Below are 60,971 nucleotides of genomic sequence, written 5' to 3'. Positions count from 1 at the left end.
TTGTACAGTGTGAGCCCTCACAGACAGCACAGCCTTGTTTAGGAGCAAAGTGTTTCTGCTGATTTTACACTGAATGACCCAAATGGGAGGGACGGTTTGTGAGAAGTCCTCCAGCCATGTCTCCATCTGACCCCGTGTTACTGTTAGTTCTCTCTGAGATTCTGGAGCATAGAAAGCCTGGTACTGGGCTGAATATTATTTTAAGGGTGATCACGGACTTAGGGTTTCCCATATATGAAGTTTGTTCATATTACAAATATATTATAAATGAAGCATTGCAGGTTATCTTCTCTGCAACTATTTTTCAACTGCATTCCCAGACTGGAGTTGCTGCTGTCACCATCTATATGAGTACACTTACAGTGAGTCTGTGTGACAGCAGAACAGGAGTGAAGGCCTTCTACGCCCCTACAGCTGCACTCATACATAAAATGTTTTCTGTACTGTGTTGTATGATGACAAACAGATCTTTCACATTGCTTGCCGAGTGTTTATTCAGTGCGTGTGTCTGCTGGTGCTTTCTAATGCTAAAGCTATGATTGATGTTTCTTCCACAGTCTTGTCCTCTGTAGCGCCATGTCCTTCCAGGTCAGAATGTCTCTGAAGGCTTTCGTGATTTTCTTTCTAGTGTTGCATTCCCTCGTGCCATCTAAGGGCAAAGGAATGTGTGAAGTCTCTCCTGCACAGCTGACAGGAATATGGTCGCTCTCCAGTGTGGATCCTCTCATGCTGTCTAAGGGAAAAACGATGTGTGAAGTCTCTCCTGCACAGGTGACAGGTATATGGCCGCTCTCCAGTGTGGATCCTCTCATGCTGTCTAAGGATCCATTGTAGACTGAAGGCTTTCCCACACTGCTGACATTCATATGGTTTCTCTCTTGTGTGTGTTCTGTTATGCAGCCTAAGTTTACTACTTTGATTGAAAGCTTTCCCACACACGAGACATATATGTGGTTTCTCTCCCAAGTAGGTTATCTTGTGGTGTTTAAGGCCACAGCTCTGACTGAAGGCTTTCCCACTTTGGTAGCATTTGTAATGTTTCTCCCAAGTGTAGATCATCTGGTGTTTTCTAAGGTACCATCTTCGTTTGAAAGCTTTCTTACATATGTGACATTCATATGGCTTTTCTCCCATGTGAATTCTCTCATGTTGTCTAAAGTAAGAACTTTGACTGAAGGCTTTTCCACACTGCTGGCACTTATATGGCTTCTCTTTGGTGTGCATTTGACTGTGGTTTCTAAGGTCAGAGCCTTGTACAAAGGTGCTCCCACAAAGATGTCACTGAAATGGCTTCTCTCCTGTGTGAATCATCCTGTGTTGCTGAAGATTAGAGAAGCTGCTAAAGACTTTCCCACATACATGACATGCATTTGATTTGTCTCTGGTGTGAGTCTGATTGTGTGTATTGAGGGAGGACTCTTCACTAGGTGACCTTCCCCACTGCTGGTTGAGATCAGGTTTCTTTCCTACGTGAGCTAAGAAACATTGTGTCAGGGCACATTGATGAGTAGATTCATCACTCAGTTCAGTGAATTTGATAAGACCCTGTGGAGGGTGAGATCTCTGCTTTTTGGAAAGAGATAAAAAAGTGTTAATTGTTTGTCCATATACATCTGCACACTCATTTCTTTATGAAGAAATCCTAGATTACCAGACACTCAGTCTGTGCTGAAAATATTTCCAAAATTAGTTGTACACACTTTTGCCACTCCCCTGCAGGCACAAATATTGTCTCTTGTAGCATCCCACCCACAGAATATCAGATACATTTGGAAGACTTTAGTTTGTTTCAATGACTAGTAATGAGAAAAATTTATGACATAGCCTTTTTTATATCCGAAGATACTATTTTGGATCATGTTAATTTCTTCACTGATTTTAAGTTATCCAAATTTTTTTGGAAAGAGGGAAATTCCAATTTAATTATACTGTTACATTCAGGTGTTTTGCTCATGGCTTATTTATCTCATTGTCGCATAATATAACTGCACATGGTTAACTGTTACGCCTGTGAAACTTACCAAAGACATCATGGGAAATATTCTCTGCACATCTGTTGCAAGAGTATCATTTCTTGTTTTCTAAGAAGACTTCTTGTGCCTAAAATGTTCAAAAAGCAATAAATTGTCCCAACGGCATTAGGAAAATGGAAACATAGAATTGCACCATGATCAATATGAACATTTCAAAACATCGCATTTGGTTTTTTTGTTTTTTGGGTTTTTTACATGAAATGAAATATTTTAGGTAGCAGAAACTGTTTAAAAGTCACTGCCAGAAAGTAATCAGGATTGAACTATGAAAACTGGAGAGTAGTCAGGAGATGTTAGGTCAGCATATGGCAGTAACACCTTGAAAATGGTGCATTTGGAGATACATGCTCATAAAATTACACTCTCACCAAGTCCAACACAGGCTCCGGAAGAAGAAAAAGAACACTGGAGCCCTCCTGCTCCCAGCAACATCTGGAACATAGAAAACAGTGAAGGTTCTTCACCAGACAACATAAGTATTTTTTAAATGTTCAGTTACTTATTTGAGGATTAATAAGATTCATTGGTCCCCCTGTTCTGATCTGAGTGCTGGAGACAGAGCAGCAAAATGGAATGCAGTTGTGTCAAGACAACATTCTAGTGTGGTGAGGAAAATAGAATGTAAAGAAACATCTTCCTTCCCAGCAGTTATGAGGGTGGTGAGAGAATCAGGGCAGTGACCAGAGTGGGACAGTGGCGGCTGTTCTGTGTACCTGTCACCCTGTGTCCATGGAAGTGTCCACGCATACACAAAGACACACGTGTTCACAGACTCACCCACAGAGACCAGGTGATCGATGCTCTCCAGAATCACATCTCTGTATAGCTTCCTCTGGGATGTGTCCAGCAGGGCCCACTCTTCCTGGGTGAAGTCTACAGCTATATCCTGGGATGTCACTGACTCCTAAAACATTATGGACATTCCAGGTTAAACAGAGCAAAAGGCTAATTTCTCAACCCTCCATCTGTATATTTGGCTATTATGCTGAATATTTGCACCCACTTCACTTGCTTGCTTAAGTTGCTGAAAGCAATTTACATTCCCTTCCTCTTCCTCTTTGTTCAGATGTTGGTTGATTTCACTTATGCATAGTGGGGGGATTCCTGTTTCTGCTTTGCGGGAGTTTCCGTTTTAGCCTCAGATGTGTAACTTTGGATCAAGGACTTCCTTGATTTGCACATGGCTATATAATAATGCAAACTGGGGCTATGGGTGCTTGGATATTGCCGTCAGCACTGAAGAGTCCTCCCAGTCTCATCCTTTTTTCTTAGTAAGTCTGTTTTCTTCATTCCACACCATTCTTACTCAAAACCCAGAATTAGGAGCCTTGCTGGTCCATGGCAAGAGCCACCTGAACAGAAGACTTGAGTACGAGGAAACTAAACTGCAGGCAGGTGATGGAACACCCCAAGTGCAGTGTGCAGGAAAAGAAAGTTTTTGGGGAAAGTATAATCATAAGTAAAATTTTATTGAACAGTTAGGATAAAAAAATAAGGGATTTTTTTTTAGAAATGTTTCTGTATGAAGACAAATCATTGTCTGAAGAGTGTCACGGTGAGCTGGAAACAGAGGGATGTGAATATGAGGATAACTTGCAGTCTGAGGATGACTCAGGGGATAAAATATCCATGGCTATGGCTGCCTTAGCCACGGGGCTTCTGCTGCCCTCTGCTCCTTCCTATGTTCAACCCTCTGCTCCTCTGTTCCCTTATCAGGCTGATTTTGGAGTCTACAGCTCAAAATCTGGGAAATTCCCTTTTCAACAATCTATAGACTAGGCTCGGAAAATAGGGGAAACAATAAATAGCTTTACCTGTTTTCCTGTTGTAGAAAGATAGGATGCTATGGGGAGACTAGTGTGAGGGCATGAACCTGTACCTTTTAGAACTCTGAAAGAGCTTAAACTTACTTGTGTTTAGTATGGGCCTACTGCCCCTTTGCACTTGGTTTATCAGATACTATTAGTGCAAAGCCTCTTCCCCCAAATGACTGGAAGGCAATTTCTTGTTCTTGTCTCTCCGGGGGTGATTATATGCTGTGAAAGTCAGACTTTCATGAAAAGGCCATTGAGGTAGGGGAGAAATCTCAGCATAGTCAACCTGAGCCACTCATTACAGCAACTATAGAGTTTGAGAATGGATAGGTGACTCAGGTATTAGGAAAGTTACAGCTTTTCCAGTTATGGTCTGATTTTCTTTAATGTACTAACTACAATCTTTTGAACGATCACTGTTTCTTTCTTATTCTTTGCCTGGAAATTGAGGCAGGGGACCTGTGTTGGATCTGACTATGGAAAATATCCCAGCAGCTGCCAAGAGCAAATTTTCTCGGGGAGATTTTGTTTAGTCCCATCCTTCAGTCCCTCTGTCAGAAAATGCCCCGACTAAAATCAGGTAGGCATCTTTCTAATCTGGTTGTACTCTGAAATCCCAGGTTTCTCTCTGGCTTGTCTGGTTCGTCTAATTCTTGTTTCTGTTTAGTCTTTGTTTAATGTTGTCTAAAATGTGTCTGTTTTTAAGGCCTGAATTAATTTTGCTTTGTTTTACATGCAAAAATTGGAAATGCTGGCTCTAATATTTAGAAAAAATAAAATGATTTTAGAACTTGTAAGGAGCATTCATTTAAATTTAAATAGACTAGAATGGAGATCTATTAAGACTTACTGATTTGGTTAGTGCATTGTGAGGTGTGTTCAGAGTTCAGAGCCAAATAGCAATTCAAGTATTAGGATTGATCAAAGTTATATGTTATACATGTGGTTTCTGTGTGTAAATTATCTTGTGTATGTGTAAGGTTATACTCAAGTAGGGAAAACAAGGAAATTGAGCAAAATTAAGCTGGGTCCTAATAAGTGATCTCAAGAATTTGTCTCAAGATGCTTCAGGCAGTTAGAAGAATAGTATAAGGTTGGTAATTCTGTTTCTTTGGCCAAACCGTGCAAAAGGGACCCCGAGAAAATGAGGATTCACCTCCTCTGATTTTGCCAATTGAATTCAAAAAATAGGTCAGGAACATCCTGAAATGGAACTAACAATACAAGGGCATATATTTAAATGACTTTTAGATACTGGAGGTGATGTATCTGTTATTGCTAAGCTACATTGGCCTTCTTCCTGGCCTACTCATGCAGCAGCCACAGAACTACATGGTATAAGGCAGAGTAAATTCCCTCAACAATGCTCTAGTTTTTTACAATGGGAAGATAAAGAAGTTCATTTTGGACTTTTTCAGCCTTATGTGCTTCCTGGATTGCCAGTTAATTTGTGCAGTAGAAATGTTTTGAAAAATATGGGAGTGTTGCTTGTAAATCCTAATAGCTTATTCAATATTGAAGTGCTTAATCAGGAATTTTTGCCCACTAAGGGACTAGGAAAAGAACAGTGGGGAATTCTCACCCTCATAGAAGTGGCAACCAATACCAGAAGGCATGGATTAAGATATCAAAATATAGCATAGGGGCTTTGGCAGCTCCTGCTACCCCAATAGTGCATTGTGCAGACCCAATTACTTGGAAATCAGATAATCCTATATGGGTAGACCAATGACACTTGTCTCAGGAGAAACTTAAGGTAGCTGCTCGATTGGTACAAGAGCAGTTACAGCTTGGGCACATTGAATCATCTAATAGCTCATGAAATATGACTATATTTGTTATTAAAAAGAAATCAGGAAACTGGAGGCTATTAAAAGATTTGAGAGTAATATATAAGATGATGGAAATTATGGGTCCTCTCCAGCTAGGACTCCCTTCTCCTACTGCCATTCCATGGAATTATTACCTTGTAATTATTGACTTGAAGGATTGCTTTTTTACTATTTCTTTAAGCCCTCATGATTGCAAGTGTTTTGCATTCAGTGTTCCTCTACTTAATTTCCAGGCTTCAATGGAGCAATACCAGTGGAGAATTCTGCCTCAAGGTATGGCTAACAGTCCTACCTTGTGCCAAAAATATGTTGCTCAAGCTATCTCTCTAGTACAAAGGCAGCACACTAAGATGTACATAATTCATTATATGGATAATGTTCTTAATACTCATTCAGATAAAGACACTGTGTTGACCATTTTGCAACAACTAGAACATTCTTTGAAAGAATCAGGACTTTATATAACTCCTGAAAAGGTACAGCAATCTTTAACTTCTTCTTATTTAAGACAAATTATTGAGGATCAACAATTTGTCTACAAGAATTAGAAATCAGGACAGATCATTTGCAAACTTTGAACAATTTCCAGAAATTATTAGGAGACATTAATTGGCTTAGACCTTCCTTAAAATTAACTACCGGGGAACTGAAGCCTTTTTGATATTCTTAGAGGCTCAGATGAACCAGCTTCTCCTCGACTACTTACTGCTGTGGGACAGCAAGCTTTAAAGCTTGTAGAAAAAGCCTTACAACAAGCACAACTGAAATGCATAAATCCTAAGAATCAATTGCCTTACTAATTTGTCCCTCGAGTTACACTTAAACGGGACTATTCTGGCAAGCTTCAGGTCTTATTGAATGGATTTGATTAGATGTTACTACTAAGAAAGTTTTTGCCCTGGCCAGTTGGCTCAGTGGTAGAGCATCGGCCTGCCGTGCAGGAGTCCTGGGTTTGATTCCCAGCCAAGGCACACAGGAGAAGGGCCCATCTGCTTCTCCACCCCTTCCCCTCTCCTTCCTCTCTGTCTCTCTCTTCCCCTCCCACAGCTAAGGCTCCATTGGAGCAAAGTTGGCCCGGGTGCTGAGGATGACTCTGTGGCCTCTGACTCAGGTGCTAGAGTGGCTCTGGTTGCAACAGAATGATGCCCCAGATGGGCAGAGCATCATCCCCTGGTGGGCGTGCTGGGTGGATCCCGGTCAGGCACATGTGGGAGACTGTCTGACTGCCACCCCGTTTCTGGCTTTGGAAAAATCCCCGCCCCCCAAAAAAAATAATAAGAAGAAGAAAGAAAGAAAAAATTTATCTCCATATTTTGATCGTGTTCACTCCTTTATTATCAAGGGACATAGGCACCTCTTACACAGTTTTTAGCATCAAATTGTTGTTTCTTTTTTCAAAGGATCAATAACAATGGCTCTAGGAAACTTCCACTAAATGACAAATTGCTTTTGCAGATTTTACAGGCCAAATTTATTCTCACTACCCAGCTGATAAAATATTACAATTTCCATTAATTAGTACATTTGTATTTCTTAAGACAATTGTTAATGAACCCATTCCTGAAGCACCTACAATCTTTACTGATGGGTCCAGCTCAGGAATAGCAGACTTAATAATCAATGGACACGTTTATACTGAAACAGTCACCCTAAAATCAGCTCAAAGAGTAGAATTACATGACATTATCATGGCTTTTCAGCATTTGCCATGTTCCTCCTTAGTCTGTATACAGTCAGCAAATATTTACTTATGGTTGTTTCCACTATAGAGACTGCTGTCTTAGGGACAACTACTGATGAGGAACTATTGCAGCAATTTCTCCTTCTTCAAAGACTTGTATGTCAACATATAGCTACATGTTTTATAGGACATATTCAAGCTCCCTCCATGCTCCCTGGTGCTTTAGCACAAGGGAATGCCCTTGTTGATCAAACTACCCAAAATAAAATTATTGGAGCATCCACTACAGATCAAGCAATTCAGTCTCATACTATTCATCACCAGAATGCTGCCGCCCTGTGTAAACAGTTTCAACTCTCTCAAGAAGCAGCAGGGCAGATTGTTAAATCCTGTACAAAATGTCCTATATTATAATCTATCCCTTCATTTGGAGTTAATCTTCAAGGACTCCTACCAGGACAACTTTGGCAAATGGGTGTTACTCATATACCTTCATTTGGCAAACAATACTTTGTCCATGTTACAGTGGATACTTATTCTGGATTTATAGTAGCCTTTGCCAAAAAGGAGAGGCTTCTAATCATGTTATAGCTCATTGTTTGTATGCATTTTCTATTATTGGACTTCCTAATCTGATTAAAACTGACAATACTGCTACATATGTAGAAAAAGCATTTACTACATTTTGTCAAACCTTTCGAATTATGCGTATTTCTTACAATCTTTAAAGTCAAGGTATTATTAAAGTGTATCCAGAAAATATTGAAGGTCAGTTTTAAAAAAATATAAAAGGGGGAGTCATATCCTGGAACTCTTGCAGATCTACCTTATCCTTTTAAAAAGAACTTTCTTCTGAACGCTGATGAACAGGAGATGCAAAATTTTTTTCTCCTGTAAACTTCTATTCTCTTTTATTTGATCCAGCTAATAACACTGTTTTGTCTTTTTCCAAATAGCTCCAGATATACAGAAAAGGTTTATATAGGTGGATAGGGTTCCTCAAACACTTCAGTGAGATCTTCTGAGCATGGCTTGTGAGGTCTATAATGACCAAGAGGCAGAAAAAGCCCAGAAGTGATCAGGTGAAATACTAGCTCTCAGCATGTGCCCTCAAAGGCTCCAAGGCCCTAACAAGACCACAGAGGACTCCATCAGGGCCCTGCTTCAATAGTGTAAAGGAAGATCATTAAGCCCAAGGCTTCCAGGCTTACATGCCTTTGCTGTTGGAAAAGGGGCACTGGAATGTAGGCTTCCCCTTTGCCTCTCTAAGGGAGGGTTCAGTTTCCTCCAACCCTGCTCCAGTCATCTGTGACCTAACCTTGCCCCCCGTGCTGGGACTTGCCAATGAAGGCTAAAGGTGCCCAGGATCATTGGCCCCATCTCACTGTGGAAGAGCCTAGGGTATTTCTTCCAAGTTGCAGGTAAACTGACCTCATTTACACAAGGGCCACTTACTAGGTTTTGCCTGAATAATTCGGGTTTGTTTTATTCTTCCCTCAAAGATGTCTGTTGTGGGTGTTGATAGTCCTATTTTTTCTGCTGCTTTATTTAATATATAGTATTTTTTTTATTCCACCTGCCTCAATGCCCCACTCATATTTTAGGCTAGGGCTTACTCCTCATTTAGAGCTCTCTTTCTCCTTTTTGCCAACTTCTGTTACAAATTTCCCTTTGCCACCCAGCTAAGTGTATCCTAAGGTTCTCTTCACAACCCCATGGTTGCAGAGCTCCAGGGAAAATCACCCTGGTCTCATTTCTCCAGGCTGAGAAGAATAGAAATTTTATGTGCACAGATGCTGTAGATGGCTTTTCCAGTCTATCTAAATCATTACCAGCTAGAAGCAGTGGTCATTGGGACTTGGACACAAGCTGCAAAGTATAAAAATGTGACAACAATTACAGTGCCATGCAAAATTTTTCTGGATGTGGACTTTTTCTGGAATCCTGTTCCTTGTGACAGCTCCTAATGGACTGAACTGGGGTTGGGTTACATTTGAAGGGATTTGGAATGGTGTTGGTACCAACTTGGACTTGGTGAACATGTCAAGGACATTACTCTTTTTTTTTTTTTTTGGTATTTTTCTGAGGTTGGAAATGGGGAGGCAGTCAGACAGAATCCCGCACGCGCCCAACCGGGATCAACATGGCCTGCTCACCAGGGGGCAATGCTCTGCCCATCTAGGGGTTTGCTCTGCCCCAATCAGAGCCATTCTAGCTCCTGAGACAGAGGCCACAGAGCCATCCTCAGTGCCCAGGCAAACTTTGCTCCAATGGAGCCTTGGCTGCTGGAGGGGAAGAGAGAGACAGAGAGGAAGGAGAGGGGGAGGGGTGGAGAAGCAGATGGGTGCTTTCCCTGTGTGCCCTGGTCAGGAATCAAACCTGGGACTCTCGCATGCCAGGTCGATGCTCTACCACTGAGCAAACCGGCCAGGGCCTAGGACATTACTCTTTTATAGATTCTTGTTATATTGGCTAAAAATTTGCTTAAAGGTTTTAATCACCGTAATGTGTTAGAATGTTTGTTTGGGTATCTGTTAGCATTGGCAATACTAATTTTGTGTTTGTTCTGTATTTTGTCTGTCTGCCTCCAAATTAGAATCTGGGAAACTAGGAAATCAACGAGTGCATATCTCAGCACACAAATTAAAAATAAAAAAGAAATGGGGAATATGTTGTGGACCATAAATCACAAGAAGCCTTTTTAGATTTGAGGCTTAGTAAAAGGCTAAGTTCTCCACCATTCACTTCCATATTTAGCTATTATGCTGAGTATTTGCACCCACTTCACTTGCTTGCTGAAGTTGCAGGAAGCAATTTACATGCCCTTCCCCTTACTCTTTGTTTGTTAAGATGTTGGTTGATTTCACTTATGCATGGTGGGGGATTTTTTGTTTATGCCTTGGGAGAGTTTCTGTTTTAGCCTCAGATGTGTAATTTTGTATCAAGGACATCCTTTATTTGCATATGTCTATATAATAAAGTAAACTATGGCTGTGGAGTGCTTGAATATTGCCATCAGCATTGAAGAGTCCTTCCGATCCCATTCCTTTTTTTTTTTTTTTTTTAATAATTCTGCACCATTCTCACTCAAAACCCAGAATTAGGAGCTGTGCAGCAGACATCCATGACAACAGGAAAAAGTGTTCCATTTAATGGCTGTAACAGTGCCCTTTCAGTAGAAAGAGGCATTCCCTACTCACCACGGTCTCCATGGCTGATATCTCAGTTACCAGGTGTGTTTATCTTGGTTTTTCCTCACAGATGATCGAAGCAAAAAGCAGGCAAATCTGAGGACAGAAAAAGAAGCCATGAGACTCTAGTCGGGTTAACAATATCCAGTTTCACCAGTCACAAAGACTCAGTGTTCACCTGGGTGGTTTCACCTTTCCTACCTTAAGAAAGGAAAACCAGTGTTGCATTCTAAGAATATCATGCAGAGGTCTCTGAACTTTAAGGTCAATTGTAATAGTACTATAGCTGTGGTTGCTATAAAAAGATCAAAATATAAATATCTTAAAAATAACAACATTGTATATATTTAGTTTTCTGTGTTAACAAGTCTATGGAATCTGTAATTATTCAATTTCCTTCCAGTTTCCAAAGCATAGAGATGCCTGACTCACATGTAGACTTAGTTTCCACCTAAAGGGAAACACTCTGGGACTTCTCTGGTGTCATTTCTTTGCCTTCTGGACCAGCAGGGGTTTCCACCCTCCATGAGTCCTCTGGATTCTCATTCCCTTCTTGCTCAAGCCCCTGACGGATTTGGATACCAAGCAACTAAGAACCGTTTTATGATGGAGTCCATCAACTCAACAATTAGTCCATTTGGAGAGAACAATGGCCCCCATCCTGCTAGTGAAGATCATAAATTCTCCAGCATCAGAAGGTAGCGGGAGAACATATGTGAGTCACAGAGGTGCTGTCATGAACTGCCTCTGTCATCTAGGTCAACAGTACCCAGAGAATTCAGATTGTCTGAGCTGAGTGAAAAATCAGGTTGGCCCATCTGGTAACTTGTCAGGTGGGAGCTGACCAATTACCCTCCAATCCAGTCTATATTTACCTTCTTTAGCTGCAACAATCATTTTCTGTTACATATACACACATGCATGTGTATATATGTACATGCCGATATATGTATATACACATACATGGGAGTGAAAACATTTATGAACTATGATTTCTCACTTAACATGTCAATAGTAAGTATATTTTATGAAGAAATAATAAACATGCATCATGAACAAAGAATAATTATTTCACTCATTTGTAGCCGATTCTCAGAAGAAAATTTAAATTTGGGTTAAGTGTGACTGTGTACTTACAGATTTACATATATTTGTTTATTTAATTTTCACAACAGCTATGTTAATTATAGTTTATTTATCAGTTTACAAATGACATAAACAAAGGTTCTAAAAACTTTAGTAATGTGACAAAATTATACAATTAGAAAAGGGACAGCTGCCATTTAGTTTTTCTCTCTTGTGTCCTGTGCTAAGATTTTTCAGGGCTTTCTAGGGAATCACAGAACAGCTAAGTTTTACCTGGAATAGCATCTGTAACAGAAATATTCAGAAGAAACACCCTGTTATTACATCTTTTTTTTCCCTTAAATTTTCACAAAATTACTCCTTACATCTACATTCTATTTCACATGGGTCCTTGCAGTGTAGGGACTGCAATTCTCAAGCATCAAAATCCATCTTCATTTCCTTGTCTTGTGTAAGACATGCTTCCTCCCTTCTACATACGGGGACTGAGCCCACAGCTGAGATATTCACCCCTGTCCTGACTCACAGTCTCCACTGTGAGGGGCTTTCAGGGATGTCTGAGCTCAAGGTACAGGCAGAGTGGCATTTCTGTGAGAGCTTCCCTAGTGGGTAGATGGTCATCTTACCCTGTTTCTTTACATGACCTTCTCCCTATATGTCTGCCCTCTGATTTCCTCTTCTTAATTAGTTGAAGGTCAAATTGTATTAGGGCCCTCCTTAAATACTTTCATTGATGTTACTTACTCCTTTAATGACTTTATCTCAAGCTAAAGCTACATGCTAAGTTACTGGAATTAAGGACTACTGCAAATGAATTCAGAGGGCATGCAATTCAGCCCATAACACAGAAGCCTCTTACAACTGAGTAATTCTCAGATAGGAAGGCTAGGACATATCACAGAATGCAAGAAAACAAAACAAATGTACCTCAAATTAATACTTCAAAGGGAAAAATATATCATCTCAGCTTGGATTACAAACCACAGCTCCACCTTTCATGACTGTCCATGCTCAGTGTAACCGAAGCAATTCCAGAATGTGGAAACAAGACTAGGTTTACCAGTATTCTAGAACCTTTTGTATCAAAGCACCATGAACTGAAGAAGGAGCCCACATTTAAAGTGTTGCAGTGGATGCTTCATATCAGTGATTTGTGCACCAGGATGGAGGAAAATATTACTATTAAAAGAAAAAACGATATGCAACATTCATAAAAACATAGACTAAAACCAGAAAATAATGACAACCATAGAAGACATAATCAGTCTACTGCATATTAATGGGTAAGAATTGTCTTTGAAATAATGTTGCTGCACATTTTTAGATCATTATTAAAGCTTAGCATTTAGATGCAGTTACCTTATGCATGAGTACAAATAGGACAAAGCTGAAGTAAAAACAACAGGAAATTGTTTGTCTTAAATGTGTGTTCATTTTTAAGTGATTAAAGTAAATATAAGCACCTGTCTGAAGACATTTGAGACATACATGAAGAATATCACTTGATGAAACACATATAAGGAAATTAATTCAGAGAAGTGGGACATGAAGCATTTAAAATCATAAAAAAAATCAAAACATCAGATATCAATCAAGGTGCCAATAGAACTTTCCAGGTTGAAAGAAATGCTTCCTGTCTTTATTGAGCCATTTGGTCACTGCTCAACTCATGTGATCACAGAGCACTTCATATCTGGAGTTCAGCTATTTCATTTTATATATTTAAATTTGATAGTCCCATGTAACTGGCATTATGGTTGTAAAGCCAGTAGCCAGGGCCACCATCACAGCCATCTGGCCCATGCAGGTTCGCATTGGATTCGGACAGTCGGTAAAGAAATAATGGAGCCAAGAACTGGTGGGCCATTAGCTTTAATTCTAGCTTGCACCAGGTTGGCAAGTAAAAACACACACTGGGCTTCAAAACCCACTCATTCAGTGCTGACAAAGCTACTGACTTATCCGAGTTTCCTAGAATCAAAGGTTTCTAGCTCACCAGACTTATTCACCTCTGTTCTCCATCTCCTTTCTTCTCCCTGCACAAACTGGCTTCTCACTCAACACTCCGCCATCTTGGCTGCTTCTCCTGTCCTCCTCGACGTAGCCTTTCTCTGCTCTCCTCTCTGCTCTCTCCTCTAATGCTAATCTCAGGAACCATGAGAGCAAGCTTTTGTTTTGCCCCTATTTTATAGTGTAGAAATCAAAACCTTTAATCCAATATACAAAATAGGGAAGTCTCTAATACAAAGTCACTTATCAGAGACATGATGGGATTGCACCACCCCACATCAAAAAGGGTGGGAAGGGCTTAGTCCTAAAACCAAGCCCCAGGCTACAAGGATCCTGCCTGCCCACAGCCCACCCCCAACACACATAAATATCACCTGGGTGACGGCCTCCAAGTGGGCAGTGCCATCTTTAACTAAGTGAGCATAATAAATTTTATCTGCCCAACAATGGTTTTGAACAGTATATTAATGTAAGCAGTTAAAATTGCAAATAGATTCAAGACAAAAGTGGGAAAAAACTGCAATACTCAAACATCTGAAACTAGATGGGTGGAAAACTGCTTACACAATAAACTTTACAGATCAAGAGAAGCTTTGATGTGACTTCATTAACTTAAAAGGAATGAGGCCACCTCACATGGTAGTGTCTGGGGAACTCACCAGAGCCCAACCCTGCAGGAGAGGGTGAAGGCAGATGGATGCTGAAGTCAGTTCCATAGAGCAGCCAGTTCCTCTCCTTCCAGTGTCCCAACTGTTGAGTTCCTTCTCCTAGGAGCAAATGCCTAAGTCCCAAGTCTGAGGCCCTTTTAACCTGGAAGAGAGTTAGTAAATCTACTCTATGGACACACCCTGGCTGCATAGACACTGATTAACATAAGGAGGGCTTCAGTCTGTGGGTCACACCTTGTTCCATTTGATTGGATTTTCTAGACTAACCTCAGGCAAGCAGGGGGTTGGAGTGCAAAGATGCAAGGAGATGGAGGGATGCTAGAAAGAGCTTTCCATTCCTGTATTCATCCCCAGGTCTTCCTCAGTGTGCTCTGTGTACAGGAAACATTTCACGTCTTAGAAATGGAGACAGGCATCAGATACAATGGGATTCTGTGGACACGGAGCTGGAATTTTCTATAGGAAATGAAGACTTCAAGATAAAATGAAAGATGAAGAAATCTGAAATAATGAAACATGTCAATAATGATGTGACACATAAAATCTATTACTGTAATGGAGAATCTGAGTGTTAGGGCACTGGCCTCGTAGTATTTTTTTATTGGGTTTTTTTTCTTTTTTTTTAAATTATATTTAATGCAATGACATTGATAAATCAGGGTACATATGTTGAGAGAAAACATCTCTAGATTATTTTGACATTTGATTGTGCTGTATACCACTCCCCCAAAGTTAAATTGTCTTCTGTCACCTTCTATCTGGTTTTCTTTGTGCCCCTCCCCTCCCCCAACCCCTCTCTCCTTCTTCACCCCATCCCCCACCACCCCTACTCCTGTTGCCATCACAACCTTGTTCATGTCTCTCAGTCTCACTTTTATGTCCCTTCTATGTATGGATTCATATAGTTCTTACTTTTTTTTTCTGATTTACTTATTTCACTCCGTATAATGTTATCAAGGTCCATCTATGTTATTGTAAATGATCTGATGTCATCATTTCTTATGGCTGAGTAGTATTCCATAGTATATATGTACCAAAGCTTTTTAATCCACTTGTCCTCTGGCAGACACTTGGGCTGTTTCCAGATCTTCGCTATTGTGAACAATGCTGTCACAAACATGAGGGTGCATTTCTCCTTTTCGAGCCGTTCTATGGTGTCCTTGGGGTATATACCTAAAAGTGGGATAGCTGGATCAAAAGGCAGTTTGATTTTCAGTTTTTTGAGGAATCTCCATACTGTTTTCCACAGAGGCTGCACCAGTCTGCATTCCCACCAGCAGTGCAGGAGGGTTCCCTTTTCTCCACATCCTCGCCAGCACATATTCTGTGTTGTTTTGTTGATGAGCGCCATTCTGACTGGTGTGAGGTGATATCTCATTGTGGTTTTAATTTGCATTTCTCTAATGATTAGTGATGTTGAGCATTTTTTCATATGCCTATTGGCCATCTGTATGTCCTCTTTGGAGAAGTGTCTATTCATCTCTTTTGACCATTTTTGGATTGGATTGTTTGTCTTCCTGGTGTTGAGATTTACAAGTTCTTTATAAATTTTGGTTATTAACCCCTTATCCGACGTATTGTCAAATATGTTCTCCCATTGTGTAGTTTGTCTTTTTATTCTGTTCTTGTTGTCTTTAGCTGTGCAAAATCTTTTTAGTTTGATATAGTCCCATTTGTTTATCCTGTCTTTTATTTCACTTCCCCATGGAGATAAATCAGCAAATATATTGCTCCGAGAGATGTCCGAAAGCTTACTGCCTATGTTTTCTTCTAAGATGCTTATGGTTTCACGGCCTACATTTAAGTCTTTTATCCATTTTGAGTTTATTTTTGTGAGTGGTGTAAGCTGGTGATCTAGTTTCATTTTTTTGCAGGTAGCTGTCCAATTTTCCCAACACCATTTGTTAAAGAGGCTGTCTTTACTCCATTGTATTTCTTTGCCTCCTTTGTCAAATATCAGTTTTCCATAGAACTGTGGGTTTATTTCTGGGTTCTCTGTTCTGTTCCATTGATCTATATGCCTGTTCTTATGCCAGTACCAGGCTGTTTTGAGTACAATGGCCTTGTAGTATAACTTGATATCAGGAAGTGTGATACCTCCCACTTTATTCTTCTTTTTTAAGATTGCTGAGGCTATTAGTGTCCTCTTTTGGTTCCATATAAATTTTTGGATTATGTGATCTATATCTTTGAAGTATGTCATTGGTATTTTAATTGGTATTGCATTGAATTTATAGATTGCTTTGGGTTATATGGACATTTTAATGTTGTTTATTCTTCCTAACCATGAGCACGGTATATGCTTCCACTTGTTTGTATCTTCCTTGATTACTTTTATCAATGCTTTGTAATTTTCTGAGTACAAGTCTTTAGTCTCCTTGGTTAAGTTTATTCCTAGGTACTTTATTTTTTTGGTTGTAATTGTTAAGGGGATTGTTCCCTTAATTTCTCTTTCTGACTGTTCATTGTTGGTGTATAAAAATGCCTCTGATTTCTGAGTATTGATTTTATATCCTGCCACTTTGCTGAATTCATTTATCAGGTCCAGTAGCTTTTTGACTGAGACTTTAGGGTTTTCTATATACAATATCATATCATCTGCAAATAATGATAGTTTTACTTCTTCTTTTCCAACTTGAATGCCTTTTATTTCTTCTTCTTGTCTCATTGCTGTGGCTAGGACTTCCAGGACTATGTTAAATAAGAGTGGTGAAAGGGGGCACCCCTGCCTTGTTCCTGATCTTAAGGGTATTGCTTTTAATTTTTGCCCATTGAGTATGATGTTGGCTGTGGGTTTCTCATAGATGGATTTTTATCATGTTGAGGTATGTTCCCTGTATTCCCACTTTGCTGAGAGTTTTGATCATGAATGGGTGCTGGATTTTATCAAATGCTTTTTCTGCATCTATTGAAATTATCATATGGTTTTTCTTCTTCTTTTTATGTGATGAATCACATTGATTGATTTATGAATATTGTACCATCCTTGCCTCCCCAGAATAAATCCCACTTGATCATGGTGTATGATTTTTTCCATATATTGTTGGATCCGGTTTGCTAATATTTTTTTTTGAGGATTTTAGCATCTATATTCATCAGAGATATTGGCCTATAATTTTCTTTCTTTGTGTTGTCTTTGCCTGGTTTTGGAATCAGAATTATGCTCGCCTCATAAAAGGAGCTTGGAAGTCTTCCTTCCTCTTGAATTTTTTGAAATAGTTTGAGAAGGATAGGAGTTAGTTCTTCTTTGAATATTTGGTAGAATTCCCTTGTGAAGCCATCGGGCCCTGGACTTTTCTTTGTTGGGAGTTTTTTGATAACTGTTTCGATCTCCTTTGTTGTAATCGGTCTGTTTAGGTTTTCTGATTCTTCCAGATTGATTTTTGTAAGATTGTATGTTTCAAAAAATTTGTCCATTTCATCTAGGTTGTCTAGGTTTTTGGCATACAGTTCTTCATAGTATTTTCTTACAATATTTTGTATTTCTGTTGTGTCAGTTGTTATTTCTCCTCTCTCATTTCTAATTTTATTTATTTGAGTCCTCTCTCTCTTTTTCTTGGTGAGTCTAGTTAAAGGTTCATCAATCTTGTTTACCTTTTCAAAGAACCAGCTCCTAGTTTCATTGATCTTCTGTATTGTTTCTTTAGCCTCTATGTCATTTATTTCTGCTCTGATCTTTATTATTTCCTTCCTTCTACTACAGTTGGGCTTTACTTGCTGTTCTTTTTCCAATTCTTTTAGATGCAGGGTTAAGTTGTTTATTTGAGCTTTTTCTAGCTTCTGAAAGTGTGCCTGTAGTGCTGTGAACTTTTCTCTCAGCACTTTTTTGCTGTGTCCCATAAGTTTTGAGTTGTTGTATGCTCGTTGTCATTCGTTTCTAGGAATTTTTTTATTTCTTCTTTGATCTCATTCTTAATCCATTCATTATTGAACAACCTGCTATTTAGTTTCCATGTGTTTGAGAATTTTTGAGCTTTTCTGTTGTGATTCATTTCTAGTTTCATGCTGTTGTGATCGGAGAAAGTGCTTGATACGATTTCAGTCTTCTTAAATTTGTTGAGAGCACTTTTGTGCCCTAACATGTGGTCTATCCTAGAGAATGTACCATGAGCACTTGAAAAGAATGTATATTCTGCTGCTTTAGGGTGAAAGGTTCTGAAGATATCTATTAAATCGAGTTGATCTAGTGTTTCCAATAAGTCTGCTGTTTCTTTGTTAATTTTCTTTCTTGAGGATCTATCTAGTGATGTTAGTGGGGTATTGAAATCCCCTACTATTATAGTATTGCTGTTGATCTTGCCCTTTAAATCCATCAAAGTCTGCTTTATATATTTAGGTGCTCCTATATTAGGTGCATAGATATTTATAATAGTTATATCTTCCTGTTGGATTACTCCCTTTATCATTATGTAGTGGCCTTCTTTATCTCTTACTATATCCTTTGTTTTAAAGTCCAATTTGTCAGATATAAGTATTGCTACCACAGCTTTTTTTTCATTTCCGTTTGCATGAAACGTTTTTTTTCCATCCTTTTACCTTCAATCTATGTGTGTCTTTTGTTTTAAGGTGTGTCTCTTGTAGATAACATATGTATGGGTCCTGTTTTCTTATCCACACAGCTACCCTATGTCTTTTGATTAGATCATTTAATCCATTTACATTTAAGGTTATTATTGATATGTAGTTGTTTATTGCCATTTTCTTCTTTAAAGGTGTATTCCTTTTTTTGCTATATTATTTTCCCACTTTGATCTGTTTACAACAGGCCCCTTAACATTTCCTGCAGCATTGGTTTGGTTGTAATGAATTCCTTGAGTTGTTTTTTGTCTGGGAAGCTTTTTATTTCTCCTTCGATTTTAAATGATAGCCTTGCTGGATAAAGTAGTCTTGGTTGTAGGTTCTTGTTCTGCATTACTTTGAATATTTCTTGCCATTCCTTCTGGCCTCAAGTGTTTCTGTTGAGAAGTCAGATGTCATCCTTATGGGGGCTCCTTTGTAGATGATAACTTTTTTTTCTCTTGCAGCTTTTAATATTTTCTCTTTATCGCTTAGCTTTGGTATTTTAATTATGATGTGTCTTGATGTAGGTTTCTTTGGGTTTCTCTTTAATGGAGTCCTCTGTGCTTCTTGGATTTGTGAGAGTTTCTCTTGCATTAATTTAGGGAAGTTTTCAGCTATGATATGATTGAACAAAGTCTCTATCCCTTGTTCTTTTTCTTCTTCTTCAGGAACCCCTATGATGCGGATGTTATTTCTCTTCATGTTGTCACAGAGCTCTCTAAGAGTTTCCTCTGACTTTTTGAGTCTCTTTTCTCTTTTCTTCTCTGCTTTCATGCCTTCATTCCAGTTGTCTAATAACTTGCTGATTCGATCCTCTGCTCTATCTATCCTGTTTTTAATTCCTTCCATTGTGGTCTTTATTTCTGATATTGTATTTGTCATCTCCGACTGATTCTTTTTTATACTTGCTATTTCTTTATTTAGGTTTTTATAATGACCATCCATTGTTGTTCTAAGATCCCTAAGCATCCTTACAATCATTATTTTGAACTCCGCATCTGGAAGTTTGATTATTTCCATATCACTCAGTTCATCTCTCGAAGGTGTCTCTTGTGGTTTCATTTGGATTGCACTCCTTTGTCTTCTCATCATGGTGATTTATTTGTAGAGTTGGTTGAGTCTAGCATTGGTGTTGTCTGCCTCCAGTTTTTAGTTGTGTTATTTCTAGGTCTTCTTGGGTTGGTATCAGCTGTTATCTGTAATCCACTTTCAGATTTGGGCAGCTTTGAAGTCTTGATTTGTTTGTTTTCTTAACAGGTGATAGTCTTGTTTACTGATCTCAGGAGCGGGCTTCCTTGAAACTGTATCCAGGAATGCGATGGGTGTAACCTGAGACTCTGAAGGCCTCTTTAGCCAGCTAATCTCACTGGGGGCAGGGTGTTTTCTCAGCTTCAGTAGGGGAAGGTGTATCTCAGATCTCCATGGAGACCTGAGTTACTGCCCCTCCTCCCCACTTCTTGTTTTCAGCTGTGTCTTGTTGCGCTGATTGGAGCTGGAGAGATGTCCGGAGATCTCTGATCTGGAAGCACTTCAGCTCTGTTTTGTGAAAGGTTCAGTCCCTCCCCCAGCTATGGCCACCTCCAGCACGGATGAGTCAGCTTTTTTAGTTCATTTCCTGCATTCCTTAGCCCCTCACAGTCTGTCCCTCTCCCTGTCCTTTCCACTTGGGAGATACGCTGGTCTTTTCAGCACACCTCGCTCCCTGGTCGCCAGGCAAGTGGCTGTGAGCAGTAGTTTCTGCTCTTTTTCCTCTGAGATCCTCTTTGGGCTCTCAGCCTCACACCCCCCCCCATTCCAGTAAGCAGAGGATGTTCAGGCACTCCCTACCAGGATTGTTGTTGTTTCTTCTTTGCTCCTTGGTTTTTGAGAGCTGTTCTTGCAGTTCAGAGTTGGTTTTTCATGCTGATTTTTCCTAAATTGATTTGTATTCCAGTTTGGTGGTGAGAGCTGGGCGTCTGTGCATCTGCCTACTCGGCTGCCATCTTTTTTCTTGGCCTCGTAGTATTTTAAAACACATGTTAAAACTTTATTTATTAACTAACTAAAAAATGAGAAAATAATTTTGTACTTTATTTTTTGGTTAGTGCACAAATAAAAAATGTTACTATGTGTTGGTCAAATAAGTTTGTAAATATATATATGTTTGCTCGCTTGTGACTTATATTGGGTGTGGGGGACAGGCTATAAGCAGGCCAGGTCATTGTAGCCTAAGGTTTGGTTTTAGGGCTAAGCTTTTCCCCACACCCTTGACTGATTATATGATCTGGGTGGTGCACTCTCATGAGGAATCCAATTATGCCTTGGATAAGTGACTTTGTATCAGAGACTTTCTTGTTTGTATATTGGATTAAGGGATTTTAATTTTCTACACTATAAAGTGGGGCAAACCAGGAGCTTGCACACACAGTTCCTGCTATCACGATTGCAGGGGCTTCCCTGATCCCTTGCCCTTCATGGGAAAAGCTGGTTTTCTGCTTTTCCCTTGTCTTCTTTTGTGGTTTGCCTGTCTTGGTGAGACACCAATAAATAGGATGGCCCACCATCCTCTAACTCTGCCCTTTCTTTACCATCTGCCCAAATCCAATGGGGACCTGCATGGGCCAGGCGGCTGCTTTGATAGTGACAGCCATGGCTCCTGGCCTTATAACTGGTGTAATCTGCGGCAGGATTCAGAGATTGGTATGGGGCCGCTACCCTTGATGGGTGGGGTACAGTACTGGTTGCTCCTCTGGTTCCCCATGGCTGTCCTTTTAGGGGCCATGGGCTACGTGTTTTTTACTCAAGAGGAAACCAGGAGTTCTGTGCGAGAAGCTGCCCGAGGTCAAAAGCTTCAGTGTGAGTTGCAAATAGAATGGCAGAAAAGGCTGGAATTGGAGCGAGCACTGGAGAAGGAATTACGGGTTCACGAGTTGCAGTTTACCCTGGAAGCTGAACGTTTTCACCGGCAGTTGTTGGAGAAACAACTGCGGATTCAAGAGCTCGAGTCTCAGCTTCTGGCCAAAAGCCAGCAGCCACAGGAGCCTAAACGGTCACCAAAGGAGCAGCAGCATCCGTGCCAGTGGATTGGCTTTGAGTCAGCGGGAGCAGGCGCTTGCAACTCCTCTTCTGAGGATGAGAATGCTCAGGCTGAAGCTGCCATACACACACTGAGAGCCTGATCAGTGGTCGCCAAAAAGGTAAAAACCCAGCAGCAAAGAGTCCCTCAAGGGCAGCCACAGCCTCCTGCCCAGGTAATGGAACACTCTGTGGTCCGGCCCTATACCCAGGCAGAGCTGATGGAGTTGGGGGCACAATTTAGACAGAAACCTACTGAATCCCTGGTAGCCTGGTTACTACGATTATGGGATATAGCGGTGGATGGCATCATGCTCTCTGGAACAGAGATGGAGAAATTGGCCGCCATTACCACACACTCTTCCTTGAGGCAGCGTCTTCAGAACTGCCATGGCAACCCAGGAGACCATACCCTATTAGAATGGGTGATGGCTGCCATTCGTATGGTCTGGCAGAATGCTGGAGAATTGCTGGGGGCAATGAGTCGGTGGCAGTGCTACAGTGAGTTAGTAAAGGTCCTTCGGGAACTAGGTATGAAGAATGCTGTTTTCAACCCTGGGTCCCGTGGGCCAGATGAGGAAGTGTTTACGGCAAAAATGAGGGAATTTGTCCTTGCTAGCGCCCCGTCAGCCCTTTTTTGGTCACTTGTGGCTATATTGGGCCCCTATGTGGGGCAGCCCATCAATGCAGTCACACAGATGGTAGCAGATTTGGGAGAGCTGGAGGCCACTCAGGATCATAAAGCAGTGAGGGCTGCTGCCTATGTGTCCCCCCCAACTAGCAAGGGAAACGGGCCTGTAAAGGTTACCCGAATGCAGATGTGGGTAGATTTGATTGCGGCTGGAGCAGATAAGGGGAAATTGGATGGCCAGTCTAATAAAATTCTTTTGGAGCTTTGGCGGCAGCTTAAACCAGAACAGAAGTTCCAGCCACTGAGACGAAAGGCCCCAGCAGCTACCAATAAAACGTTTGGTGCGCACACAGCTCGGTTACAAGATTATATGATAGAGACGGCTGAGGGAGAGGAGAACTCCCAAGACCCATTGTACCAGTTTGAATAGGAAAAGGGCTGAGGGACCCGTCTAATGGGGGTGGGCGGGGACTGGAGGCCACACGTGGAACTGGCTATCCACTGGTCCCCTTCCAATGTACAACAGGTGTTGGCCTTGGTGGATACAGGTGCAGAATATTCCCTCCTCTATGGGAACCCAGAGCAGTTTGCTGGGACCCCAGTGGCCATTGACGGTTATGGGGGACAAACTGTTTAAGTGAAGCCAATAACTATTCCATTGGGGATAGGAAGACTGCCTCCTAAGTCATATAAGGTGTATGTATCTTCTATTCCTGAATATATTTTGGGGGTAGATGTCTTGCAAGGACTGTGGTTGGAAACTACAGCTGGGGAGTTTCAGCTGAGGATCAGGGTCGTGAAGGCCGTATTGCGGGGACACACATCACATTCCCCTTTGCTATTACCCATCCCTCAGTGTGTGACTAACACCAAGCAGTACCACCTGCCAGGTGGTTATGAAGAAGTCACAGGAACAATCTGCGAATTAGAAAAGGTGGGGATCATCCGGCCAGCACACAGTCCTTACAACTCCCCGGTATGGCCTGTGTGCAAAGCAGATGGAACCTGAAGAATGACAGTAGATTACAGGGAACTTAATAAAGTTGTTCCCCCTTTGCACGCTGCTGTTCCCTCAATAGCTAACATGATGGATCGGCTAAGCCATGAGTTGGGGACATACCACTTTGTGGCAGACTTGGCCAATGCTTTTTTCTCTATTGATATAGCTGCAGAAAGTCAAGACCAATTTGCCTTCAGTTGGGAAGGGAGACAATGGACCTTCACAGTGTTACCCCAGGGCTATTTGCATAGCCCCACCTTGTGCCATGGGCTCGTGGCTGCTGACCTGGCTAAATGGAAACAGCCAGAGGTAGTTCACATGTACCATTATATTGATGATATTATGCTAACTAGTGATTCTCTTCCAGAATTGGAGCAAGCAGTCCCTACCCTGCTATCCCATTTGAAAGCATGTGGCTGGGCAGTCAACGAGAACAAATTACAAGGACCTGGGTTATCTGTTAAATTCTTGGGAGTTGTCTGGTCGAGTAAGACAAAAGTTATCCCTGATGCAGTTATAGATAAGATTCAAGCATACCCCGTGCTTACTACGGTAAAACAGTTACAGGAATTCTTAGGTTTGTTGGGGTATTGGTGAGCATTTATACCCCATTTGGCTCAGTTACTATGCCCCCTGTACAACCTTATTCAAAATGGGGTTCGTTGGGATTGGACTGAGCAGGCACAAGCTTCATTTGCAGCAGCTAAGAGAGCTGTCAATGTGGCACAGGCATTGAATGTGTTTGATCCTGCCAGGCCCTGTGAGCTGGATGTTCATGTAACCTCAGAGGGGTTTGGATGGGGCTTGTGGCAGCAGACAGAGTGCCTATGGCAACCTATTGGGTTTTGGTCCCAATTGTGGAAAGGTGCTGAAGTTCGTTACTCATTAGTAGAGAAGCAGCTGGCAGCTGTGTATGCTGCCCTCCTGGCAACTGAGAGTATTACAACCACAATACCAATTACAGTCAAGACAACATACCCTATTGTTGGATGGGTGAGAGATTGGGCAACTAAACCATGCAGTGGTATGGCCCAAATGTCCACCCTGGCCAAGTGGGGTGCCTAACTGCAGCAATGCTATGCTCTTAGCACCAGCCCATTGAGGGCAGAACTGCAGGAAGTCTTGGGTCCAGTCACCAATGCGACCTTAGATTCAGGTGCAACTGGGGCTCAGGAGGCAGAACCTAAAGTCAGTCCCGACCAGGAGGGGTGGGTGTCTATCCCCGAGGATGCCTGGTATACTGATGGTTCCAGCAGGGGCCAACCTGCCAAATGGACAGCTATAGCCTTCCATCCAGCCACTGAGACTATTTGGATGGACACGGGTATAGGCCAAAGCAGCCAATGGGCAGAATTAAGAGCTGTTTGGCTAGTTGCCCATAATGAACCTTCACCTCTGGTAATCTGTACTGACAGTTGGGCCATCTATCGTGGACTTATCCATTGGATTGCTACTTGGCACATTAACCAGTGGATGTAATGTACTATCCACTATGGGGTCAGGCTATGTGGCAGGACTTATGGGAAATAGGACACCAGAAGCAGGTGACAGTATATCATGTCACAGGGCATTCCCCTCTAGCTCAGCCTGGGAATGATGAGGCAGATACGTTGGCAAGGGTGTGATGGTTGGTGACTGCCCCTGCAGGTGATGTGGCACAGTGGCTCCACTGGCGCCTGCTCCATGCAAGACAGAAAACTATGTGGGCTACGGTTAAGGCTTGGAACTTGCCTGTGTCCTATGCAGAGGTACTTGCAGCCTGTGAGCAATGTGCAGTATTATCCAAGGAACACCCTTTGAGACCACTGGTGTCACCTGGACAGATTCAGAGGGGTCATGTTCCACTGACACGATGGCAGATAGATATTGATAGATATTATTGGACCCTTACCAAATTCAGAAGTGTACCAGTATGCAGTCACTTGTGTAGATACTGCCACTGGGCTGCTTGCTGCTTACCCGCTCGTAACCCTGACCAGAGGGCAGTCATACAGGCTCTGGACCACCTGAGTGCTGCATACGGGCGACTGCTGGTCCTTGAAAGTGACAATGGTACCCACTTCACTGGTTCAATGGTGAGGCAATGGGCTCAAAAGCTGGGGGTGGACTGGAAGTACCATGTTTCCTACCACCCCCAGGCTGCTGGTATCATTGAGCGGTATAATGGACTCTTAAAGCAGGGACTGTGACAGGAGGGGGGCACTGGCTCTCTTACTGGATGGACACGCCGCTTATGGACAGTACTCCGGATTTTGAATAAGTGAGCTCAACGGGGGAGCCCAGCTCCAGTAGAGGCCCTCCTGCATCGGACAGCTGCCCCCATTCAGTTGCAGATATGCACCAAGGACATTTTACTCAAGCCAGGTTTTGGACAGCAGGGCAATGTGCTCTTACCTGCTCCAACAGCCCTTCTTAAAAAACAATGGCTTCAATGGACTTGGCCCTGGACTGTACAGGCCCCCCATCTGAGATGGGTGGCCTTGTTGGCAGCATGGGGAAAGGGGCTAGAGGTGGACCTCCAGTTAACTCCTTGGGCAACCAGCACCTGGCCACCTAAGGTAGAAGTGTAATTAATAATAAAAGTGTAAGATAATCCAATTATCTCTTGAGTGCTCAAGGGGACAGCATTTTGAAGGGCACCTTTGTAATTTCTTTATGGCCAATAATGAGTTCTCCTATTTTACTACACATAGAACCAGCAGATGCTGGTGTATTGGCCAATAAGGTTTGGTATGCCCGCTCAGGGCGGCCTCTGGTGCCAGCTACGGTGCTGTCTGCAGACAAAACTCTGGCCTGTATTCTGCCAGAGGGAAAGGATTTGCCTCTCTTGGTGCCACTGACAGCTCTCTCATTTCTCCCATAGTTTTTGATCTGTTAATCCTATTGCTGTAGTTAGTACTATTCCTATTTATGCAATGTATCCTACTCCTTGCACAGTGACCATCATGGAAGATGCCTGTGGTTTAGATTGTAAAGTGAGCAAAAGGGGTGGAATGTTGGTCAAATAAGTTTGTAAATATAATATATATGTTTGCTCGCTTGTGACTTATATTGGGTGTGGGGGACAGGCTATAAGCAGGCCAGGTCGTTGTAGCCTAAGTTTTGGTTTTAGGACTAAGTTTTTCCCCACACCCTTGACTGATTATATGATCTGGGTGGTGCACTCTCATGAGGAATCCAATTATGCCTTGGATAAGTGACTTTGTATCAGAGACTTCCTTGTTTGTATATTGGATTAAGGGATTTTGGTTTTCTACACTATAAAGTGGGACAGACCAGGAGCTTGCACACACAGTTCCTGCTATCACGATTGCAGGGGCTTCCCTGATCCCTTGCCCTTCATGGGAAAAGCTGGTTTTCTGCTTTTCCCTTGTCTTCTTTTGTGGTTTGCCTGTCTTGGTGAGACACCAATAAATAGGATGGCCCACCATCCTCTTACCTTGCCGTTTTTTTACCATCTGCCCAAATCCAATGGTGACCTGCATGGGCCAGGCAGCTGCTTTGATAGTGACAGCCATGGCTCCTGGCCTTACACTATGTTGTACCACAGAGCCAATAATTTTACAGATGTCATTCACAGTTCATTTATACATTTGAAAAACCTTCTTATGATTGTGAAGGTAGGCTTTTCTGGCTTAAAATTCCTGCTTCTCAAGAGGAAGTCATGAACTCAGGGACATAGTAAGTATTCCATTTTATCTGAGGACACACTTCACAAACTCCCTGGCAATCCTTCTAGGTCAGGCAGGTCAGGGTCAATTCCTCTCTCATGCGCATTTGAGAGGATTTCAGACCTTGGCCATTAGCACTCATTCCACAGACTCATCTTTCTGTCACTTTAAACAGCTGGGTTATAGAAACAGGTAATTTTGAATGCTGATGTGTTCACACACTGGATTTCATGGATGTCTGCACTGTGTACTTATGTCATCTCTCTCATAACAGGAAAGGAGTTGCATTTAATCTCATGTAGGTAGTTGAGTTTGTTTCTTAGTTCCTCCTGCCATATTAGAAAGTTTATGACATAATACAACACATGTAAGCTTTATATTAAATGAATCACTCTCAGTCCAGTCCATTTTCTAAGGATTTAACATGGTAATGGTATCACCCAATCTGAAATCTGAATAAAAATTAAATCACTCCGAACTGCCTTTATTTCCAGTTGCTGCCCTATCATCTCATTTAGTCCATGTTGAAGGTGCAGTGTATTCTTCAGCACACCTCCTCAGCACACACATCAACCTGATCTTTGTGCTCGTTCATCCATGACATCGTTCCTGCATAAGATGCTAATGCTCTTATCAACAAGAATGTCTCATGAGATGTCATCAGGCGTTATGTCCCCTACATCCTCAGCAGACTTGAGTCCTTCTGCTTATGATCCTTATATTCCCTGGAATCTACTAACTGCTGTCACATTCCAGGTTCCCGGCCCAGATGGAGTTGAGTGCTCTGAGCATTAGGTGTGTGGTGGGATCATGAATGCCTCCAAGTCTTCCAGGACCACAGAAATTACTCTAAATGCTGTGTTCTATCTGGTGCGGGAAACCAAAGGTGACATGTCTTACTGCCAAGGCCCATGTGACCCTCTGTTAAACTTCTCCGTTGTTTTTTTATTTATCTTGCTGGAGACTTCACAGCTACGGTGGGGAGCACGGTGTGGCTCAGCTTGGGGAAGGAGTAAGTCCATCACTCAGGACTCAGCTGAGTGCAGGATGGGGCTCTGGTATGGACTTCTGCCCACTTAGTCCACACCAGATGCATCATAGAAAAAACCACCAAATGCTTTGCCTGGAGGGGCAGGGTACAGAGACAGGGCTAGGACCTATTCAGTGTTTATATTGGGTGCCATGACCCAAGGCCCTCATGGCCCTGCTGGGACAGGGTCATAGGACACACCACTTATGGACAGTAGCACACACAGCACCCTCTCCAGTGGAGTGAAGGCCCCTGTTGTCACCACCAGGGAACGGATGGAGACAGGTGACATTCATGAGCCCCATGAAAGGAGCTGTTGGAGAAAAGGGACAACTGAGTAGACAGGCTGTATGTGTAACCCACCCACCAAGGAGTGCAGACTCGTATTTCCATGTTTACAAATGCAGGAAGAAAACTGGAACTTCACCAGCACGGATTCTTATTGGCAACAGGGTTTATTGTTTAATATTTACAAGCAATAGTCTATTGAAAATGTTTAATTTCTTATAAAATTCTGCACATAATATTTCCAGATTATTCTATCTTGTATTTATATACCATATTTTCTCAATGATTATTGTTCTCAAAATTCCAAGTTACATGCTAAATAGTATTTTAAGGCTCTCTTAGAGTTTATATTTTTCCTTAGACTGAGCTTTCTGGTGTGAGATCTAGCTGAAGCTTTCTCCACTTCCATTTTAGGACTGCTGTCATTTCAGTGTGAGAACTGTTATGTTGACTATAAAATGAGTGGTTGCTGAAGACTTCTTCCATGACACTGAGAGTCTTCTGTCCAGTCTGAATGCTCATATGGGCCACAGCATTCCTCTCTGAATAAGGGGTTTCTCACCAGTTTTCACTAAATAATTTCTCACGGATAAGTTATTGGTATTTCTCAAGAGGTTTCAGCCTCTTTTATCCTGTTCTAGTGGTTATTCTGTCACTGAGATTTCTTGTACAGACCATGCCCAGAGTGTGGCAGAATATTTGTTCACAGTGATTACAGACTTTGGGTTCTCCTAAGCAGGGTTTGCTCATGTTGTTTAGCCATAGGTTATAGACATAAGAGGTCTCCCCTGTCTGAGTTCTCTAGTGTGAAGTTTAGAGCTATTGCTGAGGACTGCATTCCTTCTATTTCCAGTGAGTTCTCCTGTGTCTCCTAGAATCAGATCACTGACCAGGTTGTCATACAACTGATTCTCTGTCATACACATTTGCATATGTCAGAGTGTCGGGAGCTGATCAACAACTGCTGGCTGACAAGATCACAGCAGAAGAAGACCCACAACTGCTGGCTGACAAGGTCACAACAGAAGAAGACCCACCACTGCTGGCTGACAAGGTCACAGCAGAAGAAGATTAAAAACTGCTGATTGACAAAGTCACAGCAGAGAAGACCAATGGCTGCGGGTTGACGAAGTCACCCAAAGGAGAGACACAACAATACTTCCCCCTTTGACTTTTTGAATTAATCTGGCCTTATATCCCCCCTTTTCTGGGTGTGTGCTATTATTTATGGCACAGGGATAATAGTACCATGCTTTCCCTGTAGATTTATAGTAATTTCTTTGGAAATGAGACAGAGGGTGTGAGTTCCACAGAAAAGCCTGTGGGCCCCTTGAGCTGGGCTCATAGACATAAGAGGCTGGCTATGATATCCCTCGTAAAGGGTTAAGTTTGTAGGAGAATTTCTTCTTAATCATGTTAGAAAGAATAGATTGTGACTTGTGAATGGGTAGGAGGCAGTGGCTGTGCACAGAGCACCTTTCAGCCTTCACTTAATTCAACATTTTTCCTCCCTAGCCTTTTCATGTGATAGAGTAGAGAAACATTCCTTTCTTCTTGCTTATTTGATCTGCAGATAGTGGTACACTCTGAGAAGAATAGAGTTAGAACTTAACTAGTGTTTAAATATAATAAATAAGTAATATTTGACTAGACAATAGTATCTTAGGTAAGGTATAGTAGAATGGCCCATTGTGTGGCCTAGGATGAGAGCGCAGTCAGCAAGAAAAGAATGTTTTACTAAGAGAATTGTTTTTTGACTAAAGGCAGTTACTGCGCATTCTCATGAGATTTATATATTGTACTTTCCAAGATTTTTTGATAATGAGAGGAATGTAGGGGAATCCATAGAAGTAATAACAGTTAATGTCTTCTGAAATTATGTTGCTACTAGACTATCTTGCAAGTTTACTCTGTATATCTTTGGGTGAAAGCTATTCTTAATGTTATGTCAATTTTCTTATGGGCAAGCCTTTTAGAATCTTGTGAGAAAAAGTAGGACACTGCATAAACTCAAGGCCATTTACCTGAGCAAGCAGTGGTCCTTTGTTAGTCCTTAATGATTTCATCTGCTAATCTCTCTCTGCCCCTTGACTCACAACAGCAGTAAAGTTAGTTAACTATTAGTACTAATACTTTAAAAGCTTTTACCAATGTTGTTATTGCTATTCAAGTTATTTTGTACTTTGAATGATTTGCTACCTGGTTTGTAATTTATAGGTATAAATTAACTGTTATCCGGAAACATGTAAACATAGTGAAACAGAAGCAATGATTAATACCATGTAATTGTAACTCAGTGTGTGTGTATAAAAAGGGAGCTATACTAGCATTTGGCAGAGATGCCTGGCAGTAAATGCTAACGAGAGAATAAAGAGAAAGAAAAGAATTCGGCTCTCTCACTCAGATTCGTGCCAATGCCGTCTCTTCCTGTGGGACCCCTGGATTCCCGCCGGGGCTAGACCCCGGCATCAGAGGAGTAAGGATGACTGTGGGATCTTCCACACTGATGCAGTGTTTCTTCAATGTGTGAGTCCTCGGGTGTGAATAATGTCAAAGCTGTGATTGGCTTTTCTTCTACATTTGTTACACTTTTAATACCATGTCATCTCAGGTCAGAATATTTAATGAAGGCATTCATAATTTTCTCTCCACTGTGAGTTCCTTCATGTCATCTAAGGGCAGAGCACTGACTGAAGGCTTTCCCACAAAGATTACATCTGTATTGTTTCTCTCCAGTGTGAGTTCTCTCATGTCATCTAAGGGCAGAACATTTACTAAAGGCTTTCCCAAAAAGATGTCACTCATATGATTTACTTCTGGTATAAATTTACTTATGCTGATGAAGGTATGGCTGGTCACTAAGGGATTTATGACACTGTTTGCTGATATAGGCTTTCTTTTCCATGTGGTTTAACAAATGTTGAGTAGCATACTATATATGCTATTACAAGTTGCTTAAAGAGGAGTTATAAGTCCCTTCACCAGAAGAAAAGCTACTTAGGGAGAAGACACTTCCAAAAAGAAATATATTTTAAAAACAAAATTACTTATTACTAGCTTAGTTGTCACTAAAGATTAAAGGTTTTAGAAATAAACAGTAATGATTAACTAGAAAAAGAATTATACAGTTTTAACAATAAAATATAAAGTATAGAAATAATTTTAAAGAAAAGATAAAGTGTTATAAAAGTTAAATATTTAAAGTTCATAAAATGTTAAAGGTTTATATAAGTTACAGAGGTTTGTAAAAATTATTAAAAGTAAAAGGTTTGTACAAAAAAAGTTTAAAATAGAATAAGCCTCTATTGTGTATTCTAGTATATATTATGCCTCATGTTTGTTTACATAGAGGAAATAGTTTTACAAAATAGAAAGGAACTAAACCTGCTGTTCCTAAAACAGGGAGGGCTTCACATAACCCTGAGGAAAGCCAGCTGCTTCTATGCCAAACTCAGGAGAAATTCAAGACAGCTCATCAATAGTCCAGAATAACATAAAGAGGCAAAAATTAGACAAAAATCCAATTAATAGTTCTCCAAAGCACTTACTCTCCTATCCCTATAGAGGAAAATAAATCAAGCAGTTGATTAAGACTAAAATAAAAACAGTGGAGAATGTGACAAGGTACCAAGAAATTGTAAAAATTGTTAGCAGAAATAAATGCCATTTCTTGTATTTTGTATGCTCTCTGCCACCCCCAGTTGGACAATTTTTATAATTTCTATTCAAACTTACAAACTAAGCTAGAAACCACAAAACAAGCTGCTAGCAACAGGTGAGAAAAGACTTGCAAAATAGAGATGAACTACCATGATAAGCAACCCCTAGTGTGTGCTTCTGTGAAATAGCTTCCTGCACCAGCTGTGGTTAGTGCTTATAAAAACCCAAAGCTCTTGTCACTAGGGGCTGCTGATTTGGGACTTCAACCCCAGCAGTCAAATTGTCTGGAATAAATCTCTCCTCGAATTTTCCTGCAATCATGGCCTGGTGTCTCCTTAAACTCGCCAGTCACTTTGCAACACTAAGTGCTCTTAGCCTGGCCCACCCAGTTTCCATAACTGCTCACCCAGCGGCTCCCACTGTCCCAGCAATGGGGTCCATTTCCTTTGGAATTTACTTCTGGGGTTAATTTCGCATTTGAAAGATGTTGATTTTCTCTGTGCTCAAATTTAATATTAAACTTCATCAATCCTCACTCCTCTGCCTAGAGCCCCGTCACTCCCTAGTTTTCCATTCCCTACTCTATGAACAATATAAGGACCCAAGTGACAGGAAATACCCTAAAATAAAAAAAATTAAATTAATTTAAGGAAATCTACCTGAGATCCAGCTGTGATCGTCGAGTCCATCAGCAGATCCTCAGAACACTCAGTGAGGGAACTTCTCTGCCCAAGGAGATGAAGCTTCCAGGGAAATGGAGGACGGGTCACTGGGGACATTTCCAGTTCTTCTGACCTTCAAGCTGGTTGAATACTATGAGACACGTGGGAGGTGACCATCCATAATGCCATGCATGGAAGGCGGTCTTGCAGAAATGCCCTGTCCTTGGTCCTTTACACTTCTCAGGACTTTTTATCTCAGATGGACTCGTGTGCTTACGGTCAGGAATCTGTATCTTCTGAGTGGTCAGATGCATGTGAGGTGAGCCGTGTAGTAATGCGCTGAGAGTCGCTGTTCTGCGGCCCTGAACCCCTCCGCACTGTGTGTAGCCATCACCGTCGACCTCTCTCGGACTTATCATGTTGTTGCACTGCAGCTGTTTCTATGACTCACTAGTCTTCTCCTGTGTCATGCAGACCTCCTGGGCCTCCACTGTCTGCAGACCCTGTCTGCCACCATTACCCCCTGTCTCAGGGAAGCTGACAACTCTAAGGAATTCACTGGGAAGGAGCCCACAGATCTGTCTCTTTGGGAATGGCTTGTTCTGCACTTTGCCAGGTGACTCATGCTGAGCTTAAGTCACCCCCTGCAGAGAGATGGAGCTCTATTTCCTGCTTGCACCACCCTCTTCTGTGGGTGGATGCTGCCTCCCCTCTTTGAGGGTGTCACCCGATTCTTCTGCAGTTCTTCTTTGATCCGCCAGGGGTCAGGCTTTGATTAGGAGACATAGAAGGAGGGAAACCTCGCATCACCGACCATTGGTGCCCTTGGTCAGTCCACGGACCTTCCCGCCAGGAAGGCATGTTCACAAGCCCCGCCCCTGCCCACGTCCGCTCTTGTGCGGTCTTCTGTTTCCCTTCTGTGGGCAGTCGGGGGGTGGGGTCTGAAATTTTGGGATGTGCATGTACTTGAAATCTCAGTGTCCTTCTAATGTCCTTTAATTGGTGGTGAACCTGCCCCCATGCTGACCATGATAAAGGCCCAGGAATCCAGGCTTTGCCCTTCGGGTCAACCTTGTGGGGACAGAAGGGTGCTCAGGGACTACCCACAGTTGCTGAGCGCCCAGCATGCCCACCCTGCCCCCCAGAAGCTGCCTGTACCCTCTCTTCCTGCTTGTGCCCCAGTGGCATCAGTCCCACCTGCCTCTGCCTGGACAGTAGCATCAACTCTCAAGACCAGCCTCCGTGGCTGAGGGTTCTGGGCCCAGCTTGAAAAATGAGTCCCCTTTCCCTCAGGAATTCTATTTACAAAGCAGCTATCATCTTGCTGGTCTCATTCTTTTAATTATTCTTTTTTTTTTTTTTTTTTTTGTATTTTTCTGAAGTTGGAAATGGGGAGGCAGTCAGACAGACTCCCGCATGCGCCTGACTGGGATCCACCTGGCACTGCCCACCAGCGGGCAATGCTGTGCCCATCTTGGGGCGTCGCTCTGCCGCAGTCAGAGCCATTCTAGCGCCTGAGGCAGAGGCCATGAAGCCATCCTCAGCGCTCGGGCCAAGTTTGCTCCAATGGAGCCCTGGCGGGGGGAGGAGAAGAGAGAGACAGAGACAGAAGGGGGAGGGGTGGAGAAGCAGATGGGTGCTTCTCCTGTGTGCCCTGACTGGGAATCAAACCTGGGACTCCCACACGCCAGGCCGATGGTCTACCACTGAGCCAACCAGCCAGGGCTCATTCTTTTAATTATTAATTGTTCCTTTGTTTCTGCACCTATTCAGATGAAAGCTGTGGGAATTTTGAATGCCATCAACAATGTTTTCTCATGAAAATTTTCCCGAACTCTGACTATGTGTTGACTCCCACTTATTTAATGTCACTTATTTCAATCAGGGGTATTTTACACTGTAAAATTTACAGCGTTTTGTCCAGAACACTCTACACAAGTATTTCTAATTGAACCTTTATTGGGCTGTGTTGTTTGTTGTCAGTAATCATGTTCTGTTTATATTATGTACTGATGAAGTGTGTGGGTGTACAATTAGTATTAGATACATTCATTTCATACCTACACTGTAGTGAAGACATCTTTATCACTTATGAAGTGATCACACCACTACTTGTTGAGTGTTTGCCTTTGGTGTTTAGGTTCAATATGGGTGTTGGTTCAAGGATAGCATTTACATCGCTGTGAATAAAATGGAAAAAATCCCCCATGTGAGAACCTTCATTTTGTTTGTTGTAAGCAAATACAGTTAATTGTTAAAAACAAAACCAAAAGCAAACAAAAAACACAGACTAAAAAAAGAGCTTAAAAGATGGCTGATGGGATTAGGGATTTATCCTCCTACAGCCTTATTTTCCGGGCTGTGGCTGGGAAGAGGTGGGGAAGGAACAGCTATAGTCAAGAGCAGGGTTCCCCAAACTACAGCCCGTTGGCCGCATGCAGCCCCTTGAGGCCATTTATCTGGCCCCACGCACTTCCGGATGAGGGCACCTCTTTCATTGGTGGTTAGAGAGAGGAGCATAGTTCCCATTGAAATACTGGTCAGTTTGTTGATTTAAATTTACTTGTTCTTTATTTTAAATATTGTATTTGTTCCCATTTTGTTTTTTTACTTTAAAATAAGGTATATGCAGTGTGCATAGGGATTTGTTCATAGTTTTTTTTATAGTCTGGCCCTCCAATGGTCTGAGGGACAGTGAACTGGCCCACTGTGTAAAAAGTTTAGGGACCCCTGGTCAAGAGCGTTCCATGGCCCAGTGCCAGAGCTGACTGTCTCCTGTCCAGCATTGCTGCTAGAGGCAGAGACATGGGCTGGAGGTCTCTGATCCTGCCCCATGACCTTGCAGAAGCAGGGACATGCACTCTGAGACAGTCAGCACCTGGGGATGAAGGTCACAGCTGTGTCCCCACCAGGGCTGACAGGGAGACAGGGGTACTGGAGGGAAATGGATGAGGGAGGTGGGCTCTGTAGGAAGAGCTGGTGGAGGAAGGGCTGTGAGCACCTGGGGTCTGGGTCTCTGCCCACGAGCCCTGGGCACAGGCCTGAATGTGTGCTCAGAACCTCACAGGGACACTGGGCATCACACTCAGCTTCAGCACAGGTTTTATTGTTCAAATATCTGGAAAGATTGCTATACTTACAAGGTTACATTCCTTGCCAAATTCTAATATCAATATAACCAGATCACTTTCTTGCCTACAATTTATGCCACAAATTTTTAAATAGATAATTTCTGAGTCTCATTTACTTGCAGAGCTATATGTGAAAGGATTCATTGACGAAATTTCACACACATACTCGTATTTTCTGATACAATATATAACTGAACTGTCCTCTGCTTTTATTCTAAGATGGCTGTGTCCTCAGGATTGACTAAGCAGTGTGATTCCTGAAGGACTTGGCTTCCTGACGCTGAGGGTGTTGGTACACTATGAGTCCTCAAAACACCTCAGTGTTGCTTATGAGCAAGAAGTTTCCCCTGATATTACACTGAATGACCCGTCCAGAGAATGGTCTGTGAGAAGCCATGGTTTTCTTCCAAAGCATCTCCTTCTGCCCCATGTTCTTATCCTCCCTTATTCTTGGTCCTGGGGCAGGAAAAGCCCCTGAGCGTCCCAGGGAACAGGCAGTCATGATGTCAGACACCACACATCTGACTCTCAGCATGAGCAGTTTCAATTGCTAGGAGATTCTATACAAAGATGAAAAAGAAAGCCAAGTGAGGGACGTGAAATAAATATCAACACAATAAACTGGAAAGATGCAGAGAACTTTTGATGTTACTTGTATAACTTGAAGGAAATATGGACCTGCTCACATCTTAAGGTCTGATACCTCACCAAAGCCCAACCCTGCTGGAGCTGGTGAAGCCAGATGGACCATGAGGTCAGTCCTACAGAACAGCCAGGTCCTCCCTTTCAGTGTCCCCAACCCTTGAGTTTCTTCTCCTAGGAGCCATTCATTTGTCCTGAGTTTCATTGTCATTTATCCTGGAAGAGAGTTGATAAATCTAATCAGGGCAACACTCTGAGGACACTCTCAGCTGCACTCATGTCCTCTCTAGTGAGGGTGCACCAAGGGGGACATCTCCTAGTTAACCCTGTACCTGTGTGAGTGACATGGAAGGAGTGGACTGTGGAGTCCCAGGGACTGGGAAGCACAGAGGCAGGAGGGGCACAGGCAGTGGGTCTCAGAGCATGACGGTGCTCTGGTGTCTCCATCCCAGTCTGGGGGCATCCTCGCCAGGGGTGGTATGGAGTTCTGTCTCTCATCCCAGGGTCGAGCTCTGAAATCCGTGGGTGTCTCTGCTCAGACCTGTCCCTACTCATTCTGTCCTATCACCTGTCCTGAAGGGATTTGCCTATAATTTCTAAAGCTGTCCTGAACCCCTCTACATGCTGTTTTTGTCCTCTTCTCCTGTGTCCTTTTTCCTAAAGTAACACATTTTCTAGAAAACTTAGGGATCTGATCACCACTCACACCCTTAGGGGCCAACGGACTTCCCTCACCATTCACTTAGGGATCCTGTACCCTGACCTCCACTGTTATTTTACTTTCAATAATAATATTAGTATAATTAACAACACTGCCATTTTTTTAAATGGCCAGACAAGCTCAGAAATAACAAACACGTATAATATGCTACTTGGCAGAACTTTATTAATCTTGAAAAGACCTGAAAAAAACACCTTTAATATAACACTTCATAAACAAAAGGTACAAAGTCATGGGAAAACTTCCACCTGTTTCCCATTGAAATCATCCAGCTCACACAGTCCCACTCAGGACTGGTGGTGTGACTGTGTCTGGGTCATCATGCTGGGCCCTTTCCTGTCACCCCGAGACAGACAGGGCTCACCTCCTGCAGACCCAGACAGGGCTGCCTGTTCACATTAAATTTAAGGGCTCTTTATGCAAGTACGTGATTTTATTATTCAATGGCTTTAAGTTTTAAAAATACTATTTCACATGTTACTTCTATATATAAAATCTATAGTTCATAAAAATAAAAAAGACCATTTCAAATATCACCTTAGCAGCATAATTCAAAAGTTCAGTAATTATAACAAAGTCACATAACCATTACACAAGATTTACTAAAAAAAAAGAGAAAAAAGAAAAATAAAGGAAAAAACCCAATTGTTACTCCACTACTTGGAATAACGCCCAACACAGAAGTTCATAGCAGAATATTTTATATACACAACAAAAGATGCACTCATTGCACGTGTTTGTCCCTGGCATGATCTGAGTCTCCACCCTCTGTCCACCCAGACCTGCAGGAAAGTCTCTGATCACCAGCAGAACCTGCTCCTGGTGACATCCCCTCTGGAGGTCAACAGTCAGCTCCAGGTCACCAAACCTGGAGAACAAGTCTTTGTGTCCCGGGGTGACTCACTGGCCATCGCTCTCTTCAGAGGAAGAGGACACCCGAAGGTCCTCACAGAGGACACTCAGAGGGACCCGGGTACAGGGTACATCTTCCTCGTCTGGGATGGGCAGGATGTGACCTGGAAGAGCTGGCTTCCCAGTGGGAGGGACGGGGGGAGCTGTTATGAACCTGGAGCTCCACAGGCCCCTGTCTGACTTTATGAAGACCATGCAAAGGGGCTGGCTGGGAACCTGTGGACTGGGTGTCACCTGGGATCCATGGCAGGCTGGAACAGTCCTGAGGAGAGGGCCCTTACAGGGAGGCATGCCAGGGCGCTGTCCATGAGCAGGTGTCAGGCTGGGGCCCTGAGGTTTCCCTGCAGGTCTAACTCCAGGGGGACGGGCTGGAGGACGGGCAGTCTGGGGAAACTGCAACTCTGGTTCCTGCGAGTGCTTCTTGGGGGACAGGCAGGGGCTGAGTCTGGGCTTCTTGTGGGGGTTCTGGCTGGTCTGGGTCAAGGTCAGAGCAGCTCTCTGTCCGGAAGCCTGGATGCCGAGATTGGAGTCCTGGCTCAAACATTGTGCTGCCAGAATCCAGGTGTTCTGTGAGGTCACGTATGGGTGTCTGGTCGGTGGCCCACTGGTGAGACTGGAGTGGGCCACACGTTTGCTCTGGGTCGTGTGCACGAGCGTCGGTCTGTTCGGATGCTGTCAGAGAACAGAGCACACAGGTTACGTGTTAGGATCACACACCATCAAATACAAAATACAATTAAAAAATGCAAAGCTAAACCTAAGCACTTAATACAAGATATACACAGTAAAGATATCCCAGCAGTTCATGGAGAGATGATGAGGTTCTTGATATCACTGCTGGTCAGTAACAACTGCGTTAAAAATTTCCCTTGATACCATTTCTGACATCATATAAAACACCCACAAAGCTTCTTACAATGCTTCCTGTTAATGATGTTTGTGCAAGACATGCCTGTTCACCCCATTTTCAATAAATTGATACAATCATGGTGCTTTGAAAGCAGTTTAAGGACTAAAAAGTGTGGGCAGGTCATTTGAGTGTTAGGACCCCAATGGTAAGATGCCAGTTGTCCCCCAAGTGATGGCCCTTTGGAAGCATTGAGTGAGGACAGCACAACACTGCCCCTAGCCTGCTGGGAGCAGACAAGTAAGTGCAAAGCAACATCAGAGACAGCAAGAGCAATGACACAGGGACACTACACTGTAGAAGCCGTGTCAGTCCACACTGAAGGTTACCATCCCCTCACACGGAAACCATTGTGGGAAGTCAGAGTGATCCCAAAGGGAAAAGACCAGGGAAGGGGGACACTCACCCTCACATAGTCACGGGTTTCTGTCAGATCCTTGAAGGAGTGCTGAGGCCTCACGGGGGGTCTCCTGGGAAACCTCTGGACCAGAGCCTGTCTTTGCTGCTCCTCGTCCCTGCAGGACATGACAGGTGAGTGAGAGTCCCTGCATTTCTTATTCCCAATGGGGAGAAACCCATCATCATCCCAGGCTCATTGCCTGTGACCCTGTCATCCAGGGAGTGAGGCCCGGGCCTTGGCCAGACTGGACTTTCCTCCACTCAGAACACTGCCTCCTCCTGGGAGTCCTTCACTTTTTTTGTGAAGTACTTCCATTTGGAGTACATTGCCTGCCTCCCTGCCCTTGCAGATTAACAGATGCTGCCTCTCAAGTACCTGCTCCCTTCCACATTAGAGCCCCCCAGTATAGGAACGACCACCTGAGTGTGACCCCTGGTGGACATGGCAGCTTGCCCAACATCTCCATGCCCCTGTCTCTGCCTGGACGTGGCCATGCAGACAGTGCAGGAATGGGCACAATGGATCCAAGGCCCCCAAGAGATTGGTTCTATTCTCCCACATGCTCACCTTGACCTCTGCTCTGTCTCCCTGGCAGCGCTGTTGGGAGGTCCTACAGCCCGTAGGTCTCAGGGGGGTCCATGGCTTGCGGTCATCCTTCATCTGCTTGGGGCCCAGGGGATGGGGGGGCAGAGCCCCACCCCAGCGCTTCATGGGACACCTGACACTGTTTGCCTTGTGCCTGAAGGCCCCGCAGTTCTTGCACTTCACCTGTAGGGAGAGCAAGCGGTCACGTCCCAGGCTGGTTTCTATGGGGACTTGGAGGACAGACTCAGGGATGTGAGTATGGGTGATGGAGAGGGACCTAAACACGGGCTCACTGGGCCTCCAGATATTGAAGATGTTAGGGTGGATCCTGAGACTCATGTTCGTTATGGGAGAAGACAGGAAAGGGGAGTGGAGGACTAAGTGTCAATACATAGACACAAATATAAATATGTGGACACGAAACAGCTGCCTATGACACTAGCTATGAAATGTGGTTGTTGTTCTGAGACTCAGGAGCATCAGCCTCACCAGCTGTTTTGTGTCCAAATACTTGTATTGAGGACATCACAAGATAGGTGGTCCTTGGAAGGGAGAAGGGAACTCAGTTCTCGGCGCTAAACTTGCCAGGTCCAAATCCTGAGTCTGTTGTCCATGCCAGCCTCTGGTTCCTGACACAGCCAAGTATCTACTTACTCCTGGATCCTCCTCCTCGGGGCGGGGAGCCTTGTGTGCCACTGGGGCCCTCTGTTGCTTCTTCCCTCTCTGGGCTATCAAGGGTCTGCAGCGCCTGCGCTGTAGAAAGTACCCGCCATCTCCAACTCCACCTTGAAATCTGAGTTCTGTCTTTTTGAACTATGGAATTAGGAAATTCCTGAGGAAAGAGAGAGATAAATAAACTCCACATTTCAAATCACACATAGAAACCAGTTCCTCGTTGACCCTCTCTTCCACATAGGGAAGATGGGACAGCATGATCACAGAAAAACTGCTGTCTCTCTCTCGGAGACCTCATTTCTAGACTTTGGGCCAGGCTCCCATAATTACCAGTCCCCTGGGCAGGACCCTAAACATAAACACTGGGGGCTAACCTGGTGAGTTTTGATGAGTCATTTAAGAGAGTTTGATTAGGTCCATCCCAACCCATCAGAGCAGGACAAAGTAAGGCAGTATTTCCCAAGACTGACACCATCCTCAGTGCTGCATGAATACGGAGCCCCCCATATAGAAGAGAAAAATTAAAGTATGCTCTCCTCTAAAATGTGAAGCTCCCAGGAACAGAAAGTACAAGAACTTCCAAGCACATCTTCTCTGAGGCACAGTTATATTCTCCTCTCCTAGACACGGAGCTTTACAGATCAGGGTCTGGGCTATTTATTCTATTTTATCTTTCTATCTCCACTGCCTAAAATTAAACAGTTTGCAATGAATGTGAGACGAGTATGTTAGAACTGAGTCTGAACAAATCAGTCATCCTGGTTTTACGTGCTCTTAGGCTGGTCCACCCTCTCTCCATTACAGCACACCCACAGGCTCCCACCATCCCAGCGATGAGTCCATTTCATTTGAAATTTACTTTGGGGTTAAATAGCATTTGAAGATGATGAATTTCCCTGTGCTCAGATTTACTATGAAACTTAAGGAATCCTCACTCTTCTGCCTAAAGCCCCGTCACTCCCTAGTTTTCCATTCCCTACTCTTTGAACTCTATAAGGACCCAAGTGACAGGAAATACCCTAAAAATAAAAATAAGGAAGACAGTATTAAGGAAACCTACCTGAAATCCAGCTGTGATCATCCAGTCCTTCAGCAGATCCTCAGAACACTCAGTGAGGGAACTTCTCTGCCTTAGGAGATGAAGCTTCCAGGGAAACTAAGGACGGGTCACTGGGGGCATTTCCAGTTCTTCTGACCTTTAAGTTGGTTGAATATCATGTGACATGTGGGGGGTGAGCATCCAATTAGCATAATGCCCTTGGATGGAAGGTGGTCTTGCAGGAATGCCCTGTCCTTGGTCCGTTACAGTTCTCAGGATGTTTCATCTTAGATGGACTCATGTCCTTACAGTCAGGAATCTGTATCTTCTGAGTGGTCAGATGCTTGTGAGGTGAGCCATGTAGTAATGCCTGAAGATCGCGTTCTGCAGCCCTGAGGCCCTCCGCACTCTGTGCAGCCATCGTTGTCAACCTTTCTCAGCATTGTCATGTTGTAGCACTGCCGCTGTTTCTATAAAACACTAGTCTTCTCCTGTGTCATGCAGACCTCCTGGCACCACTGACTGCAGACCCTGTTGCCACCATTGTCCCCTGTCTCAGGGAAGCTGACCACTCTAGGGAATTCATGGGAAGGAGCCCACAGATCTGTCTCTTTGAGAATGGCTTGTTCTACACTTTGCCTGCTGACTCATGCTGACCTCGAGTCTCCCTCTGCGCACAGATGGAGCTCTACAACCCTGGTGCGCAGCCTTCTCCTGTGGGTGGATGCGGCCTCCCTCACTCCACACTGGGCAGCAAGGTTTTGCTAGCTTTGTGCTTTCTTTGAGTAGAGCAGCCCAACCAGTGTGAGCAGCAGCACCCCATTCTCTGCACTTTCTCTGATCATGCAGTCCTGTGTGCAGACCATAGCCCATTTGCTGGCTCCCCATTTTCCAGGAGGGGTAATTGTAAGGTATTTTTCCCCACCGAGAAGGAAGGAAGAGGGGCTTGGAGCTGCAAAGTGTGGAATAACAAAAGGTTTTATTGAGTACAGAGCGTGCATCCTGCCCGGCAAGGTTCCCTGGCCCTGAGGTAAGATGGAGACCAGGGAAGTTGCAGGGATTAAACCGCGTGGGAAATATTTAAAGGGGTCCCTCTAGGGAAGTTGAGCTAATATGATGTGGTGAAATCTCACTGGCTGTCAGATGGTCGCTTTTTTCCAAAGGGTTCTTTCGAAGCCTCTCTTGGCATGCTTGGCTGTGGGCAGTCCCAGCCAAAGTTTGCGGGTCTGAGTTCCCCAAGTTATCATTCCCCATTATCCTCCGACCTTACATTCTGACCTTTTGTGTTAAATAGAAAAAGGGGCACCGTTTATTCATCTGGCTACTTCCTGCTGAATAGGGACATCGTGGGGAGAGGGAGATCAGAAAGTGGTGGCTTGGAGGGGTGTCAGGAGGAACATCTGTGTGGCCGTGAGTTGAGAAACTTTGCGAATGTGGTCCTGTAAGGATTTAAAAAGAGGAGTAATAGGGGGATTTGTAGGGTCCAGCCTTTTGGTGAGCTGGAGATGTATGGAGTCCAGTGGTTCTGACTGCCAGTGGTCCTGTAAAGAGGCAAATGAGGCAAAACTGCATGTCAGGAGTGGCATAAAAAGGGAAAGGAAGAGGGTCCCATCCATTCCCATAACCGAGACCTGTGAGGGACCTAGAGGTCCAGAGTGTGATGGCAAAACAGAAGGTAGCCCCTGTGTCCACAAGAAATGAGATGGACTTACCCACTTGTTGCAGCATACCCTGTGTTCTCCAAGTCCAGGCCATGTCCTAGGAGTTTGAGCGATACACCCACCTAACTGATTGGCCTTCCCATTTGGGCAGCTTGTCCTTCATGTAGAGGTGCTGAGGAAAAACCTGTTGCCCAAAGGGGCAATCACTCCACCAGTTACCGGGCTGCTTGCAGTCAAGGGCAGGGCTCAGTGGGCAGCAGCGGGCAGGGGCCCTGCCAGGACCAATGATCCTGCTTGCCACAATTAAAGTAAGCTGCTGGTGGCTCTTCTGGTCTCAGGATTGCCACAAGAGTCGGGGTTTAGAGCATTACCTTCTGCTGCATGCGGGCCTGGCAAACAGCCTTGGCCTGTTTATACTGGTTGGGACCATTAAAAACTTTAAATGCCATGTTCACAGGTTCTGGATAGGGGTTCAGGGGATTGAGAATAAAAGGAGGAGGGCTAGTGTGGAGCCCAGCACCCAGATCCTGCAGGAAACACTGGAGCCAAAGGCAGGACAGGGCCAGAACTTTCTGCAAGAAAATTGGGGTTGGACATCCTGAAAACCAGTGTAAGAGCCAATGCCAGGCTGAGAAAGGCCTGACAGAGGAGGGACTTAAGAACACAGTGAAGGGAGGGGACCCCTGGCCAGCAGGGGAGGAGAAAGAGATGGTAGTGGTGGATAAGAAACAGGTTTTTGTGAAGGGAGGGGAGGGGGCTCTTAGAGGGAAAAGACCCGAGCACAAAAGAGGTCTGCAGAGAGACCAGAGAAAAGTCCTGAGAGAGGGATGCCCCCGGGGGTCAGACAGGAGGGAGAGAGGGTTGAGAGTCTGAGGAGAAGGAAAGATCAGGAATGGAGGTTTTAGGGGAGGTTTCTCTGGCCAGAAAAATGCCTGTGTGATGGGAAAGGCAGCACAAAGATTAAGGATGGGTGTGCAAATAATTAGAAGCCATGTATGTAAGAGATCTCCAATCAGTTCCCAGCTTTTTTGGCGATAGTTAAATTGGTGAGGGTGTTAACACTGAAAGTCCCTTCAGGAGGCTAATTCAGTGGGTTCTGTGGCCTGGCCACAGCAGAGAAGAACAGTTTCTTCTTCTTCAGGGAAGCAGATTTCTGTGCCCCCACAGCTGCCCTCAGTCCTGGAGTGGTCAGATTTGAGTATTAGCCTCCTAAAAACTCAAGGTCCGGCCACGAATGGAAAAGGTAAAGTGGATGTGCTTGGGGAGTTCTCCACAGCACATGCACTTGGACAGACAGAAAAGACTTCCCTGATGTGGCTACAGTTTCAGACAGGGAGTCTCAGAGGAAAGAACTGAGAGGAAAGCTGGAGGCAGGGGACTTACCGCAATGTGCACCGAAGTGGGTGGAAGGTTAGAGATCCTGGCTCTTTCTTACAGGGGATGAGGAAGAGGAGAGGTCCTTGTGGACTTCTAACTCCTTCCAGGTTTTCGGCACCAAAATGTAAGGTATTTTTCCCCAACGAGAAGGAAGGAAGAAGGCTCAGAGCCACAAAGTGTGGAATAACAAAAGGTTTTATTGAGTATAGAGCGTGCATCCACCCGGCAAAGTTCCCTGGCCCCGAGGTAAGATGGAGGCCAGGGAAGTTGGAGGGATTAAACCACGTGGGAGATATTTAAAGGGGTCCCTCTAGGGAAAGTTGAGCTAATATGACGTGGTAAAATCTCACTGGCTGGCAGACAGTTGCTTTTTTCCAAAGGGTTCCTGTGAAGCCTCCCTTGGTGTGCTTGGCTGTGAGTGATCCTAGCCAAAGTTCGGGTCACTTGGGGTCTGAGTTCCCCAAGTGACCATCCCCCATTATCCACCGACCTTACAGTAATGCCAGTAGTGACCCACTAATTCTGCTCTTTCTCTGGGTCGAATAGTCCTGCAGCTGGTACAGGAGTGTTTTTCTATCTCTGCACTCTCTCTAGGTGGGGGAGCCCCACATGCACAGGCAGCTCAGTGGGCAAAGTGTTGCCCTGCCATACCTTCCTGCTGGGTCGATATCTGGGAAGAGGAGCTCTCTTTACACAAGCTATGCTGCCCTCATGATTCTGTTGTATTTATTTCCAGGAGGGTTGGCTGGGGATGTGCTGCAGCACCCTGCGGGTAGCCATAGCTCCTGCATGGAGCTCCCATCTTTTATGCACATGCCCAGGAGGTGTACACAGTGGCACTCACTGGTCTCTTTGGTCCTGAGCTCTTCCTTCCCCTCCTGCAGAGCTCTCATCCTTCCTCAGCCTTCTCTATGCTCTCTCTCTCTCTCTCTCTCTCTCTCTCTCCCCAGCTTGTTGTGCTGAAGCTGTTTAATTGTTTCTCAGTTGTCTTTTAGGAGAAATTGTTCTAAGTAAAGGGATACATAGGATGGGTTTTTGGGATGGTGCAAGCCCAGCATCCACATATGCCATTATGTTGGACCCACTGGAAAGTTCTTAAATAAAGTTTGATTTTGGCTGCAGCAATAGGCTTCTGCTCTGATATGCTCTTATTTCCAATATTCGACTGTCTATACAATTTTTGAGACATTGGTTTTTCCTCTGACTTCAATTCTTTGTTGGATCCAGTAGGAGTAGTTTATTTTCACCTTCTTTAGCTTTTTTCTTGTGTGAGGATGGACATGATAACTGCCAAGCTTCTTACTTGTAGGACCTGAAACCAGAAGTCTTGCATTAGTTGCTTTTTATCTCTTGGTGTCCTGTTCCCCTATTTGTAAAATAAAGGGATCAAATCACTCCATGGTGCCTAAACTCTCCTCTAGCTCCAATATTCTGTTCATTACATAATCACTGACTTGCATGAATGACAGTGCCAATTTGTGACGTTTGCTACCATTCTACAGGTAGACCTGCAGGTGGACAAAGAGAGGCACATTTTTGTTCGAGTCATCCCTTGATTACATTTATCAAATCCAGGAAGTTTAGGAGTCCAAGAAATTTAACATTGTGGAGCCAGTAGTTTTCATGTACTCGTCAATGCTCTAAAATATTTTTCTAATGCTTGGTAAATGTGGAGAACTTTTATTATAAACTTGGGATCTCAAAGAATGTGAATATGTATGATTGTGATGAATCTCTCTTTTTTCTTTCCCATTTTTTTCTCTAGCTATGATTTGTTTTTCTTTTTTTTCTTCCTCTCTCCTCCTCTTTCCCTCCCTGGATTTCTCTATCAACATTCTTTTCATCTTGCCTTTCTTCTTTTCTTCCTGCCATGCTCTCATAAAGCCTTTGAAAGTGCCCATCATATACCAGGCACTGTGCTAGGAACTCATTTCCCTGCACTCAATGACTTCCCATTCTTCTATTTTTACTTCTGTCTTTTTAACTTTTTAAAATTTAAATATCTTTAATTTATTATAAAATATGATGTGCTTTGATTTGATAAGTATGTAATTTTAACAAGTTTTTTTTTAAAAAAAAAAAAACACTGACTTTTTTTTTGAAATTTATTTATTCATTTTAGAGGGGACAGAGAAAGAGAGAGAGAGAGAGAGAGAGAGAGAGAGAGAGAGAGAAAGTGGGGAGGAGCAGGAAGCATCAACTCCCATATATGCCTTGACCAGGCAAGCCCAGGGTTTTGAACCGGCAACCTCAGAATTTCCAGGTCGACGCTTTATCCACTGCGCCACCACAGGTCAGGCAACAAGTTTTTTATTATAAAAATGTATTCTTATTACAGAAACACTAGAAAAAATTATAGAAATAAAAAACAATGTATTTTCCATACAGAGATATTCTCTATTAATATTGTGGCATTTTCTTCCCATATTCTCCATTTACTTATTATATTCTCTATATGTACCAGGTAGATTGGGTGTGTGTACATCTGTGTGCATAGATGTGAATTACACATGAGCATATCTCTCTGTGTCCATGTGTGTCTGTTATTTGTGTATATCTGTATTGTAAGAATGAGGTGGCACTCGAACACCAGGTGTACAGGCTTTATAGAAGAGAAAGACCTGCCAGGGCACTTCTCCAGGAGAAGGGCACCCAAACAGATTCTGAGGCAATTTTTTTATAGGGTTAAGGAGAGCTTTGAGCAAGTGTGCGTTGAGTCAGCAAGTTCTTTGTATGCTCCCACTGTGGTTTTACGATATTGGCTTCTTGGAACGCTTCTCAGAATGCTTCTCCTCGGGGCAGCTGACCAGCTTCCTAGAACTTTTCTGTTTCAGGGGCGATAGTCCAGTAAGTAAGGGTGGAGTCAGATAGACAAGCAGAACTGCAAAACAGGCAGTTTGGAAGTTTTGGTAAATTCATGTATTCATCATGTATATGTATATAAATGAGTATTTATTCACTCATCCAATATGCACTTATTGTACTTCTATTATGTGCCGGGCACTGTGCTTGAAACTGGTTGCCTATAGTGAACAACACAGATTCAGTTTCTGTCTTTATGAATACTACATTATCATGGAGTAGACAGAAGGGAAGGAAAAATATACATAAATAAAATAATTATAAGTTGTGATAAGCACTAAAACACAGAACAGAAATGGGCAGCTCCTTTAGCTCAAGCAGTCAAGGAAATCTTCTGAAAGTGTCACTTAAGGTCTAAAGAACATGAATATGAGGCAGTGAGAATAGTGGGGAAAGGAGATCCTGGCACAGACAGACACACAAGCCTAGTCTTCAACTCAGGAAAGAACGGTATAATCATGGGATGAAGATTAGCCTTTAGATGTGAGATACGAGGGAATGGCAGCAGATCATGTCTGAGAGAAAGGTGTAGGAGCTGGAGCTGTGGTCAGGGTGTTGGAGTGTGGTCTCAGGACAGTGGGAACCTCTGAGAGGCATTAAGCAGGATATGACATGAGCTGAGTTTGTTGTAGGGAGAATGGCTTGGAAGCGGCCAACACAGGTCGTGTGGAAGCCAGTCAGGAGGCTACTGCAAAAATCTAGGCAAGAGAAGAGTTTTGTTTGCACTAGGGTAATGGTGGTGGAAATGGAAAACAATGGCTGGATTAGAGATATTTGGAAGCAAAACTGACAGGAATTATTGGTGGATTGGATGGAGACGTGAGTGAAGGAGAAATCAGGCATGATTCTTTGCATTCTGGTTTGATGGCCTGATTGGGTGGTGTTGGCATTTCCTAAGATGAGAAAGCTTGGGGAAAAAAAACAGTAAAATTGTGTATACTACTGTGTGTGTGGTACACATGCACATGTATACACACACACACCTATGTGTGTGGTATGTGGTGCTTTATGTACACGTGTGTATATACATAATTTTATATGTGTTTATGTATGTATATACATATAGATTGTATTTTTATGTACATATGTGTTCATCTGTGTATGGTGTGTGTGCATATATATGTGTGCTCACCTGTTTACTTTCTTAGAGCAATATACTTCATTATTGCCAACATTGAGCATTATTTTAAAAATGTTTATATTTGATAAATAAAAGGCATATTTTGTTTTCATTTATGTATATTTGATGTTTAATGGGGTTGAGTGTTTTGGACATGAAAAATACTGAAATGGTCATTTGTATGTCTTCTTCTGTGACTCCCTCAAAACATTTCTAACTTAAAACTGGGCTCAGCCTTCTTGGATTCTTTAGCATTATGGTGGTCTTCTTAAAGGTACATAGCCTTAGTTTAAATGACACTTTCAGAGGACCTCCTTGACTGCTTGAGCTAAAGTAGCTACTCACTTCTGTTCTTTGTTTTAGTGCTTATCCCAACTTTCAAATATTTTATTTATGTATATTTTCCCTTCCCTTCTGTCTACCCCATGACAGAGGAGTATTTATAAAGACAGATACCAAGTCTTTCTCATGCATTATACACAACCAGTGTTGAGCACAGTGCCTGGTATATAATACAAGCACAGTAAATGTTTATGGGATGAATGAGTGTAAAAATAAATATTAGTGAACAAATATTTGTTGAGTACTTACTCTGTGCTTGTCATGAGGATTTAGAGAGAAAAGACAGTCTATCTCCATACTGTCCATATTATGAATAGTTTTATATGCTATCTGCAAAGGATTCACATGAATTAATCTGTTAGTAGTTCTTATTTTCTGGAGCTGAGTTCACTGTAAATGTTTAACCTGTGCAGATATGTTTGTGTTTGCATGACTGCTTTTAACACTACAGTATACTTGGAAAACACACCGTGGAGGTTTTTTTCTGTTTTTTTTGTTTGTTTGTTTGTTTGTTTTTTTTTTTTTGAAAACTCACTGTGGCAGTTTTTTTTTCTTTGATCAATGAGAGGATGCTGATAATAAAGTTATTTTTGCGCATTTTTCCTAGATATATTTGTATATATCTTTAAACAAAAAAAATAGCAAATGAATACTAGAAAATATAGGGATGCTTTTAATATGTAAAGTGACATTTTTACCATTGTGTTGCCTTGTAAGTTTTAATGTATAGAAGCGTCTTTTTATGATCCTATAGACAGATGTTATAAACTTACTAATGAATTGTGTCCCATTCCCTCCCTCATCCTTTTCCCAAACCTGTATAGGAGAAAACAAAGGTTGTAAGATTATGCCAAAATGTCAGGCTTTTCCCCTGCCCATGTATAATTAAGGATATATAACCAGCCCCTATAATATTATAGACGCTCACAATTTGGGACTGCTGCCCCATGTAAGCTATATGTGGCCGACGACATATTTAAGAAATTTTCTCCTTTAATAAAACTCTTCAAAATTTATCTGGATGTGGTGTCTCTATGAAAACCCGCGGAATTGTGGACTGGGTACTTTATAACATTTGGCTCCCATGCAAGGCCAATGCTGTTTCACATCACCTGGTAGAGGCACCTTGAATCAGCTGGTCTTTCCAGGAGGCTGCCCGGTACTGCTGGAATCTCGAACAGAGGTGCCACCTGAAGTGTTTTCAGGGCTCCCGGTCTTCCTGTGGGGTCTGGACAGTTTTACTGTAGATGCCTCTTGGTTCCCAAATTCAACAATTTGGATAATTTGGCAGAGAACTTGAGGAAGTAGGTAAAGAAACTCTTTTTGCTTTACTGAATTTTCTGGTTTTTCTATGAACTCTTGCTTTTGCTTTTTTGTTTTGGACTAGAAGTAGGTAGAGTGGATTTGAGGCTTTGCTGAATTGTGACTTCGAAGATGTGGAACTCCAGTGGAGAAGGTAGGGCCTTCAAAGTTACTTTGCTGTTTGTAACTAGTCTATATTTTTTTCTGTTTTGGGGTATGAGAAAATAAATTATACATGGTCATATGTTTGCAGTATACTCTCCAAGAGCAAGATGTCAGTGGGGAGTTTTAGTGGTCCTGCTTTGGGTTTTGCTGGGGAACATCTAGTTATAATTTGGAGGGATGATTGTAGGGGATTGGTTCCTGCTTCAGGCTCTTGGGGATATCTGCTGGTACTTTAGATGGACATTAATGAGAACCAAGTAGATCAGGTCCACCAGTTCTGCAGCGGGCCTTCAGAGACATCAGTTTCTCTAAGAGAGGTATTAGTAGGAACTTCATCTGGCCCAGGACTTCTGGAGGTATCTAGTAGGTCTCTCAGTTAAATTCCAGAAGTGTGGACAATTATTTCTATCTCTAGGAGGACATGGTGGAGGTTGAGTCCATCTGGGATTAGTCAGTCTCGCATTGCACTGAATAAGTGGAGGCTGAGCTAACCTGGATTAATCTTGCCCCAAACTTCCAGAGACTTCTCTGTGTTTGTTGAGATCTCAGTATTTCTTTTTCTTACTTTTGTCTAAAATTCCTGAGTTTAAGTCTAAAGTCCTTGCAGGGATGCAGCCTGTGTACACATGAGAGGCCACGATGGGGAGCCCTTCTCTTGTTTATGAAGGTGCACTCATGTGAGTGAGTGTGTGTGTGTGTAAGTCTTTTGTTTAATGTCTAAATGTATATGTTTTAAGGCCTGGCTTAAGTCTTTTGTGTCAAAATTGGAAGCTTCTGACAAAAAAGCAATCTTAAGTGGGAAATTGTTGTTCTCTTTTTGTTCTCAAATGAGCTTCAGAGCACCCTGTTAGCTTTCTCCTCTGAAGGAAATAATTCTCTTCTGTTGGCTTCTTCCCCTTGTCTTGTGTAATAATTAATACCTCTATAGTCAAACACCATTTATTCTGGGTGCTTGTTAATTATCTGTCTTACCTTTCTTGCTTTACTGGTGCACTTATTTCTGGATTCTTCTGAACTAGTTTTAATTCTGTAATTGGTGGCCTTGGCCACCAATTAAATAAGGGAGGAGGGTCCACTTTACAAAAGACCCTGTTAGATTGTCTTTGAAAACACTTTCAAGAAGCTTATGAAGACAACCATGAATATAAAATTAAATGGTCCAAAAAAAGTCTTTGCACTCTCTGTGAATCAGAATGGCCTAGTTTCAAGGTTGAGTGGCTACTAATTGGAACCTTTAATTCCCAGATAATAAGGGCAGTCTGAAATATAGTAACTGGGAATCCAGGCTGTCTTGATTAGTTTCCATATATTGATCAATGGCTAAATTTTAAAATAAATTCACCTGAATGGTTAAAACCTTGCTCCATACAAAGAGGGTGCCACGTCTTCCTAGTCAGGCCAGATTTGAGTTTGAAACAGGATAAAAGAATAACTAAGGGAATAGTAGCAGCACTTCAACAAACTTTTCAAGGGTGATGGATCACCAAAGGAGAAAAATAGAGAAGAAAATATTGAGAAAAAAATAGGACTCAGCAAGAAAAGAATCAGTGCGCTTATTGTAAGGAAGAGGACCATTGGAAAAATAAATGTCCCATATTACAAGCAGCCACGGGGAAGAAAAAAAGAGAAGTCCACAAATTGAAAATGTTTATCCAGACTCTAGAGCTGAAAGACTAGCAAATAGGCAGTTTGAGGAATAGAAAACCCAAGCAGGGACACGCGGTGTGCAGAACAATGGAGTTGGGCCGAGGCTCTGGAGAGGCAAACGTGGACATGCCTTTTCCTAGCTGCGCTCCTGCCCTCACCACCACAGTGCACCCAGGCAGAAGGTGAGCCCCACCACTGCCTCCAAATGCATGGTTAGGCTAGGGTTCAGCTTGCTCTGTGCAGAGTGACGGGGAAAGGCAATAAAGTAAGGGTAAGGTGACTAAAAATATAGAAGTGAGACTAGTTTCAAATATCCACCTACAAACCAAAAGAGGTTTTTCCCATTTGAAAAAAACAGGGTAGGAATAGTATTAAAAATTAAAACTTTGCTTTTGAAAATGTTAAAGGAGAGAAAAAGCATTTAGAAGTTAAACCATAGGTGTGAACCTTGCTAGTTAATTGGCAGTTTCTGAAATTAAATTGCAGCTCCAAAAGAAGTAATACAATCATGAGTAATACAATTATAGGAAATTAAATTATTAGAAATAACCCCTCTGTAGGTTGGGATTGTAGCTTGTTGCCCTCCACTGGGGTAAAAAATTATAGAAAAATTTCAACACTCTCCCGCAGGGCCAAGGAGATTTTAAAGTCTCTCCAAGTCTCTCAGCTATGTAGAGGCATGCAGTTCATAACGGAGACCCTTTGCATTAGCCAAAATAGTAAAAATTATAAAAAGAATTTTTAGGGAATTGAGAAAAAAATTGGAAAACTCATATAGGCTAAAGCAGCCCACTGTTAGAAAGGTAAATTTATAAAAATTGTATTTTAAATTGCTGCTTTTTTGGTAAGAAATAAAGGAAAACCACTGCTCGGGGGAGGAAATGAAAGTTGGCTTGGTTTTTAGAAATGTTGGTTCCAAACGCCCGCCCATCCACGCCACATCTCACATGGAAATTGTGTCCCTAATCCGGAGGTGAGAGAGAAGGGAACAGGAGCCCTGAGAAAGATGGGTGCCACTTTGGAAATGAGCCCGGAGCCTTGCCGCTGCTGCCATCCTGCGCTTGGCCAGGCTTGGGTTCAGACAGCCCTCGGGTTGTGCACAGAGAAGCAGGCATGTCGGATGCCTCTTCCTTTCCTCCTCTCCTAATAACCCTGTTTGGCAAACTGCCATTCGCAAAGAGCTTGCAGGCCACATAGAACTTTTAGTCCTCTTAGGTATAGCTCTCAAATGAAGAGCCAAGTGTGGGCGCTGCCTCAATAGGGAAGGTGCCTACATATATCATTCTAATTTAAAACATGGCTCTTAAAAGAAAATTTAGCTATTGTACTGTTAATAATTGGCTTTATTAACTAATAGGTTTTCCAACCGCTAGGTTATGAGTGGTGACTTATTGTTCCCCCACTATTTTTTTTAAAGTATTTCCATGTTAAAAGTATATGTTATTTCAAAGGCCTTTTCTAATTTTTATTTGCTGTTTTATAGCCTTGTGATACTAAAATCTTAGTTTAAATATTAGAAGTTGTTAATAATGTCTTTTTATGTAATATTTAGTTTATTATCATTTTGCAACAATATTGTTCAATGTTAAGTTATATAAGGAAAGTAGTCATATCCTGGAACTCCAGTGAATCTATTTTATCATGCTCTTTGTTTGAAAATTCTTTTGAATGCTAATTTACTGAGTTATTCAGCAGCAAAGAGACTCTGGAATCCTAAAGGAGATACCAAAAGCTGTTTCTCCTGATTTCATCCAGCTAGTAACCCTGCTTTTGTCTTTTTCCAAAAGTTTATATAGACAGAAAAGGGCCCTCAATTCCCTCAACGAGATCTTCTGAGCATGGCTTTTAAGGTCTATAATGACCAATAAAGGAGACAGAAAAGGCAAGTGGAGCCCAAAAGAGATCGGGAAAATACCAGCTTCTGGCATATACCCTTAAAGGCTTCAATGCTAAAAAGGGGGCTTCATAGGATTTTATCAGGGCCCTGCTTCAAAAGTGGAAAGAAAGGTCATTGAGCTGAGGCCTGCCAAGCTTCTCATCCCCACCACGATATATACCTCTGCTGAGAGAAAAAGGGACATGAGAAGGTATGCTGCCCCATTGCTCCATGGTGGGAGGGTTCAGTCTCTTCCAACCCTAATCCAGCTACCTGTGACCTGACCTTGCCCAGCCTACTCGGACTTACCATTAAAGGCTAAAAGGTGCCCAAGGCTATTGTCCCCATCTCACAACACCGTTTATGAGCATAAGGTATTTCTTCCAAGTAGCAGGTAAAACTGATCTCATTTCTTGTAAACACAAGGGCCATTTATTATGACTAGCTTGAATAGTTGTTTTATCCCTTGAAGACATCTACTGTGGGTATTAACAGTCTAATTTCTGTCACTTTGTTTATGTATAGTGTCTTCTTTATTCCTCTTTTCTCAATGCCTCATGCCTATTGTAGGCTGGGACCTGCTCCTAATTTCAGCTAGAAATACTAATTATTAGGGCTTAGTCTCTAGCTGCAAAGTGTAGAAATGTGACCACAGTTCCAGTGCCTTGCATACTTTTCCTGAATATGTATGACTCATGCTATTTAAGACATTTCTCAGACTGAAATATAAATTAGGTTCACTTGTAAATAATACAAAGCAGCAATGGTGTCAACATAGATTCAGTGAAATTACATTAACATGTTAAGAACATTTGTGACTGTAACAATTTTATTTTGGATCCTGTTATATTAATTAGAACTTTGTTTTGTTTAATAATCTAATAGGCTTTAGTCATTTTATTGCATTAAGATGCTTGTTATATATTTATTAACATTACCTAATTAAATTTTATTGTTTATTTTATATTTTTTCAGTCTGCCTCAAAATCTGGACATAGAAATTCAAATAGATAGAAAGATGCAACCCAAAACCAGTAGGGTCTTGGGATTCTTATTGACAAAGGTTTATTCAAAACCAATTAGAAAAAGATTTTACCAACAGAAAATGAATTTTCCCAGGTAAATATTTAGAAATACATTTTAATAAAATAATTGACAATTGTTAGAAATTGCTATATATAGTTCTTTCAGATTTAGCTTGCCCATTCTAATATTAGACCTGCATTTGTGTCTACAGTCTCAAAGCTAGTAGAAAAGAAACCAAATATAAATTAGGAACTAATTTGAAGTTACATTGTGCCCACAGGTACCCAAAGGTTCAGGGCAAATAAAATGCATGAATCAAATAGTAAAAGAAATGTAACCACTCTTTCCCTAACTATTTGCAGGATTTACAGGTTACTCAGCAAACTGTTCAAAAGGCTGTTCAAGAGGTGCTTCCAGAATTACCAGGAGATCAAGTTCATCACTCAAGGACTGACTTTCACGAGGATGGGCCCACACACTATGATCCTGACCACTCCCACTGTTGCTAAGGTACAAGGATGGCATGCTCTACTTCAACCACAAACCAAATGCTGGTTGGTTTACGTATGGCAAATGCATGAAGAAACTTACTAAGGACTTTCTTTTAATTAGACTTTGGGAAAAGGGAAACTAGGGTAAAAAAAAGTCAACTTAATTGGCACTAAATGTTAAAGAGTTCTGATGAAAAGTAAATTGTTATAAAAGCCAATTAATTTTATGTAAGTTGCAAAAGATTTGTACAATTTTTAGAAAATCAATCAGTAATATTTGTTTCTTTAGTGAACTGTATTGCTGTTTCTTAAGTATCTATTATATGTTATAAGTTAATATCTTCTACACAATAGCTTCATGCTCTTCAGTAAATTAAGTAAATGATTTGATTTAGGAAATAAAAACAGTAGGGATTGTTGTAAGGTACCAAAAGCTACAGAATTAATATTAATATTTTAAGGAGCTTAAAGAATATTTTATTAATTTGGGCTATGCATGCAGAGAGATTTTGTAAATGATCCTTGTACTTGTGTGATTAGCATCATACTGGGATGACAAATAGCATATTATTATAAATGCAGAGGGGAGGAAATTTGAATTCTCTGACCTCCCCTCACACCTATAAGTAAGCAAGTGAATAGCTATCCAGGCGTAGTAAGAAAAAAATTAAAATAAACCTTATATTAATGAACCATTTACAGGCATTTGTCCCCATGGAAACTACCTCTCCCCTCCTGAAAAGTGTGTAGTTAATGTATGTATCTTTAGACAAAGGAATAGCAAATGAACACTAGAAAATATAGGAATGTCTTTTAATATGTAAAGTTACTTTTTTTTGTATTTTTCTGAAGCTGGAAACTGGGAGAGACAGTCAGACAGACTCCCGCATGCGCCCGACCGGGATCCACCTGGCATGCCCACCAGGGGCGACGCTCTGCCCACCAGGGGGCGATGCTCTGCCCCTCTGGGGCGTCACTCTGTTGTGACCAGAGCCACTCTAGCACCTGAGGCAGAGGCCACAGAGCCATCCTCAGTGCCTGGGCCATCTTTGCTCCAATGGAGCCTCAGCTGAGGGAGGGGAAGAGAGAGACAGAGAGGAAGGAGAGGGGGAGGGGTGGAGAAGCAAATAGGCACTTCTCCTGTGTGCCCTGGCCGGGAATCGAACCCGGGACTTCTGCACGCCAGGCCAATGCTCTACCACTGAGCCAACCGGCCAGGGCCGTAAGGTGACATTTTTACCATTGTGTTGCCTTGTAAGTTTTAATGTGTAGAAGCATGAATTTTGAATCCTATAGACACAGATGTTATAAACTTGTTAATGAATTGTGTCCCATTCCCTCCCTCATCCTTTTCCCAAACCTGTATAGGAGAAAACAAAGGTTATAAGCTTATGCCGTGATGTCAGTATTTTTCCCCACCCATGTATAATTAAGTGTATATAACCAGCACCTATAATATTATAGATGCACATGATTTGGGTCTGCTGCCCTCTGTAAGCTATATGTGGCTGACATATTTAATAAATTTCCTCCTTTAATAAAACTCTTCAAAATTTTTCTAGACTTGGTGTCTCTATGAAAACCCGCAGAATTGTGAATTGAGTACTTTACAACGAAAAAAGCTAAAAAGGTGAAAATAAACTACTCCTCCTGAATCCAACAACTAATTAAAGTCAGAGAAAAACCAATGTCTCAAAAACTGTATAGACATTTGAATATGGAAAATAAGAGCGTATCAGAGCAGAAGCCTGTTGCTGCAGCCAATATCAGACTTTATTTAAGAACTCTCCAGTGGGTCCAAGATGATGGTATTTGTGGACACTGAGCTTCCGCCTGTTGTACAAAAGCTTTCACCAAAAGCTACAAAATTAATATTAGTGTTTTAGGAAGTTTAAAAAACATTTCATGGCCCTGGCCGGTTGGCTCAGTGGTAGAGCATCAGCCCTGGTGTGCAGGAGTCCCGGGTTTGATTCCCGGCCAGGGCACACAGGAGAAGTGCCCATCTGCTTCTCCACCCCTCCCTCTCTCCTTCCTCTCTGTCTCTCTCTTCCCCTCCTGCAGCCAAGGCTCCATTGGAGCAAAGTTGGCCCAGGTGCTGAGGATGGCTCTATGGCCTCTGCCTCAGGCGCTAGAATGGCTCTGGTTGCAACAGAGCAACACCCAGATGTGCAGAGCATTGCCCCCTGGTGGGCATGCCAGGTGGATCATGGTCAGGTGCATGCGGGAGTCTGTCTGACTGCCTCCCCATTTCCAACTTCAGAAAAATACAAAAAAACAAAACAAAAAAAACAGATTTCATTAATTTGGGCTAGGTATACAGAGAGATTTTGTAAATAATCTTTGTACTTATGTGATTAGCATAAAATCAAGATGGCCAATAGCATTGTGTTGTAAATGCAAAGGGGAAAAAGACTTGGATTATCTGACCTTTTCACACACTTATGGGGAAATGATTAAATAGCTAGCCAGGTGCAGAAAGAAAAAAAAATTTAAAAACCTTTTCTTTATTAATGTGCCATTTACAGGCATTTGTCCCCATGGAAACTACCTCTCCCCTCCTGAAAGCATGTAGTTAATATATGTATCTTTAAACAAAGGAATAACAAATGAACACTAAAATTAGAGAAATGTCTTTTAGTATGTAAAGTAACTGTTGCCTTGTAAATTTTAAACTTGCTAATGAATTGTGTCCCATTCCCCTTCATTCTTTTTTCAAACCTGTGTAGGTGATAACAAAGCTTATACCATGTCAGGCTTTTTCCCGCCCATATATACTTAAGGGTATATAACCAGCCCCTAAAATATTATAGACACACACGAATTGAGACCGCTGCCCCATGTAAGCTATATGCGGCCAACATATTTAAGAAATTTCTTCCTTTAATAAAACTCTTCAAAATTTATCTGGATTTGGTGTCTTTACAAAAACACGCGGAATTGTGGATTGGGTACTTTATAACATTTGGTGCCCAATGTGGGGCCTATGGTATTTCGCATCACCTGGTAGAGGCACTACGAATTGGCTGGTCTCTCCACGAGCCTGCCCAGTCCCACTTGAATCTCAAGGAGAGGCGTGCCACCTGACATGTTTTCAGAGCTCCTGGTCTTCCTGTGAGTCCAAACAGTCCTCCGGTAGACTCCTCCTGGTTTCCAAATTCAACAATTTAGACAATTCGGCAGAGAAATAAAGGAGGTAGGTAAAGCAACTCTCTGACTTTACTGAATTTTCTGGCTTTCCTCTAAACTATTGCTTTCGCTTTTCTGTCTGTAACTGGTACTAGTCAAATTTGTTTGGTACTAGAATGTAGGTACTTTGGCGGCTTCACTGAGGTGTGACTCTGGAGATGTGACTCTGGTGATGTAAGTAGGGCCTTCAAAGCTGCTTTGGTGAGCTAAAACTCTGAAAAATTGTAGGTGAAATAAATCTTTTGTTTTGCTGAGTTGTACCTCTGGAATTTTGTAGGTAAAAGCAAAGCTGTTGCTTTTACTGAGTTGTAACTCCAGAGATCTGTAGGTAAAACAAATTGTCTGCATTGCTGAGTTATAACTTCGGAAGTATGTAGGTAAAGCCACTTTCCTGGCATTACTGAGTTGAATCTAACCCTGTTGTGGACCTTCCAGAGACCGAGACATCAGTAGAAAATCCATTGGTCTTAATTAGGATTCTCTGGATGCATTTAGTTGTAGTATGAAAAAATAACTAAAAAGGACAGAGTAAAGACCCCAAACTTCCAGAGGCAGCTAGTTATGGTATGCTCTCAAAGAAAAACCTGAGTTAAGACACCTTTGTATTTTTCAAAATCTCATTCTTCTTTGTTCTCCTTATTTTTGTATAAAAATTTTCCAGGTTTAAGTTTAAAGTCCTTGCAGGGTCATGGCCTGTGAACACCTAAGTGGCCACGATGGGGAGCCCATCTCTCATCTATGAAAATGTGCTTGTGCATATGTGTATAACTCCCTTGTTTATTGTCTAAATGTGTCTGTTTTAAGGCATAGTTTAGGTCTTTTGTGTCAAAATTGAAAGCTTCTGACTAAAAACAATCTTAAGTGGTGAATTATTATTCTCTTTGTTCTCAAATTAGCTTCAGGGTGCCCTGTTAGGTTTCTCCTCTGAAAGAAATTATTCTCTTCTCTTGGTTTCTTCACCTTGTCTTGTGTAATAATTAATATCTCTGTAGTCAAACACCTTTTATTCTGGGCACTATTTATCTGTCTTATCTTTTTGTTTTTATTGGTGCATTAATTTCTGAATATTTCTGAAGTAGTTTTAATTTTGTAATCAGTAATCTTGGCTATTAAATATGGGAAGAGGGGCCAATTCACAGAAGATTCCATTAGGTTGTGTTTTAAAGCACTTTCAAGAAATTTATAAAGACAACTGTGGGTATGAAATTAAATGGTCTAAGAGACGGTTTTGCACTCTCTGTGAATCACAATGGCCAACTTTCAGGGTTAAATGACCAAAAGCTGGGACTTTTAATCACCAAATAGTAAAAGAAGTCTGCAATATAATAACTAGGAATCCAGGCTGTCCCGATCAGTTTCCATACATTAATTAATGGCTAAATTTAACATTAGATCCACCAGAATGGCTTAAAGCTTGTTCAATACAGAAAGGGTGATACATCTTCCTAGTCTGGCCAGACTTATATCTAAGACAGAAAAAAAATCAAGAAAATAAATGAGAACTCAGTTAAGAAGAAATCAATGTGCGTATTGCAATAAGGAATATGCCCAGGAAAGTGTTTCTCCAGCCTCTAAGAGAAAGGGCTGGCAAGAAAGCGATTTAGGTGAGAGAATAAATAAAAGCTGAGTGAGGACATGCAGTGGGCAGAATGATGGAGTGGCGGCACTGTGTGTGGAATGATGGAGTGGGGGCGCTTTGTGTGGAACAATGGAGTGGGTGCTGGTGTGCGGAATGATGGAGTGGGGTAACAACAGCAGAGAGGTGAACATAGGCAAGACCCCTCCCCACTAGTCATACTCCTGCCCTTGCCACCACAGCGCACCCAAGAAGAAGGCAAACAGCAGGCAGAAAGCCAAGCACCAAGAAGAGAGCCCCACCGCCGCCTCCAGATGCATAGTTAGGCTAAGATTCAGCCTTCTGTGTGTGGAGCGATGGAGAAAGGCACTAGGGAAAGGGTGAGGTAACTAAGTATATAGAATATAAACTAGTTTCAAATGTCCACCTAATGATCAAAAGAGGTTTTTCCCATTTG

General features: G+C 42.4%; 1 protein-coding gene across 1 annotated transcript; it reads right to left on the bottom strand.

Annotated features, from left to right (window-relative positions):
* Positions 1–624: 624 nt before the first annotated feature.
* On the bottom strand, positions 625–27,078 carry LOC136386852 (zinc finger protein 596-like). Its single transcript, XM_066357975.1, is given in 6 exon segments — positions 625–1,566; positions 2,402–2,465; positions 2,747–2,937; positions 21,443–21,532; positions 25,469–25,531; positions 27,016–27,078. Coding segments are annotated over 6 exon segments (1,413 nt in total).
* Positions 27,079–60,971: the final 33,893 nt, after the last annotated feature.

Source organism: Saccopteryx leptura, unplaced genomic scaffold (genome assembly GCF_036850995.1).
Source record: "Saccopteryx leptura isolate mSacLep1 unplaced genomic scaffold, mSacLep1_pri_phased_curated manual_scaffold_17, whole genome shotgun sequence".
Classification (NCBI taxonomy): domain Eukaryota; kingdom Metazoa; phylum Chordata; class Mammalia; order Chiroptera; family Emballonuridae; genus Saccopteryx; species Saccopteryx leptura.
Note: the sequence above shows the minus strand (reverse complement) of the source record. Positions and strands in the feature narration are given on the sequence as shown.